General features: G+C 38.4%; 1 protein-coding gene across 1 annotated transcript; it reads right to left on the minus strand.

The window, feature by feature from the left end:
• Positions 1 to 35,652: 35,652 nt before the first annotated feature.
• Positions 35,653 to 58,607, minus strand: micall2a (mical-like 2a). Its single transcript, XM_052132518.1, has 18 exons — positions 58,313 to 58,607; positions 57,403 to 57,451; positions 53,750 to 53,891; positions 52,371 to 52,699; positions 51,903 to 52,033; positions 50,759 to 51,271; positions 48,739 to 48,947; positions 47,681 to 47,753; positions 46,995 to 47,194; positions 46,794 to 46,898; positions 46,616 to 46,717; positions 45,764 to 45,825; positions 45,518 to 45,641; positions 44,354 to 44,456; positions 43,976 to 44,049; positions 36,927 to 37,041; positions 36,752 to 36,798; positions 35,653 to 36,635 (listed from the first exon to the last, which is right to left on the minus strand). Exons 1-18 carry the CDS (start codon positions 58,453 to 58,455, stop codon positions 36,550 to 36,552), a joined length of 2,607 nt encoding a protein of 868 aa, XP_051988478.1. The 5' UTR covers positions 58,456 to 58,607; the 3' UTR covers positions 35,653 to 36,549.
• Positions 58,608 to 59,278: the final 671 nt, after the last annotated feature.

Raw genomic sequence — 59,278 nt, forward strand, 5'->3', positions numbered from 1 at the left:
ACTAAATTATAGAAGTGCAGGTACTACGTACCACTACGTACTGCCCCACTTCAAGCACTGCGGTAACATCCAAGTTCTTATAGATGGTGTGTACTGAACCCTTGCCATGACAAATACAGAGATCATTTTCATGATTTAATGTTTGTGGAACATTATAATACAGGTATGAAAAATTACCATTGTGATTATGCATGTTTTAATGCCTACTCCTGACACACATTATGGAATTATTCCTGTTAGAAATTTCTTTATCGTTAAACAGTTTTCCAATATTGAATCTTGAGTTTTTCAAATTATATACTGGTTAACAAAATGTATTTGTAATTGTATAGCTACAAGACTCTAAAAACAAATAACTGGTTACCTTGTCACCACCCCATCACAGAGGTTAACAGAGACTGAAATGCAAAGGCATCCTGGGTTATTTGAAGCACCAGTATATCAATAGTACTATAGAATTTAAGAAGGATTTCCTAGACTGAAAAAAAGAAGAAAAATTGTCAGGTAACCTGAAGTCATAGCCTTGTGGACAGTAGGGGTGCTTTGATATATTGTACAGTGGTGCTTGTGTGGGAAAACCAGGTTCGAGTCTAGTGTAGGTTCTCCTAAACTACACCTGTCAAAAAAAAATTATATTCAAGTATGATTATTTAATATGATGGTGTAGCCTAACTACATTAGGCTACACCAACAAAAGTCATGTTAAGGGGACAGATCAGATAGGAATAGAGTAACAACTGAGTGTTTAATTTTTTTTTAGATATATATGTATAATGTATTGAATCTGGATATGAAGCATCCAGAAAGAAATTAAATATTCCTTAATGTATTATTTGATTAGTGTTATATGAAAGATATCTGATATGTTAATCGACTCACCAAAGGTCACTTTAACAAATCATGTCATTCATTCGTTGCTTTGACATGAGTTTCCATAGTAAGAGATCACAAGTTTCTGGCATATCAATGAAGAGGAAGTACCGGCATAGCACCTTCAACACCATGGTGAATCACACAGCTCTTGAAATTCAGCAAACTCCACAATGCATTTTTGCAGCGTCTCATCTCACCCTAATGCCGAGCAGTTGTGCTTAAATGTGAATAATTTTACATCGTCAGATTCACACAGCATGTCAGCAGCTCAGAGTGAAGTACACTGATGTTCAAAGGAGTTGTAATATGGAATGATGGGGGGCCTGCCAGAGCTCAGAGTGGTTGACACACAGCTGTCTTTGCAATAAATCTTGTAAATCCACAGTACAAAAAAGACAGAAAGCGAGAAAAAAAATGTCTCTCCAGAGGCTACTTTGTGCAGTATTACCAAAGCTCTGAACAGCTAGCTGAAACTTTAAATGCCGTGAGACTTAAACTTTCCTTGTCTGCAAATCTCTGCGGAAGTAAATTGATAATTAGTCTGAAGCAGGGCTATGTATAAGTTGGCCACTTACAGTTGCGGTCAACGAAACTGCCGAAACTGAAAACCCAAATGACCTTACTGATAAAAGCTCTGCCCACAAGATCCAAGTGTGCATTAAATAAACTGAAAAACAAACAAAAAATATATATAAAACAAGAATAATCTAATTAAAGACCCAGTAGGGTATATATGGGAAGGTTGTGGTGTAAGATTGTATTTTACTTTCAGTTCATGCTTTGGGTCAAGAACAAATTGCATCATTTAATATTTTATCTTTATATTCAGGCTGAGTGAAAAAAAATCAAATTCACATTTCTGTGTAATGAATCTTGCATTATTAATGGCATGAATAGTGAAAATACTTGAACCCTCATTAGTGCTGGTGCACATCTTCACCTGCAAGTTCATTCATATAGTTATTGGATGGGATATTGCATCTGACGTTATGTACTTTTCTGTCCCAAACACGTTCAATGAATGTTTGAACAATCCAATGCGACCCTGTTCTCTCACCGAAACTCACTCAAATCCACACACGGCTCCCGGCAGAGATTTCCATAATACTTTAAATGCAGGACTAAAGGAAGTCTAACTTCGACGACAGACGTAATACACTTTGCAACTTCACACACAATGGCACAAAGCCGAGAGCCGAGGTGCTCGCCGTCAGAACCACAATTCATGCTGAGTTTTTAACCTAACCTTGCTTTATTAGCTTATTTGATTCACCATTCTTCTTTTAGTTGATTCAATACATCTCCTATTTGCATAAAACTGGCCGGTAAGATTATCTTCACTTATTCGATCTATCCTAAGAGTCACCTTGTTCTGGATCTTCTGCGAATAATGAGATTTTAAATTGGAAGACACACACAGAGAGGGAGCCATTTACAGTTAATTCATCTCATTGAGGTACACTGCTTAGAGGTATTGGAAGGTTTAAATTTTCATTCAAGCATCATATTTAACGGCGTCTGCATCCTCCACTTCACTTGCATTCAAATTTAAATGGCTCGAATTTGACTGATCCAATATTGCGTTTGACTGTTGTTATTTTCCTTAAAGCAAATATTCTGGCAAAATTCCTTTCTTGCGAGAAAATTACGAGGTGGAGGGGGGAAGAGCACGATGACAGGGAGAGAGAAGTATGTATCTTTTTGTGTGTATTTTTGTCTATTTATTCTTTTTCCACCAAAGGCATATAGGCAACACATTTCTGGCCAGTTTTGAGTGGAAATTACGAAATTACCTCTATGTCCATCACACCGAAACAGTATCTGAAGGATGAAGTTCAGTGGGGTGGAACAAGCATGTTTCACTGGCTAAATGCACGCTAGCTTTGTGCCCCTCATTTGAATGTGTTTATAAGTGTGTGAGAATGTGTGCGACTGGGGGTGAAGTTAATTGGCTTTTTATGACTTCAATTATATAACATTATGAACATACAGGCTTAGCAGCTCGTATGTGGCCTCTATTAACAATGTCTTTTGGATTAGCGATTGGGCTAAAGGTTTTCAGCACTGAGCAGTATAGCTCATCATAGATTTTAGAGGCACAAGGCCTCTAAAAATCAGGACTGTAATCCTAAAAGAGAGATTTCAAACTTTACCACTACAGATAACAATCTCCAAACCCAATGCCATTACAACATGGCTAGATTGCCACTTACAATGGCTTCACAGAGCAATGCAAGCTCATTGACCCCAGCGAGACTTTCTCACACACAATACTGTTTCAAAGAAAAAATTACACTCTCTCGTCATTATAGTGTTAGTTTATTCTTAAAACACAAAATGTGCGCAGGGAAAACAAGCATGTGGCCATCCTGAATCGCGGCTCCTGAGGTGTTAACTAATCTCCAGTGACCAGTATGTGTGCTGCCTTCACTAATTGCTCCCTGTATTTCAGTCTGGTGTGAGAGCAACCATTGTAGTGAGTGCCCGGCTGGCCCCCAGAGGTCTCACACCTTCATTATCACTCTTTATTGCAAAACCTTCCATGGGCACTCAGCACCAAACAGCCTGTGCGATAAAAATAGAGCCTTTCCCCTCCTCTCCTTTTGGTGGTTTCAGTTTTAATTACCAACACAGCGCCCGAGCCCAAGTCCTCAGCAGGCTGGGCTTTTTGTTCACTAATTAAAGCAAGGAGGGAGTTTATTGAAGGGACCCCAACTCTGTGCTCTCATCTATTATTAAGAGGGCAGGACAAATCATTTTCAAATTTAAAAACCTGTCCAGGGACAAACTAGGGCTGCAGGTTTTAAGGGGGGAGGAGAGATGCCGTTGAGATCTAAGTGAGCGAGTGAACAGACAGAAATAAGAAGAGAGAAGGCTTTTGTTTTTTGGAGGGTGTCTGTTGGCACCCATGACGCATTGTGACACTCCTGTCAGGTACAGTCTGGCAGAGACTCCATTCCCACCCTCTCTTAGCCTACCATATGTCTACTACGTCACCTCATTGATGCTTTCAGGGTCAAACAGCATAGCATCGCTGCTAAACTCACAAGCAATGATCCACAGCTTGGATCCCACCCTGATTTAATTGGTGTACCCCCTGTGTGTTTTAGCTAAACAGAGGACATAAATAAGCAAACAGCAGGCAGGTAATAAGAGGGTGGGACAGAAGAATAGATTGATGAGGGGAGCTTCCTCTCTGACCTGTCTTGCTTGCCCCCATGCTGGCAAAATGGGCCTAACCTTGACAGCTGCACAAGTAATTCATTTAAAATAAAAACAACAATCTTCCATTCAGAAATAACTGAACAGACCAGCCTGATATCAAGAAAAGTATGTGACTGTGGTGACATTTTTGCAAAATAATATTACATCGTTCCTTTTGAGGTGAAATGTCCACTGTGTGGCGCTAAAAGCGTGTTCAATATTCTCCCAAACACATGAGGTTGAGTTTTTAATCAATAAAACCTACCTACCTCCCTACCCTAAACCTTAAACTTTAACTTAACCAATAATGTATAAGAAAGCAAATTTAACAAGTAAATTTGTGATGCTTCTGTGACATTTTGTTCATGAGTCAACTTGCATGCTCTGCCAGACTATTACCCCGGTCCTTTGCATCTTAAGTGCATCACTTTGTTGAGATATACCATGCAATTTGAATGCATTTTAACAAGCTTGTAAATGTAGTTGGTTATTTAATGTAACCGCTACATTGTATCGGCTTACAAGTCATGCATGATAGTAAAAGTGTTGACAGTACATCAGAGAGCATTATGAGAGAAATAGGGTGAAAAGAATTGTAGGTGTTTTTGAACTGACAATCCAACATGATCCGGTGGGAAGTGTAACATTTTTGCATCATGTTTCAGTGTGTTAGCATTCTCCTTTGGTGAAACTGGAAGTATATTGTGTCAATAGTGTGGGAAACCCAGATTCAGATCCTGTATTAAAACCAGGAAGTAATAGTGTTTGAATAAACAGTGCTGAGCCTGATTCTGAGGTTGCATTTTTCCCTCTATAATTACATTTTTACCATCATTTCTAATGATGGTTTGGTTCAGGTTTGATGTTTGGTTGGGTTGAATAGTTTATTAAATATGCATTCCTCGCTTAACAACTCGCTTTTGGAGCCCCTCTGTGGAGAAATGGAGCTTATGTGCCCATATGCCCAACAACACTTATCACTTTTGCCACTGGGGGCAGTGTTTTGCATTTAAGATTAAGATTCTACTTTATTGTCATTGTGCAGAGTACAGGTACAGAGCCAATGAAATGCAGTTGTTTTCGCATATCCCAACTAAGCTGAGGTCAGAGCGCAGAGTCAGCCATGAAACAGCACCCCTGGAGCATATAGGGTCAAGGGCCTTGCTCAAAAGCCCAACAGTGGTATCTTGGCAGTGCTTGGGCTTGAACCAGGCTTGAATTTAGGTAAGCACGGACTGATTTTGGCTAAAGAAAAGTTGACCTACTGTTTCTGATTTCACTGCAAGATCAGTCTGAATAATCTGCCATTTTACTTGTGATTTGTGTGAGAGGGAAAAAAGTAAGTTGTTGTTGCACCGCTAGTGTTGATTTCACCAGAAAACAGCCGGAATGAATATGAGGCACATACAAAAAAACAATAATAATAATAAAAAAGAAATGCAAAATGTTTTAAATGTAATTCTATGAGACCAGTTTGGAAAGAACAGACAGCATATCATCAAACCAACCATCAAAACCAGCTTGAAAATGTATTACACTCAAGTATTGGTGGATGCCCTTTACTGTACATTGCCATTGCCAGTGTTGCTCTAATAATTGCAATACAATAACAAAAATGGACTCATCACATATCAAATGTTTTTCCAAACTGAACAAGTAACTTGGGTTTGCCATAATGGAGTTGGTAGATTTATTTAAATTAGGCTGGTTTGGTAGCTGTAAGTTGATGGAGCACAGAGAATAGCAAAGAGGGGATAATGAATTTAGCTTGGCTGTTGGAGTCTGTGAAACTTCCACTCGCCTGACAAGCAATACGCACTCTTTTAGCAATTAGTCACTGTCAAATATGGGCAAATGTAGCACTCTCTACATGCTTGTTAGGTAAAAATCTACACAGAGGTCAGTAACTCTAAGGAAAATACAGCATTACCCACCAATTCAATGGGGGAACAATACAATCTTTTTCATGGCCGAAAGGTTCTGTTTTTTCTTATGGCAAGATAACAGAGAAACCAATGAAGAACTTTAGCTCTGCAGTCTTATAGATTATATCCCTCAGCAATCATAGGAAGAGAGAAGAACAGAAGATTTGCAATAATTAAAAAATATATTTCATCTCAGTATTTATGGGATAAAATATCTATGATTTGCACACATGCTTTTCAGTCAAATAAGTATTAAAAAAAAGAGGAGATATTGTATTATGCAGTTTGAAATCACTTTATCTCTTGTCTTTGTTGTACAAAGGTGGCATGTTACAAATGATCTAAATCTCCCATTTAATATGGTTCACTGTTGTGACTCACAGGTGAAAACAGGGACTTAATTCCACATATGAAGCCCCTGTTCTCAAAATCAAACACTTCACTAGTACACCAGTCCAAAATAAATGTCACTGCCTATTGCAATGCTGTTCTGCTCACTTTGAAATATAGATTTTTCAATTACCTAAAGAGAACCTCTGAGCGCCAACATTTTGGTGTCTGACAGCCCACCAAGCTCTCGCTCACAAAAGTGTGTTTTGTGCTTTATTTGTATGAGTGAGCTATGATCTAACCGAATTGACATTCATTGAGGTCGTATATACTGTAAAAGAAAATGTCAGTTCACATAAAATGTGCTTTATGTGGTAACATCCGAATTAACTGGTTTTATTGAAGTAAAACAAACTTGGCAAATTGGGTTAAACCAACAAAAGTAATTGTATGGGTTAGATAAGTTAGAAATATCACTAGTTAAAAAAAGCCGTAACACTTTACAATGAGGATCCAATTAGTTAACTACATTAGTTAACATGAACTAATAATGAACAATACTTTTACAGCATTTATTAATCTTGGTTAATATTAATTTCAACATATACTGATACATTTTTAAAATCAAAAGTTGTATATATTAACATTAGTTAATGAACTGTGAACTAATAATGACAATTGTATTTTTATTAACAAACATTAACAAAGATGAATAAATGCTGTATAATGTAAATATATTTTTCATTGGTAGTTCATAATACCTAATGCATTAACTAATGTTAAGGAATGGAACCTTAATGCAAGTGTTAATATAGCTATAAACTATAAATGTGCTTCATGTGGTAACGTCTAAATTAACTGGTCTGAATTAATAGATAGAAATAGCTCTTTAAGGTAACAATTTCAGGTTTCCAAGTTTTACAGTGTATCTGCAGCAATTTCTCAATTCTGATAGAAAATTATGATTGTGAACTAGTTTAAGCAGACATGGTTATCTGTTTTTACATTTTAAAATATGACCAAATACAAAGCTAAAAAAAAAAAATGAAATTATGACTTAACACATCAAAAAGGCTTACATTTTAACACATAAACTTGGTTTGTGCTTTCTTTAATCCAACAGTGCATTGAACTAACACACAGAGGAAACTAGACATAAAATGCTTTCCCCTATACATTTTCTTTGTGTAAAATTATTTAATTTTAGGATATGAATTTAAAAAGGTACATTTCTCTCTTGGAAGGATTTTTCCAATATATAGAAGGACGGATATACAGGTCAGAGACCCCATCACCTTATCAGAAATTCACCATTGCCTGGTTATTAAGGACAGCTTAGGTGGAGAAGGCTGAAGTACCATGAGGGGTTAAGGTGAATTGATTGCCTGTGGACATGTTAAACATGACCCTGTCAGGCCTGCACTCCACTCCTAAAATGCGCCAACCTGTGCACCTCGCTTCAAGTAATCAGCTGTATAAAGGGTTTAATAAAATTCGCAGGGCCCCGAGAACTGGCCCCAGGGGCTGTTTTCTACCAACTCTAAAATAATCAAAGCCTGCAGCAACAGACATTTGCGGTGTGTTATCATAGAGAGCGTAGTAAATGCCTCACCATATCAAAGCCCTTTAAAAAATATAAATAAAAATTACTGCATGGCCGCTTCGTACTAAAGCAGGTTGAACCTGAAACACATGAACTTGCATTGCAATCCATGTGGATGCGATGGTAGCACAACAAAAGTGCGGGGTGTTGGGTAAATGCTCACCACATTCATAGGCACCAGCTTGCGGCACGGGGGCAATGAGAAGATAATTATGGGGGTAACTTGGGCACAATCTGTCTGTGCCTCATCCCCCTCCCCCTTAAAGGGGTGTTTCCCTTGATTAGCCCAACTCGGGGTGCAGCCCCCTTTGTGGATAGCAGATTGAAGTTCATAACGGGGGTCTCAGCTGCCGGTGTGTAGCGAAGAATTGCCTGCTGTTAGAAGGTGTTGACAGGAGCAGCTGGACATCAGAGAGTGTTGAAAAGAAAGGGAAATTCACTGAGACCAGAGACAGAACGGTCCGCTGGGGGAGAAAATCTGGCATCTGCTGGATGATAACTGAACTGCAACCTGCCATGGAAGTCTGGGAGGCACTGTCTTCTGTTATGTCATCAAAAAACAATGTTTCAATAATAATGTATTAGTTTCAAAATATGCAAAACAATGTTTTTTATTGTTACAATTATCATTAATATAATTAATAATAATAATAATGTACAAGATCTCAAAATAATTATATTACTACATATTTATAACACTGTTATTACATTATACATATTAAGAGGTATTACTGTATTATGAGTATTTTGTTGTCGATACATATTAAATTATATTACATGATCATATAAATTACATTAAAAAAAATACTATGTTTAACTAAATAAAATCACATTTTATATATACTGTATATATATACTCACCTAAAGGATTATTAGGAACACCTGTTCAATTTCTCATTAATGCAATTATCTAATCAACCAATCACATGGCAGTTGCTTCAATGCATTTAGGGGTGTGGTCCTGGTCAAGACAAGCTCCTGAACTCCAAACTGAATGTCAGAATGGGAAAGAAAGGTGATTTAAGCAATTTTGAGCGTGGCATGGTTGTTGGTGCCAGACGGGCCGGTCTGAGTATTTCACAATCTGCTCAGTTACTGGGATTTTCACGCACAACCATTTCTAGGGTTTACAAAGAATGGTGTGAAAAGGGAAAAACATCCAGTATGCGGCAGTCCTGTGGGCGAAAATGCCTTGTTGATGCTAGAGGTCAGAGGAGAATGGGCCGACTGATTCAAGCTGATAGAAGAGCAACTTTGCCTGAAATAACCACTCGTTACTCGTTATTTGTGAAGCCACAACATGCACAACCTTGAGGCGGATGGGCTACAACAGCAGAAGACCCCACCGGGTACCACTCATCTCCACTACAAATAGGAAAAAGAGGCTACAATTTGCAAGAGCTCACCAAAATTGGACAGTTGAAGACTGGAAAAATGTTGCCTGGACTGATGAGTCTCGATTTCTGTTGAGACATTCAGATGGTAGAGTCAGAATTTGGCGTAAACAGAATTAGAACATGGATCCATCATGCCTTGTTACCACTGTGCAGGCTGGTGGTGGTGGTGTAATGGTGTGGGGATGTTTTCTTGGCACACTTTAGGCCCCTTAGTGCCAATTGGGCATCGTTTAAATGCCACGGCCTACCTGAGCATTGTTTCTGACCATGTCCATCCCTTTATGGCCACCATGTACCCATCCTCTGATGGCTACTTCCAACAGGATAATGCACCATGTCACAAAGCTCGAATCATTTCAAATTGGTTTCTTGAACATGACAATGAGTTCACTGTACTAAAATGGCCCCCACAGTCACCAGATCTCAACCCAATAGAGCATCTTTGGGATGTGGTGGAACGGAACTTCGTGCCCTGGATGTGCATCCCACAAATCTCCATCAACTGCAAGATGCTATCCTATCAATATGGGCCAACATTTCTAAAGAATGCTTTCAGCACCTTGTTGAATCAATGCCACGTAGAATTAAGGCAGTTCTGAAGGCGAAAGGGGTCAAACACAGTATTAGTATGGTGTTCCTAATAATCCTTTAGGTGAGTGTATATATATATATATATATATATATATATATATATATATATATATATATGTGTGTGTGTGTGTGTGTTGCTCTTTACTCTATTCTAGGTTTCCATTCATTCCTGTACGTTAAGTGGTGGAAAATCTAATTTGATTTCACTCACCCACCACAAACCTGTCAGAATGTCAACAAACTTATCATGCAAATTGTGTGTGAAAAATAATGACTAATGTCTCCAACCGAAGCAGCTCACATATGAGTAAATAGTAAAACAAATACCCCAGCTAGTTATGATTCCCAGTGTAAATGAAGTATGATGGTGAGTGAGCTAGCACACTGCACACTGACAGTGCCCTGAGGTTACACTTGGCTCTATTGGTGTGATTTCACTATCCTTTGCATTAATGAACTGCCTACCCATGCAAATGAGCTTTTAATGGGTGTTACTCTGCAAGAGCAGTCCTACCTCACACAAGAGGTGTTTTATGCATCAACATCACCCTCCCAATTTTGTAGTTCCAATCACACCGGTACTCCAAATGAAGTGCTAAACAAGGTCATTTCTGTGCTCCCTGGAATAAGATCACCTTTTTAGTCTTTCTACAGATACAACACATTTTCTCCCTAAAGGTTTAGATGACTTTTACAGTGTTTCATTCTCTTATTACTTCGTCATCTTAAAGCATCCGAGTGCAGAACAGCCCTGCCTGTGATTGTATTGTATTTTTCTTTTGGATTTGCTAAAATGTAACGTTTCTGTTAATGTTCGTTATTTGGTTTTGTATGACTCAATTAAAACTTATAAAAATTTAATTTAAAAAATAATAATTATATTTTTTTAAATGCATCTCAAGACCCCAGCATTCTGTTTGATACTCTCTGTTAAGCTGTTTTTTTCCCTCTGTATTTGTTTGAGCGCAAGAACACATCTTATGTAAGCGCCTCCTAAAAATGCATCCCATTTGGGTCAGGTGCATCCCGTGTTTCTACAGGGCTTTCTTAAATGAATATTCCGTGTTGAATACAAGTTAAGCTAAATCGACAGCATTTGTGGCATAATGTCGATTACCACAAAAAAAAATTCCGACTCGTCCCTCCTTTTCTTTTTAAAAAGTAAAAATCGATGTTACTGTGTGGCACTCCAAATTTTTTGAGGATTAAAGGCAGAAATGTGAAACTTATAATTTTATAAAAGCACATTCACTGATTCCCCAGTTAAAACTTGTGTAGTTGCTGAGCTGTTAAGTTGTTTAAAGTGTCATTTTTTCAGGTTAGGGTTTTAGGGTTTACGGCATTGTGTTGTCATGGCAACAAAGTTGTAAAATTGCAGAAAAGGTTATCACAATAAAACCATGTTAACACACATATTGACTATGTCTTGGGGCTATACTTTTAAAACAGTGTGTATTTTTTGGCCCCATTCACTTCTATAGTAAATCCCTCAGTGTAACCTCGATTTTTGCTTTTTTTAATGAATAGAAGGGACAAGTCAAAATTAAGTTTGTGGTTTGCTGTCGATGCTGTCACAAATGCTGTTGATTGAGCTTAGCTTGTATAAAACCTGGAATATTCCTAATAGGTTGATTAGTCAGTCAGGAAACCCAACAAGTTGATTTTGAAATATGCAGGTGTGCACATCCCTTGTGTGTAATACTCTTGTTCATGCTTATTTTGCACTATCATGGAACAACAATATTGGGCGAAGTTCAGGGCATTGAAATGTAGCTTTGATTGCTGTTGTTAAAGGAGCATTATATGTTGTGGTGGTCCAGAACAGCCCTGTGGAGACACAGAGATGATGAAAGCCTAGTCTGTTTATAGCCATGTTTGGTTGGGTGGCTTCACAGCTATGATAAGGAAGTCTCACTGCTTTGCTGACACCCTCTACTGCTTAATTAGCCAGAATCAGCCCAGCCCTGTTGGAGATAGAGAGAAAGACTAATGATTAATGATAAAACTCCATTTGAGTACAACTGCTGACACAACACTACATGTCACAGGGTGCTCAGCACAGTCCACACTTGAACAGCGAGGATTACTTATTTTTAAGGTTGCTTCTTATTTCACTGCATTAAGCCTCTAATGGTGAGTCTGCACACCGCTCTGGTATATGACACCTCTTCTAAAGCTCTAAGTGCATTGCTAAATCAATTGGTCTATTGATCCAGGACTAATTAGGCCAGAATAAATGGTTGAAGTACACAAATATTGGTCCACTGATGAGCCAATAGACTGCAAAAGGCATAAATTCAGCAATAGATGGAGAGGTGTCAGGCAGGCGTTTCAAGACTTGTAAGTGCCTGCACTAAACTAAATTAAATGGTGTATGAGGCTATCAGTCAATTAAATGCTCTCATTGAGAATTTACTTGATTTTCTAGAACTACTACATAAGAGATTTATATGGCATCGTGAAATGAGGCTGCCATTTGGTACTAGTCAGTCTAATTGTGTTTATTTATATGAGATGCATCGAATGCATGTACTGCATATGATAATTGTTAGGACTTGTATATGTATAGCAGTGCTGGTTTTATCATGTAGTAGAGTAAATAGAATCAAAATGGGACAAATGGTAAAGTGGGATATTGTATATATTGTGCATCATTTTCCAATACTAAAAAGCAGCATTTAGTTCATCCTAAAATAGTTTGGTCTTAACTTAAGAATTCTGTTGAACACAGAATAAGATATCAGGCAGAATGTCAATGTCAGTCAATAAAAAAAAAAAAAAAAAGGTGAATTAGTGAATGGTGACTGAGGCTAACATTCTGCATGCACTCAAAAAATATTTTTGCCCATTTCTAAGATTTATGCATATTAATTACATAACAAAATTCCATCAAATTGAAATGTGTAATTTTAAACAAAATTAAATAAAACTTTTAAAAAACAATTTGAGTGTATCATTTCATTTGTTTTACAATGAATAGTGTCATACAGGTTTGGAGCAATGTTGGAACAACGTCAGTTTTCATTTCTGGGTGAACTATCCCTTTAATAATGGGGATTTACCTGTATTCACTAATTAAAGTTAGTAGCTGTGCAAACATTTTTTGACTAAGTGTTTCTTGGTTGTTGGCAGATAGGATGTTCCAAGCTTCTTGGAGAATACACCACAGTTCTTCTATTTATAGGCTGTCTCAATTACTTCTCTTTATGTAATTACAGACAGACATTATGTTCAGTATGGGGCTCTGTGAGGGGCATACCAACTGTTGCAGGGCTCCCAGTTCTTCTATTCTATTTGCAAAAGTAATGTTTGGGAGTTTAAAATGTATATTTCCTATAGACACACTAAAGCTGAAGATATAAATAACCATTTTTAAGACAAATGTTTTTGTGAAACATCTTATGTGCCTAAGACTTTTACACAGTACTGTATGTGTTGTCCTTTCGTTATTTCAGAGCATTTGACACTTCTCTTATTTTCATTTATGTCTTTGTATCTTTCAAGAGTCTCGTGAGACTGCAAATTTTGTCATTAGACAGTGTTCCGGTCACACGTCATCAAACTCTAATTAGTTTCAGCTGACAGGGTGTGTCCTTCAGGGCAAAGGTCAGGACCAGTTGTAAGGGGATGATGGTTGGGAGAAGGGTCATGGCAGAGCTCAGGGATCACAGTTCTCATTACAGCGATATGTTTGCCCTTAAATCAACCTGGCAATGGAGTGCAGACGTCCACACTGTCTCACACACCCATGTGTTTGTCATACACACAGAGCCTTTCCCAGAGATCTTCTCTTTCATCGCTGCTTGTTTGTCCGTTCTTTATTCCCGATGCCCCCAGTTGTAATGTCAAAACAACAGTTGATGTTATTTCTCCAGGGGTGAGGGGACTCGCTTGCGCCCACAGCAGGCCGACTGCAAAATTGCACTTTGAAACGAGTCATTACCCCAGAAAACACACCATTTGCAAGGATTCTGGAAAGTGAAACAGATGTTTTAGAACTACTTCCCCGAAAGCTTAAAATCTGGAATACGTATTAAATTAATAACCACCCCTCCGCCCTTCAGTTCCTCAGTCAATGCTAAGTGCCCTTGTTGACTCAATTGGATTAGCACTAATATGTAAACACAGGAGGTAAAAAGAGTAATCCTCTAGTGAAAGCAGAAAATGGGAGATAAATACATCAAAACGGCACCTTCTCTACTTTATAAGAATAAATGTTATATGAACAGAGAATTGATTGAATGAGGAGTTTGATACCACAGATCTAAAGACATTTTGGTTGAATGTTTTGACCATACAGTGACAGAGTAATTACTTGTCTGTAACTCAGTTGGATAATAAGAGGCAAACCTTTGGGGGATAAGACAGAGTTGTTAATTATTAAACGCCTACATCAGCCAAGCGTTAGAGAGTTGCAATTATTAATGTTGTTGTTCTTGTTTGTGCTTAAACACAACTGCTGCTGTTAATATCCTCATTAACCAAAATGAATGATTTTATTACTCTTGATTTGGTCTGGGGTTTGCTAATGCATCAGGGTTGTTGTATCGTCAGTGTGAATTGAGGGATAAGCATTGCCCTTGGACACATTGCATAGATGACTGCAGGGGGGTGGGATGTTTTTTTTTTCCCAACCCATCTTCACTTAGGGTATGAAGTCAGTCAAGGAATAGTCAGACAAAACAGACAAATGCGATGTTCTTCTCTAAAAATACACTTTATTTGACACTAGAGCTGGTGGAGAATAGCATGAATGATAACCATGGATTTAGTCGCAAAATCATTAAAAACTTGCTGGAATAATACAGCAAATATGTGGCAGAAACAAAATACTCGGGATTAAGCAGAAAATGTTGAGATGGTGGCGTGTCATTTTAATGCCTCGTTTAAAATGGTCGGAGGTTTTTGAGTTTCTACCCCACCCTAAAAACAGCAAGGTGTCCTCAAAACGTCTTGTTGCATTAGAACAAGTCACAGTATTAACATTTAAAATACCTCTTCTTTACAAGGCAAAAAATAAAAAAGTTGAATTAATGAGCTTCATCTTGGATTAAAAAGAATAACTGACTATTAATTACATCCAAAGCATCAAGAATATTTAAGCTTAAGGATCAAAGGGACGTATGCCAGTTTCATAACGTGGATTTTTATTTAGCAGGTTATTCAGCATTTTTAGAATAAAAAAAAAAAAAAACTCCACAAGCATTAAAAATAAATAAAAAATAATTAAAATTAAGATATAAAACAATCAAGTTGTAGAATGGTGATTGTCCACCCTGAATCATGCTGTGGAAGCAGAGGGGCAGGGGAACACAAACAGTAAAGTAAATTCTCAGCTCCCTGCAGAGCTGACACACTGCTCCATAGTATTTACTATTTCAATAACATTCTAGAAGATTGGCCAATCACTGGATTAGGCCGGTTATAACTCTTAACAACACAACCTCTCTTAGGTCTTTTCACTGGTGGCAAAGGACTTACTTCATTGCCATCACTGCTTTAGAAGATTCTTTTGATTAGTTCTCTCACATAGCCTTTTCAACAAAGACAACAAGAATTTAAAATTTTATGAAGAAAATGTGAGTGGTGCTTGCCAGTGAGATAGGGCCATGTCTAGTAGGTAATCATCCAGATGCCAAAAGCTTTGCAAGATTTGCATGCAACATTCTGTGTTTATGTGGAGTCGAACAGAAACCCTACACCTACCCCTAACCCTAAAGGTGCATTCGGTAGTTTAGCGGCAATTTAAAAAGTTGTACACATTAATGAATTAATTGAAGCAACTTGTTTCAAACGAGAATAAAGACGGGCAAAGGCAAAAAAAAAAAAAAAACGGTAATGGTAAGACATCTATATCTTCAATAGTTTAGTGCAAAGTAGCTTGGCACAGCGATTGTTGTGGATTTTGTGTCAACCATTTCTTCAAGTTCTTCAAATACGGTATTCATGGACATGCTAAATTTGATCATCAAAAACATTTCTAATCTTCCCTTTACCATGAAATTCTGTATCACTAGATAATTGAGGTTTATTTTATGCCAAGCAGTTCTCTAATAAAGGTAATAACTGTCTTTAGAGATAACTTGAAACGTAGACAGTCTCCAAAGATTATTGAAATGAGGGAAAATAATAATCTATCCTTAACAGTAGAAGCATGTTCACTTGATTTCTGACATTTGTTTTTAGGTAAACCAATTATATTATTGGAGTAATAAATAACTTTACCTTAAATGATAAATTACCTTAAATGCTGACATGTAAATGATATTCCAAAGCTGACTGGGGCAGCAGAGACGATCATGCCAATCCACGTTGAAAGATGGCAGAACAGCGTCTAATGTCACTGTAACATCAGTACTAATACACGAAGAAGTGTAATGCTAATGCTAGCTAGAGAACTACTGAATGTCCCTTTATCCCTGCCCACAAATCTAATCTTAACCTTAAACCTTAGTAACAGCAAATGCAACTATTGCAGTTACCTTCTAGACAAAGACAGTCGCTATGTTATTGGGCTTTTCTCAAACCTGGTCTCATAGATTGAAACTGAGCAAAACAGTTTGCAAAATTAGACTCGTTGTACATATTGAAGCACTCCCAGAGAAATGAACACTAGAGGCGGTCCAACAACAACATTCACTTTTATTCACTTTCACACAAATCATGAGCGAAACGGCAGATTACAAGTTCAGAATAACTTTTGTACTGTTCCTCACTTATGACATCTTAACACTTATATTACACTTAACACTTATGAAACATGTTACTGTTTGCATCACAAACCACTACTTTTACAAGTTTGTTTGTATGCAATCAAATTGCACTAAAGCTTATCTGAAAGTGTTGTACTTCTGATGCATAGCACCAGGATACGAGTTCAGAAGAGGACACGAGAAAGTCGAAAGAGTCAATGAAGTACCACAAAATGATATTGTTGCTTCACCAATTGCCAATTTTAAGGTCTCATTTGCTGTTTTCATGACACTAGGTTTAGGTTTGGGCTAGGTTTTATTGATTTCTAATGCGATAGAGAATTATTCTTGAAAATTTTACATGTTTTTAGCGCCACACCGAGGGACATTTTCACACAACAATTTAGCAAAAATGTCACCACAGCCATGTAATTTTCATGAGCTCGGTCTCAATTTGTGTCCAATTTATCACACATGAGTTGATAATCGTATGTCAAAATAGAAAAGTCCTCAAGCCATACGTAAGAGCAATAATCTTCTAAATCATAAAACAACAACTTTTAAAAAACTTTTGTGAAACCTCACAAAATTAACTAAAATAGTAGTGCGTAAAAGTTGAATTGCAATAAAACCAAAGCAGTGGCTTTTACATCTGTAAGTGCACAGAACAGTCTTAACAGTGGTAAAGGTGCAAAAGAGTCAAGAGGTCAGTTAGAACCATGGTGCTCGTCTGTGGTCTTTGGGGTCCTTTTCTCTCTTAGTGAATCATTTTCCTTTGCTCCATAACAAGCTATGAGCAAGACATGATAAATTTACACATCTAACCTACACACCCACACACCTACTGGTAATAAAGATCTCTTCTTAGTGCAGAATTGTTTTACAAACCAAACTCTATAGGAAAAGCAAATAAGGCCATTTATGGGGCTAAGTTGCTCCTGTGTAATCTGAAGCATATGCAATTTTAAAGGGTGTTTCTCCTGCTAATGGGCCTCATGGGGCCGGGAGGTTAATTGATGCAGCTGTTGATAGCTTTTACACATGACGCAGGGTTCATCTCCCCTGTGACTCTTATTCCAAGGCACTTTTTAATGAAGTGTTAGACAGAAGGTTTTTTTTTACAGTAGGTTTGCATCTCAGAGAATGCTTCCAAACAAAGCTAAAGAAGAGCTTTTAGGAAACAGCTCTGTGGATGACCATTGATTTTTGTGTTAAATAAAAGCTTTTTTTCCACACCTCCACATTTGTTGATTTGCAGCTCCAGATGGGGTTACTGGGGGAAACGGAAAGTCAATCACACACTATCTTTCGCTTTCTAGTTGAAGTACTACTTCATATAGCATGCTCAAAATCTGACAAATGTCTACACAGTACAAAAAAAAAAAATAAGTGGTAACCAGCAATTGTTCCAATAATGAGCTATTTCTACACAATCTAACCTTGTTGGTGTAACCTAATGAGTTCAGGCTAATTTAGTGGAGTTATATAATATTTTTGACTTAAAACCAGTTATTTTATGGATTTATTTTTTCAGTGTAATTCATCTTGTAAAGACATAAAGATAAATTCTGCATGCAATCACATGAAATATAAGATGTTATTTAATGCATATACTCAGTTCAGGCTGAGTGATGTTTAAAATCGAAATGTTTTATGCACATCTGTTAGCAGCTAAAAGCTTATGATCCATAGTATGAGATTATCACTCCAGCTGTTAACACATAAAAAACAAAATCATACATATATGGCCTGTGCAGAAACATGACATGTAAGCAACACTAATTTTACCACTCTTTGTTTATAATGCAAATTCCTACCATTAGCAGTCATGGACCTCTGCATCTGACAGCTACTTAATTTCACATCAGAGGGTTGAGGGTGACAAGTTCACTTTTTATATTATAATCTCTGCCCGATTTTAATTAAATAGTCATTGCCAAACTTTTATAATTCCTCTGAAGGCCAGGCCACCTTGGGAGCGGAAAAATGAATGGGTTTTCTTTGCAGTTACAGGGGCTTCTTTACTGAGCAAAAAATTACAGATATTTGAGCACTGAAAATTAAATACAAATACATAGCTAAATTTATTTGATCCGAAGCTGTGGAAAGGAGCGTGGCATACGGAGGGAGCCAAGAGTGATGACAGTGTGATGAACTGGATAGCAGCCTCACCCTGAGGATTATACTCCCACAGTCACTAAATTCTGCTCATTAAAGTGACAAACCCAAACACAAAGCCAGTCAAGCATGAAATTCAGCTGTGTATAGCATCTGGCCTGCACCAGCAACCCCAGCACAAGCCATCTCCAATGCAAACGCAAGCTTACACACACCTCCACATGTCAAATCTAAAACAATAAACTTCCTTTTCATTTCCAATTTAGCAGCCAGCCACAAAACCCTATTAGTGTCCATGATCATACACTGCTGGTGATTTACAAATGAGCATGTGGGAGTCCCTCTCCTTTTTCCTGATTCTTCAAATCTTCTTCCCCTCTATCTTCTGGCTTTCTCCTCTCAAGCTCTCATGCTATCCGTCAGCCTCCTCCATCCTGATTATCTGGAGACGGCAATTTCAAAGAGACATCTTAATGGTGATGTCAACGTATTAATTAGAAGTGTTAATGAGCTAAAAGCAACCCAAATTAAATTAATGCAGCAATAGACACAGAGAGCGAAATTAGCTTCAATTTCTGTAAATGATTCTGAAGTGTGCACAACATATCAGCCTGCCTGAACGTTCCCATCCCCCAAAGCTAATCAAGAACTACATTGCAATTAGCTGCTTAATTAAAGCAACACTCTGCTTGGAAAATCCGGCACAATTAAGTAATGGCTGTTATAGCATGAAGACAGGCTGTATTTGTCTTCAGGAGAGGCACAAAACACACACACATGCACACAGAGAGAGACAAAACATATTATATTTCCAGTGGCCCACAGGGACTGAAGACAGCCAAGATCTGCTGAGATGGAGAAGGTTTGGAGCTTGAAACAGAATGTCTCATCCTAGGACAGAGCGCCAGATCGCACTCGTGAGCCTGAGTTTTCATAGACTGCCGAATTGGCTCAGACTCAGACAAGCAGGGCCTAATCGCCACTTTCCGTGTTGTCACCTCGACGCTTTCCAGTTGGACATGGCTAACCGCAGACAGTTGGAGCATCCTTCACAGTTTCAGCTGAGAACGTATTGGTGACCTTCCAATCCGCAGATTGCCGAATTTAACAACTCGCTTGCGTTCAATGTGAGAACTACCACCAACTAAAAGCAGATCTCACACAGATGTTTCCCAACACCAAATCCAGGTGGCAGCCCCGCCCATTGCAGTATACTCAGTTTATTTACTAGTCTACAGGGTGTGAGAGAGGGGCTGAGCTGTGATTAACACCCCGGCTTGGCTGGGCCGCCCAGGGATGGGGGTGTGAGTGCCATCCTTCAGCAGGTGTAGGCCACTGCAGAGCATATGCCATCGGGCTGTGAGGGGCACTCTGTGGAGACGGTTTCTTCAGTGTTTCCTGGGGCCCATATCAACTGGGAACAGGCATCACTCACAAACACCATCTGTCAGGTACAGCCTTACCTGCTACGAACGTTTAACTGAGAGGAGAAGAGTTCTGCTCCTCTCTCGGATCCCGTTCACAGCTAGATGCAAAGGGAGATGAGGAAGAACAATTGTGGCGCTTTGATGTTAGCCATGTTCTCCAGTAGGGATCTCAGATTTCCTTGATCATGTAAACATCAAACAGGGTTGAGTGGAGACAAAGGAGAGAGGTCAGCTCCAACAATTGCTCCAAGACAGAGTTTCCTCTCTTCCAGATAGAGGAGAAAAGACACCTGAAGTGTTTGACGCTAAATTAGGTTTTCAAAGGCAATAATTAGACTTCCTCCCCTAAAGGTATATTACCTGCTTCCCAATTGATCTGCATTCTAATTATAAAAATTCCCCCCTGAGTCATTGCTAGAACCTCACTGTCTTCCACAAGATGTTAAACATATGAAAAGACATGTAGAAATGTGTGATGACTGCCGTAATCAGTTTAATATGCATTCTGCAGCATAACTGGAGGAAAAAAAATCAATAGTGTTGCTCACCTTTGAGGGTGATAAATTAAATGAATATTAGTGAATATTAGGAGGGCAGAAGGCAAGGTCTTTCTCCCTGGTTACCGTTGTGATTGAATGATATGCTGTATAATACAGCCTAAATGACATAACCTGAATTTGTGAGCACATCATAACTAATTTCTGCACGAAACAGATGAATAATTGGTACAGTGGTAACTTTAAAGCACAAGTTAACAAATCAGGAATCTTAAATCATTTCAGAGTATTTTATATCGGATATTGGTCCCAAGGTTCATTGAATACCAGACACTGATGAGATGCAATATACGTTTTAAAATAAACAGCTTGATCTCATGAAACTTCATGCAACACTTTTGCAAAACTACATTATATGTGTTTCAATACACGTTTTGCTGCAGTTTCCCAGTGAAATGTCCAGCGGGTGGCACCAAAAGGTGTCTTAATCAGACTGGGTTTTTAAGGTTAATGTTAATTGGAGGATTTAATGTGTAAAATGTACCTCCCTAACCTAAACTCCTAAACCCAACCTAAAAGCAAATACGACATGAAAAACTAATTTTCTGAAGCAACCACGTCATTTTGTGTCACTTTGGCTGTATCTTGGTCTTCCAATCCAAAGAGTACAAATTCCAGCCCATTTGAGGTGAGCTACCATGCAAGCCATTCACATAGGATCAAGTGTGCAAATATAATTGGGTAATAAAAGCCTTAAAATGTTTTTCAAACGATGCATTGTTTCAATATCATAACATGGCAGTGTGTGTAACAAAGTGAAGAATAGGTGTTTATAAAATCATAATAAGCCATAGTATGAAAACAGATTTGCAGAGTTGTTGTTGTGCCTCTAGTAATTTCACAAGGAAGCCACAGTGAAATGTAGAACACCGCATGTAAAACTGCAAAAATGTAGTTATAGTAGTATTCATGCTATTAAACTAGGTTAAAAATAAAGGTTATTCCATCGTTCTTTGCAGCACTGACTTAGGTTCAACAGGTTTCTTTACCTGTTCTAATGAAAAAAAAAATACTTTCCTTTTTTTACTTTATAGGGTTTTTAAATTGGCTATATGGTTCTTTGGAGATATTCTGTATAGTCTAATTCACTGACCGTCTGATGCATATTGCTTGCACACAAATCTTTAAAGACACTTTCTTGATTTGACAAGCTCTAATCTGATTGGCTGGCATAACACAATTTCAGTGAGAAAGGGCACACAGATTTTTTTTATATCAGTCACCCTGGAAAGTCATGTTTCCAAGTTACTGAGTTTAAACAATGGGACATTTTTTTGTGTAAATTTGTGTAAATATTGGAATTTTTCTTTTTACAAACAGAAGTAAATAACCATATTTGAAGGATCACCTAATTAAATACCTGCAGAGTTCTCAGCTGTAGCTAATGAGTAACAACATCAAAGTGTTTGAAATGGTGGAACATTTTGTATGCAGTCGAGTGCGAGACACTGGATAACATCAGTGTACTTGAAGGTGGAGTATTGGCTCCATTAGATCCAGAATGCACCTCCACAGGGCGGCATTGTGACTGCACACAGACACTTCACACAAAGACTGAGAGCAGACATTTAAATTCAGTCCATAGTGCCCAATGCTAATTATTATGTAAATTTCACATTGTTTGTTAACTCCGATGTCAATTTTTGATGTGAGCAGCGGCTCCTATGTTAACAGAGATTCACAGTAGATTGGACCTGGGTTATTGCCAAAGCCCCATCTGTCCATAATCAAATAATTTTTGAGGCTGCTAGGCTAATACATGTCTCTCAAGCTTATAACTTGGGACTCACGCTAATGATATTTTATTAAGCCAGAGTAATTGAAGGGACCATTTAAATATGTAATTAAGCACTTAACCATAATTATGCAACACAGAAGGAAACCAAATGAATTAATAAAAATAAAAAAACTCAGAGAGATACATCAATTTATTTAGGCTCTATTGTCTGGTTCTAACGAAGGATAATTTTAAATTGTTAACTTCACTGAGACGGAATAAGGAATTCCATATGGGATTGTTAGACTGTTATAGAATATAAAGAGCTGCTTTATATGAGTTAGAAGAGAATATCAGAAAGGATAAAGACCTTTGTGCAAGTTAAGCACAGAGAAGAGTTTTACCATTTAATATACCTGTATGCACAAGCCAGCAAGTATTGGGCAAATTTCCAGGGAACTTTTCCTACAGTAAATCTCCTTTCCATTGGGCTGAAATGATTCAACTGTTGTGTGGCTTATCAAACTGAGGAGGGAGGTGGAGATTGAGACAGAGGGAGAAAATCTGTGTTTGTGTCAGCGTGTGTGACAAGTGAGCAGGTTTGATGTATACCTAGAGAGTGTGTTCATTTCTACTCGCTACTGCTATATGGCTTGCTTTAAGAGCGGTTCATAGATAAACACACATCTCAGACCCTGGTGGAGTCATTTACCTTTCTTCAAGTAGATTCAAGATATTAATTAAGATAAACCTACACCAATTCTGTGATTCTGCCATCTGGTTATTTATCCGAATTATGTTAATCATTTCTGTAGGGCAGGAGAATGATTACCCATTTTCCGTCTAATTTATATTAATATTCTGAGTTAAATAACTCTGCAATATGGTCCATCTGTTTTGGCTGCATTGCAACATTCCATATAGAAAGCATGTACACGCGGTGAACCTTACATGCAACATCATCCCCCTCCAAACAAACGATATGGCAGCATTAACCCCTGCTCCCCGCGTTAACTACTCTGACAAAGTATTTAATGAAGTTAGCCAAGCAAGTCCAACCACGAGTTTCAAACTAAACAAACCTCTAACACAACGACTTACAAGATTTACCACCTCACATGGCTTCCAAATCCTGGTGATGAACTCACAACCTCCACGAGTAGGCCCGAACAGGCAATTAAGGCACCAGTGGATTTGTGCTTGACTTTGAGCACTGGTTTGTTAGCCGGTCACGTGTGCAAGATGAGGGGGGGGGGAGTTGGTGGATGAGCAGGACCGATCACACTCTGGCTCAGGCCAGCCACTAATTAGGGTGAAGAGGAGGCCAGTGGACACACGGTGTGATTAAATTTAGATCTGGAGGGAGATCTTGACCCCATGTGCCCCTCATCTAAGTGACATTTACCCAGGATAACCACACTGCAGCTGAGGCTTATTAACCTTTTGTGGGCCTGAACACCACTGACTGGCTTAATTGGCAGATGGATTATTAAATAGAGCAACTTCAAGATGATTGAACATTTTATATCTACAACGCACAGGTTAGTCGGTAAAATCTTATCACGTAGGCTTCAGGGTACAGTGGCCTACATGTATAGTAGAATGTATCATTTTTAGCATTATAATATTAACAAAGCAGGTCGGGGTTGCTCGAATTCTAGAAATGGGTGCCGCGAGAATAGAAAAGATACGAGTTTTGATTGTAAGTGTGAAATGTGTGATCCGTCAAAAGGTTATTGCTAGAATACCGCTGGTTTCTCAGAGTTCGCAGTCTCTTGCGTTAATCATCAAAATGACCGTTATGTGTTTCCATGTGCTAAATAGTGTCAGATCCTCCTCGAACAATTTAATCCATCACAACCGATTTGGAAACTTTTAAAAATCTGGTTGCTTCTTTAAAGAAATCAAACGCTGTAAGCTTAGAAAGAGAACACAGACGCTGATCTAGGCCTTGTACAGAAGCAAGCATGTACAGAAACAACCATTCCCAAGACAGCCACAAAAGAAAATGCTGTATGCTCATTTTTCTGCATAGCCAAACAGAGCTGCCAGACGAGTGTTTAAGCATGATCCATTCACCAGGGTTTGCACTGCTCTGCCATGTCAAATCAATGCTTTCAAGGGAAGCACAAGTCAGCCATGTTGGATTCGGTTCTGCTTTGGGAAATAAGTGGATCATATTGGATGCATTAACATACTTGTGTGACTGAGGCGCTCAACTCTGTCATATTCAAAAAGGAGATCATTGCACAGCATGTGATAAATGTCACCTTAGAGCAATGACCCGCATTATGTGCTGCAGGCTGCAGGCGTCCTCCTGCACCTCTGTGATCAGCTGTGGCTACTTACCCCTCACGTAGGTTGCCACCGACTGTCTATATGGAAAATCAAACCCCTGACACTCACAAAAAGGAAAAATCTTTTAGAGATGTCGAGCATTTTGTTCTTTCAATAGGCCAAGCCATAAATAAAAATGAAAATGTAGACATTTTTGGCAAGCAAATAGTCAACCTTTAAAGGAATAGTTCAGTCAAAAATTAAAAGCCTGGCATCATTTACTTACCCTCATTTAAAGAATGTTCTTCTGTTGAACACAAATGAAAAAATCCCTAACAACTGTTCTGTTTGGGTAAAAAAAAAAAGGACCTGGTAGGGTACAGTAGATTCGCTGCACACATCACTTTGAATTAAAAACGTGAACATTGACAGGAAACTTGTTAACTGAACATAAGCCTTTATAGAATCATTTAATCTGAAAATTGCATCACCTGAATGTCAGTGGTGGCACTATAGTTTTACAGTAGATGCATAGTAAAGCCTTCATTTTATATGAAAAAAAAAAATCTGACAATTGGAATACTTGCACAATGTATACTATTTAAAATAAGAACACAATATCATGGTTTATATTCTAAAATAAATATTATTTCAGAATTTCCGCCCGGCAGATGAAAAATCAGCAAAATATCCCATAGATTTCAACGGAAAAGGTCCCCACACATTTCTAGGGATCACAATATCAGAGACATGGGGATGGTTTCTTGTCTTGGGTCAGTAAGCAACCATCTAGAAATGCCATAGGACCACCCTAACTACCCAAAACATTGCATCATTTTTTTGTTTTTACTTATTCGCTAATTGTTGTGGAAAATCCAAGGGCATTTTGACCAAATACAAGAGTATTTCACTCTTTTTAACTCTTAAATGGGTCAAAATTGACCCAAACATCACAGGAGGTTTAAAGGGATAGTTCACCCTAAAAGCACATTGCATGGCCAGGTTTTATGGTGCTTTCATGATAATTTTTGTAGTTTTTGAAGCTTCACAGTCTGACACATCTTCACAGTCTGACAGGTCCCCGTTAGCCCTGCTGGTAGATGCTGGAACTACACCTTATGATGGCAAAAAAGCATGTTTCTCCATAGACAGCCATTCAAAAGTTTCTCACAATTATTTTAATTATTTTTTTTGGAGTGAAATACATTTTTAACAGCTCTCAAAAGCATAAAGTGGACATATACGTTCACCTATCTGTCACATGACCCATGAAGCGCCCACGAGCAAAGATCTCAGCCTCCATTTTCCATATTTCCTGGGCGAAAATCTATGCAAGCCAAGCTGATGCCATTTAAATAAATGGGAATGCTAACAGATAGCTTTCCTCAGGTATTTTAGAGCTTTTTGTTTTGGAATGACAAACCAGTTGCCATTCTTTTTAATCTGACACGGCATCTAAAATTACAGTGTTTCAGCGAGATGTTGGCGCAACTGTCAAAGACATCCGTCTAACCATGTTTTAGGGTACTATGTGTTTTATCATTTTAATATTAACTGTTAAGTGAGGACATGCAAGTGCTAAAGTGCTATGAACTAAACGTGATGTATACGGTACATTCTCCAACCAAGCAAACATTATCCTCCTCCATAAAGAGGCTAAGCTCTTTTGCACTTGGCAGATACTTTAATACATGTTAGAATTTAATGGCCTTTGTGAAGACTGGTTGTTTGGTCTCTTCGGAAAGATATTTTCTATACTAAAATAACTCCTCCACAGAGTTTTAACCTGCTTTATGTGTTTACACATAGAATGACAAAGAACAACAAAAACAAAAAATATGCATGAGCCATCACAATGTGCATTACGTGCAATAAATAAATCTAATAAAGGATAAAGGTGTAATAGTGTGTTTTGAACTTGAAAGTGCAATTATTCATCATATCAAACACACTTTTGCACATTCACACAAGAATGCAGCTAGGAGACGCTTATATCGATATAATAACAGGCTTTCCAAGCCTCGACTCACATTCCTTAGCCTATAGCTTCTAATTGCAAATCTTTTTATTAATTAAACAAACACCGCTTCACAGAATTATCTTCCTGATAGACATCTGAACAGAAAACATTTCTCAGTGAGCAATGGTCAATTAAAGTTAATGTATGACAATATATTGTGCTGTGTAGCATATTCATCCATATACAATTCACTTAATCTCAGTAACTGCTCTGTTATTGGACACTTTCACTCATGGATTAAAGGATTCATGCCTGACAGTGAATAGTGAATTTCCACAATGGCATCTGAAACTTAAAACTAATGCGTTTAAATTATGTTTGAACATATATTTTAAAATATATATTATTGTATGAACCAAAAGTGCTGAGATATTCTTCTTAAATCTTAATTTGTGTTCTGCTGAAGAAAGTCATATCCAGGATGGCATAAGGGTGACTAAATAATGAGACTTTTCATTTTTGTGTGAAATATTCCTTTGAAGCCCAATGTGGCTCCTGTACCAAACAACTGCTCTGCCCCCTCTATTGTGTGGGACAAAACACACCAAGTGACCCTGTTTTTAAGTGGGTTTTCATAAAAAAAAACTCTCGAGTAGATTTTAGGACAGGTACTTTTACTCTATTCATACTACATTTTTTAAGATGTAACAGTACTTTTACATGAGTATTATTTTTCAGTACTCTTTCCACCCCTGTTGTGTTGCTATATTAATTACAATATCAGCTAGCCAAAACTTAAGTGTTTTGATATTTTTATGTTTTTATATTTTTAGGGTCAAAATGTGTTTAGTTAACCAGATTGTATTCCCATGGGCAGTATTGCTGGAAATGTTCAATAGCTTTTTTTTTGTAGCCTAGAATTTGAGCTATGTGGAAACTACCTTCCAAAATATCCCCTGAAATATCCATCAGAGTCCTCCTTTAGATTTTCATCATTAAAATCTCTTCAGGAGGCACCAATGCCAATAGTTATCTTGAACTACGTGCAAAAGGGCACAAACGCAAGCAGATGTTCATCGGAGCTTTAACACTATCAAACTGTAATCTTTCTAGGATTCCACATGTGTTAACACAGCTAAAAATGTAGAAAGCAAACACTCCAACAACGCCACATAAATGTCTCAATATATTAACTGCACAATAAACAACCTATTCAATTCCAGGGATTTGCATGAGAAATGGGAGTATTAAAGTGGAGGGATGTGTGTAGTCATTCAAAGTGTGAGCTGATGGTGGAGGGAAGTCTTTCAAAAACCTTTCACAGAGAAAGAGAAGAGAGAGCCCTGCTGTGGCAGAGATGAACACTGCCTCAGTGTTGGCATATCGGAGAGCACAATGGCCTAGATTAGAAAAGTGTCAGTACTGAGCCGAAATAAGCTAATTGCTTAATTAGCTGACCTGATTCGATAAGCCTCTTCTAACATATTAACTATAGCTATGTAACAAATAGCTTGAATTTGTGTAAAAAGTACGGGTTTAATTACAACCGCATGTGTGAAAAACTAATTGAGACGGCCAACGCGGTATGAATGTTATTGTGTCTGAGACTATTAACATCCATTTATTTATACGCAGAAGAATGGAATGACTGTGACAGACTTATTGGGTCCAAAAGTATGAAAGAGTATGTTACTAAAGATTATGTTGTTGTTTAGGCTTTGTTACCCTGTACCAAAGAGACTGCTTGTTATTGACAGATGCTCCACACTTGGTTGAAACAATTATGCAGTATATCTGTGAAAGTGAGCTGTTGGAAATAGAAAAGTCAGGTTAAAGGTAAAACCATTTTCTCATTAGACTGAACGATGAGTGGGGCAGATTAATTTAAATTTTCCCCCGACATATTTTACATACACAATCTTTTGCTTAGCACTGGGACTTATGGGTAAGAGAGCTCTATTTGTTTAAGATGAAGTCATTTATATGCTAATTCATTGGAATGTAGACCTTCCACATCCATGTTTACCTATTAGTGCATATAGATGCAAAGGGACATTAGAATATTGGAAATGGGAGGAATGGGGAGGGGGAGCTGTGGGCAACAAAGTATTAGCAGAATGTTTCCTTCTATTAATCTCATATTATGAGCCATTTCGGTTTTATTTAAGCAGCACCCAAGAGCCAGGCTTGGAGTCATACAGTACATGGACATATTTCTGAATTGACTTTTAGGAACACCTGGCAGCAAATATAAAGTGTAAAACTGATAGATCTTCCTGATAGAGCAACGTAGAAGGACTGGGGTAAGAGTACTGAGTAACATCACAATATGGTATGAAAAATTCCAAATGTCTGTCATGCATATATATATATATATATTTTTTTTTTTACATTGTAATAACAGAGAGATAGAGAGAAAGAGATATAGTTGAAGTTTACATACTCTTAGGTCATTAAAACTTATTTTTTAACCACTCCACAGATTTCATATTAGCAAACTATATCTTTGACATGTAATTTAGGACATCTAAATCGTGCATGACACGAGTAATTTTTCCAACAATTGTTTACAGACAGATTGTTTCACTTTTAATTGACTATAATCAAAATTCCAGTGGGTCAGAAGTTTACATACACTAAATTAACTATGCTTAAAATGTGAAAATTCCATCAAGCCTTTAGAAAATTAGCTTCTGATGAGGTGTACTGAATTGGACTATACTGTACCTGTGGATGCATTTAAGGCCTACATTCAAACTCTGTGCCTCTTTGCTTGACATCATGGAAAAATCTATAGAAATCAGACAAGACCTCAGAAAAACAACTGTGGACCTCCACAAGTCTGGTTCATCCTTGGGAGCAATTTACAAACGCCTGAAGGTTCCACGTTCATCTGTACAACAATAGTACGCAAGTATAAACACCATGGGACCACGCAGCCATCATAATGCTCAGGAAGGAGATGCATTCGGTCTCCTAGAGATGAAGGAAGATCGGTACGAAAAGTGCAAATCCCAGAACAACAGCAAAGGACCTTGTGAAGATGCTGAAGGAAACAGGAAGACAAGTATCTATATCCACAGTAAAACAAGTCCTATATCAACATCAGCATGGCTGCTCAACATGGAAGAAGCCACTGCTCCAAAACCACCATAAAAATGACAGACTACAGTTTGCAAGTGCACATGGGGACAAATATCTTACTTTTTGAGAAATGTCCTCTGGACTAATGAAACAAATATGTAACGGTTTGTCCATAATGACCATTGTTATGTTTGGAAGAAAAGGGGTGAGGCTTACAAGCAGAAAAACACCACCCCAACCGTTAAACATGGGGGTGGAAGCATCATGTTGCGAGTGTGCTTTGCTGCAGGAGGGTTTAAAGCTGACAAATAATAATATAAAATAAGATTTTTGTTTTTTCTAATACTATAGAATACAATAGGGAAAATTGTCGAGAGCTCTTTTGGTGAGCGGGCCCCAATAAGGTCTTCTATGGCATAGCCTATATATCAGGGTCCACTCATTAAAATTGTGTTTGCGTATGAATTTAAGCATTGGCCCTAAAATACACAGTCTAAAATCCACCAAATGTTTAAGTGGGCATTCGGGCCCAACCAACACTAGCAGAGAGGTGTGACAGATCACATTACAAGCAAGGCTAAAATGCTAATGTAATTCTACATGAGCCAGGTTTAAAGAGATCCAATCGACCATTCCGGATACCCAGTGCAGTTGTGTCTAAGATGACGACATTCCTCCTCTCATTGTCTCAGTAATTCACCAAAATTGCCACTTAGAGCTGCTCCAAAATGTGCGTTTCATCTCAAAGCTTCCTCTGGTCTCTGCAAGTCAGTTCATTTTTACTTCCTCCAAGAGCGCTAGCACTTCATTAACCTTGTCAGGCTCAAGATAAGAGAGGTAGAGCATCAAAGCAGCAAGCCTACAGAGAGAAGAGAGCACAGTCTCCACTGCACAGTGGCCATCAAACAGATACAAGCACAGCCACACACACAGTACCCCATGCAAAACAATCACTGGGCTCTCTTTAGCATAGCTGCTGTCAAAACTGTCATTACTAGCACCAGAAAAAAGCACATTTCAGTGAAGAACGTGTGTTAAAATGAAAACTGATCTATATAGCTTTGCAGTGAAAATGTTATGTGGACTAGATTTTCACATTTATAAGTATAAAAGCGTAGACACATTTACCTTAGTGCTGTGAATTCTATGGTCAAATATAGTCATCCCAATGGGAATGCGTGCAATCGTGAATGTCGTGCAATGGACGTCCAGTGGTGAAGAATTTCCACGCACTGATTTCATCTCGAGTTCAAGTTTGGTGAACTTTAACAGGTGAACTTTGACAGGCGAATTTGCGGCATCAACCAATAGGAAGTTGCTTGGTTTGGCAGTGATCTCTGTGTGGGCGGTGCTTCGTAAACAGCTACACTGAATATTCACAATAGACAAGAACATCAGTGTAACACAGTTAATGATTGGCAAGGAGGAGGCGAGAACTGGCTTGTCAACATAAATTATATTTAATGAAAACTTAAAAAAGTTGAGGTGGTTTGGGCATCTGGTAAGGATGCTCCCCAGGGAGGACGGCAGTGTCGAGGACTCTGCGACGGGCATCCCTCCTCCTTCCCGGGCTTCGGCACCAATGTAACACAGTTAAAGAATGGACAAGGAGGAGGCAAGAACCGGCTTGTCAACATAAATGATATTTAATGAAAACTTAAACCATAAGCACACAAACATAAACACACATGACGGACATGCCCGTAATTCTCTCTCTCTCGAACCATCGTCACCGGCTGCCTTTATCCGTTGCGCGCCTCATCAGGCCGATTGGGGGCCGGGCGCGCGATATTCTGCCCCGGCACCGCCCCACTCCGCTCCACAATCAGTTTAGCAGTAAGTTGTAAAGAGTAGCATGAGAATCCGCATGCTGCGAGTCTCCACTGTGTCATGCACAATGAGCCACGTGATAAGATGTGCGGATTGGCATTCTCAGAAGCGGAGGCAACAGAGACTTGTCCTACGCCACCCAGATTGAAGTGAGTAACCGTGGCACCGCGAGGACCTACTAAGTAGTGGGAATTGGGCGTTTCAAATTGGGAGAAAAGGGGATAATTGTTTTTTAATTGTTTTTTTTAAAAAAAAAAAGTGTACATAAGCAGCAGTTTTATTATAATGTTGCTCTCTCAGAGTATAAAGTGCAGCATTAAAAAGAAGCTGCTTGGCAATATTGGTTTTTTGCTGGGTTCACACACGCTCAACATCCACCCATGCCTTCTTCACAAGAGGAATTCCAACGTGCAAAGGTATGCGTGACAGCGCCTTAAGTGGTTAAAAGGAATATTATGGGTTAAATTCAAGTTAAGCTTTATCAACACACATACAATGAAAGTGGAAGTCTACGCAGCAACTATTGTACATTTGCCCAATATACTTTATAATAAGTGCATAACCATCAATGTTTATATATTCATATTACACTTAACATAAATGCAATTAATATAAAGACTTGGATAACTTTGGCGTTATCTATTATTTTCTTCTTTTTATATAAGCAGTGAAGCAGTTAATACATTCTTCTGATATGTTTAAAACCACTTGACATTTTTTGATTTATTAAATGACATTTGTTAAAAATGTTTGTGTAGTGCTTTTCAAAAATACATGAAACCAATGTGGATACAAAGATTACATGACAAAGAACATGGGTGCTTGCTTTTTTTTTAACACAATTTTTTTTTTAAGATTTCTACTTTCATTACATTTACACTTTGCAAACAGTGGGGGAAGTCAGTTATTTTCTCTGCTAAATAATTTATATATTTTTATTAAACAACAAAATGATTAGACATTTTTTCTAAGAAAAATGGTTGTGAAAGGAAGGGATATTTATTTAATATAAAATCAGAACACTTTTGCACTAGTATTGAATAGATGGGAATTTTAGACAAGCTATTTGGTTGAATACAAGGTTTTTTTTCATAAGACATCACCTGATTTTTTGCATGAACATTAAAATGATTCCCCTAAAAGCACTAAAGTGTGTGTAAAAATTCTCACTTCTAGCACTGCATGTTCATGGTTAATCTCTACCCATATTTTCCTGTGTAGAGGACAAAATTATTTTTCTTGGGAAGGAACTGTAAATCCCCATCTGGGTTCAGTTAAAAGGCTTAAAATGACACTTAATGACAAATTAAAAACTTCCTCTATCATTTTAAGACAATATTTTGTGGCATATGAAAGTTACCTGAAATTGAGGTTAACCTTTTACAAACTACACATGCAGTCAGTGTTTTGATTACTAAAAAAGGTGGACCATTTAATTACACATCACAGATCTTGCTATGAGATCTAAACGGCAATTATTAATTCACTTGTCCACCATCACAGTGGTAAAACGGCAAAGAGACACAGAAAAGATCTCCCATGCTGAGAATTTCAACAGATTCATGTCTCAGGATTAATTTCAACATTTTGACTGCAAACATTTTCAGAATATTTGATACTAGATGAAGTGACACTATTCTGTTGAGCACAGTGCTGTGATATCACTGTCAGGAGTTCTGTGCCAATGAAGGACATCAAGTGAGCTAGCTCAGATTTGGGGTGAAAAGAGACTTTGGCATTTGTGAAGAGTTTCCATATGTATTGCTTCTGTTGTGGGGCCCATTCCACTGATCCACAAAACCAGCAGAAAGGATGAAACGGGAAGTCTCTGTGGTGGTGTAAGGAAGGAAAAAGTTGCCTTGCTGATGAGCAGAGTCGGGCAGAATCCTGCATTGGCTCTGATAACATGGTTGGATTAGGGATGTTTAAGGGAAGGGAAAATTATTCATTTGAGATGGATGAAAAGCTGCACTTGTCAAGTCTCCCCAGTCATGCACTTTCCATCTCATTCCCAGTAGCCAGCGTGAATTTTCCCCTCAATGCAAATGTGCGCACAGTGAAATTGTGAGCACATTACCCTCTCTCTTTAAACACACCAAACAACACAGAGACAAAATGAATTTTCACAGTGAAAAATAAATCGACATACAAGCCGAAGAGTTTGATAATGGAAGTATATTGTGCAATCATAAGAATTGCTATTTATATGCAGTATACATATTTTCAAAAGGTAACCCTTGTGTTAGGGTCATCTGCAGTTAAGAAAGTGTTAATAGAAGAACATTTGCAGAGATGGAAAATCCATTTGAAGTTTTTAGCTCTAGATCAAACAGTACACTGAATGACTGTAATCATGCAAAGCTATCCGAGTGGGTTTACAGCCAGTCCTTCGTTCACAACGCAATTAATGATTCCAGCAACAAAGTCTTTCCTGCAGCTCTTCCAGCCTGATGATACACTGAATACATCAGCCACTCAATACAAATATTATGATCTGTCTGATGAGAGCCAGGGCTTCAGTCTGGATGGCTAATAAATTAGAAGCACGCTTCTCGTTTACTCATCAGAGCTAATGAGGCTGATAAAATTACCTTGAGGATCATAATTATGGGGCTAGAAGCACCAGCACCAGCACCGACACACACACACACACACACACACACACACAAAATAACAAACAGCTCAGCACATGCGGTCTGCCGCTGGACAAGCAGAGTTTGACCTTTATAATATGCTGTATGTTAGATAAGTGCATAATGTATGCTTTTGATTAAACAATTAAAAAGAATCACATTACACCAAATGCTTGAAATTCGGCTCATCCGACATTTGTGCACTACATTAGAGCACTTTCCTCATTTAAACAAAACCGAACTCGGAAAATATACAAAAACGCTCAAGCATACAGTACTCCAATTTCAAATCCATTCTGGGTTAATTACTGACCCGCGCTTAGCTGGCCTGGATCAAGCAAACATGTAAATGTCATTCAGCTACGTACCCAGAGATAGATAGTGTGCGTGCATGTGCCAGAGGTTAGGAAGGGTACATTTGAGCTGGCAGCCTGATTTAGAAATACCAGGCTTGTGACAAGTCAAAGCCAGCATCCTTTATTCCTTCCATTTCACAGGCACCTCGCACGCATTAAACACTTGATCAGTAATGGCATCTTTTGATGGACATGGGCGGTGTGGATGCGAGAGCTCACCTCTGAAAATTTCATTTCATTAGCCATTCGCAGGACGAATTGTTTTACTTATGAATATTAATGTCCGCCTAATTTGAGGCTGTTGTTAATGCTTGTCGCTAGGAGCTTGGCAAATCAGGTCCCATTCCTGTTAAAACCATGTATTAGACACCCCCCTGACACTAAGCCCTCGCCTTTGATTCTTAATTGCAGGAGTGCGAGCATTTGCGGGAGATGGGGCGCAAAGCTTTAATTAACTCTAATATCACACGTATTCAGTCTCGACTGTCACCCGCATCACGCGTGTGGCGTTCTGCACCAATATCATCCCCGGCTCCTCTCGGCTACAGAGATGGTGTTCCAAGTTCATGATCACAATTTCATGCATCTTAAATTGGGGATGGATGGCCTGTAAGCAGTGGCGTGATATTAAATGTGAGTAAATTATCTTATTGCATTTTACTAAAACCCATATTAAATGATGGCTGCATAAATGACACTTTTAAAGCATGAGCAATGATAGGGACAACAATTATGGTTGCTGCAAACAGCATGGTGTACATTTTAATTTGGAATCAGTGCAAGTTTGGGATAAACCATGCATTTTGGGTTATTGTGCACCTCTGACTATTTCTATATGGATTGACTACTTCCCCCATGCATGGAAAGGCTTTCCCATGGAACAATTTTGGGCCGCACAATTTGCATGCTGATTTTTAGAGATTGTGAGCATGAAAACTGCTTATGTATGACACGTATTTGTTTTTGAATAATAAAGCTCAGAATCAGTTGTTACAATACAATAAGAAACTTCATTGAGATTTATTTGAGAACTCATTTAAAAGTCAAATTATACAATAAATATATACATAAAAGCACATCCAAATTGCAATCCATCTCTCAAAAGAACTTAAAACTTTTTAAAACATGTCTTGTAACTTTTCTTCAGTAGGCTTTTCAAACAGTACAGTCGTATACTGATATTTTAACAGAAACATCTTTGGACCGACTATGTCTTCGAGTATACAGTAAAACGAGGTACTATTTTAATTGAACAAGGTTGGAGGACTCAAACAAACATTTATAAAACCAGTAATCCAAGCCTTTCCATCATACAAGCTTCTCTACTGCATAATCTCTAGCTTGATTTAGCATTCTGGAGAATATAAAATTAGAAATTGGAAGACAGGTGCATGTGAGCTCATAGTGCCCCCTTCAGGACACTGTAGACAGTGTGGCTTTACTACAACATTGAATGTAGGAGTATGCTGCTTAAATCTTTTTGTTAATAGGGTTAGTTAAATTAAGATGTTCTAGAGATCCAGGGATCACAATCAAATAATGTGTTTGAGCATCCGTTTGTTAATCTGTCGATAGATATCAAGTTACCATTTGTGTCTAAATAAGTGGCGGTGTAAAAACAGGAATAAACGAAAAAAAACTAATATATTCTGAACACTGTAATTATTCAAACTATCCCAAGCATTTAAAGACTAAAGAGTTTATAGGACCAAATTGTTAATTGTTAAAAGCAAACAAATAGAGCAAGAATGAGCTAAATAACCAAATATAAAGTGAAAAACTATTAAAACATGAGCAGAAAACAAATACAATTATTTTGCTCTATGAAATATCCTACTATATCCTAACTAATTCACCTGAAACAGAGTTGTGATTCTAGTCCCACATTGTTGAACCATCTCCAAACACTTGCTTAAATCTGGACTTCAAGTTCAAGTTGAGCATCAGGATCACTTCACTCCTGTTTTTCTGAAGATCACTCTCCCATGGAGGATGTTTTACTTCTCAGTCTAAATAACTTTGAGAAGGACGACTTGCGTTTGTTTTTAAACTTTTGCAGACCTGCAGCAGGATAGAGGAAATAAAGAATCACTTTCATTTAATGTTCTCCTCTGGTGTAATCTGTAAAAAGCCTTTATGGAGTTTGCAGCAAGCACTAACAAGAGCAAAGTGCTCACCAAGTCTTTGCATCATCTCATTCAACTGTTGATCTTCCTCCTCCTCTCTTGAAATGAGACATATTTATTACATTTACTTTGCAACATTGAAAAGTGGTTAATTCATTATCTTATTTGAAAAACTTATTCCAAAGGCATTGTAATAAGCATAAGAGCTGGTTTACAGGTTTATCACCTTATCCTGTCCTCCTCCAGTCCCTCAACAATGGCATTTCTGTCATTCACGATCTCCATCAGCCTGTTCAACAGCTCAGTTTCCCTCTTCTTCTCAGCCGGACACTTCAGATTTTCTAACAGACACACAAACATATTTACACCGTTATTGACATGGTGGACATACTATAGACCTCTATTGTATGTATATAAAAGCCAATTATAATTACTACAAATAACCCAAACCTACCCTTAAAAAAAATGTATATAGGGGAGACCATGGCTAGATGTAACACAGGGAAGTTGTCACCACGGCTAGTCAAATGTCCAATTGTGCAAATGTGCATTTCCCTTTCATATGAACTCGAGCTGCGTATTCGCTATGGGACACCATCGGAGTGTCACGTGGTCTGAAACCCTTATACAATCACTCCAATTTTTTGGCTAATGGTGCTTAGGCAACTTCCCTAGGGAGCAATGTCATTGGCTCCATAAAGGTGCTCGCTTTGCGCCATCAAGTCAGATTTTCTTTTCTTCAGTGCACGATTGTCAGCGTTGCCACAAGGGCCTCTAGAGCGGATTTTCTTCTTTCAAATCAACAATTGTCATGGCGGACTCGGGCAGCAATTTGAGTTGAATCTTTTCGAAAAATAGATATAACTTTGTCCAGTCCATTCAAATGAACTTGTTTGTTCTCAGATTCTCTCCCCACTCCTCAACTATCAACTCACCACATACGGGCTGTATACCAAAAAAATTAATCTCTTAATTTACAGCTTTATGAAAGACTGTAACTCTTACGGAACTGGTCTCCAAACAGTTTGAAAAGCACCTTAATTTCATCCTACCTCCGTATACAGCCTCCAAAGGCAGCATTTTCCTGGTTTCGATGCAGCACCGGTTTCGTGGTCATGCCTAAAAAAACTCTAAATCACCCTCTTTTGATGTGAGGTTTATAACCGCCAGAGCAACGCATGAGCGTACGTAATGTACACTGGTGGCCAAAAGTTTGGAATAAATGTACAGATTTTGTTCTTATGGAAATAAATTTGTATTTTTATTCACCAAAGTGGCATTCAACTGATCACAATGTATAGCCTGGATATTAATAACGTGAAAAATTACTATTACAATTTGAAAATTCTTAAACAAAGAGCTCTCATCAAAAACCTTTTTGTCCAGATACTCAGTTGACATTTCACCCCACACTTCCTGTAGGCCTTGCCATAGATGTGGCTGTCTTGTTGGGCACTTCTCACGCACTTTACAATCTAGCTGATCCCACAAAAGCTCAATGGGGTTTAGATCCATAACACTCTTTTCCAATGTCCAATGTCTGTTTCTTTGCCCACTCTAACCTTTTTTTTCTGTTTCAAAAGTGGCTTTTTCTTTGCAATTCATCCCATAAGCCCTGCACCCCTGAGTCTTCTCTTTACTGTTGTACATGAAACTGGTGTTGAGCGGGTAGAATTCAATGAAGCTGTCAGCTGAGGACATGCGAGGCGTTTTTCTCAAACTAGAGATTCTGATATACTTATCCTCTTGTTTAGTTGTACATCTGGCCTTCCACTTCTCATTCTGTCCTTGTTAGAACCAGTTGTCCTTTGTCTTTGAAGACTGTAGAGTACACCTTTGTATGAAATCCAAGTGCAATTTCAAGCATCGTATGGCCTTCATTCCTCAAAACAATGACTGACTGATGAGTTTCTAGAGAAAGCGGTTTCTTTTTTGCCATTTTTGACCTTAAGACATGCCAGTCCATTCCATACTGTGGCAACTCAAACAAATACAAAAAAGACAATGTCTAGATTTGATAAAAAATACTTTTTTCAAATAGTGATGGTAATGTTTGTTACATCAGTAATGTTCTGACTAGACATTGCGATCAGTTAAATGCCTCTTGGTGAATAAAAAGTACCAATCTCCTCCCAAACAGCAAAATCTGTAAATTTTTCCAGACTTTTGGCCCCAGTATATGAACAACTGAACCACGCATTGGCCAAGCGCTAGCTTCTGCATTTGCGTACTTGCGTTGAAATATGTTTCTGCCTTTATACAGTGTAAATTTCAGAGCAATCTTAATTGGGTTTTTCCAAACATTACAAGGTTCCGAAGGGGACAGCGGTGCTTTGAGGCTTGCAATTTCTCACCATGAGGTGTTATCCCTACTTGATTCAGTTCCACTGCCTCCAGATTTGGAGCTCCGTGTGCGGGAGCCATTTGGGATTTTGGTTTTGTGTCAGAGAGGATTAGAGTGCGAACGGACATCAGATTCTTCCCCGTGTTTGTTGCCCTGAGAGAAAGCACTAGTCTTGCGGACATGCTCCAAAACCTAGCTCGGTGGCCATTTTCTGACAAAAAAACCATGCAAAAGAAATACCATGTGCATCTTGAGCCATCACCATTAAACAAAACACTGTATGAGAGAATTAGTCATTGGATGGGAACTAATTGGCCCCTCTCTCCCTTTTGTCTTTATTCATGTGCCTTTTCCCAGAACGACACAAAGCGATGGAGGAGCTGCCTCTGCCTTTCTCTTACTCCCATTCAAACTGCTCGTGGTGGAGGGGATCGTGCATGGAATGGTGAGCCCGGCCACGGAACAAGGGGGCTGGAATAAAATAATACTTCCCAATGGAGTGTCTTTATCTGTACCATTATTCTTTCATGGCCATTATTCTTTCGGGATTCCATCAGGAGATGGGAGGTATTTTTTTTTATTCTCAACTGTTTATGTACCACGCGGGCATTCTGGTGAGACGAGACACGCACTGCTATTTCAGCGCAATTTTCCGGTGGCAGCATGGATGTTGCTCTTTTCAGTCTTCTGTTGGATCAACACATGATCGTTTTGCATTCCAACTAAGCGCATCATGTTAAAGAATGCCTTTTAGTTCATATCGGCTCCATTCGGACATTGGGGATGTTCATCAAGCACAAGTGTACACAAAACACACAGTGAACATAACCATACGTTGTCCTCCCATAAAGAAAGCTGGGCTATTGTGGCAAACCTGCTTGCTCTCAAATCCCTCCATGTTCACACATTCTTCCCTGTTCTATGCTAGGGAAGATAGTTTATCTGGTGATCTCTGCTGTAAATACATTCATAGTGACTGCTTTTTATAATTGCCTGATCAAATTCAGCCTCTGTCTCCATGACAAACGGTTTGGAGAAATGCATAATAGAATTTGATGTTCATCAAGCACAAGTGTACACAAACACAGTGAACATAAGCAACACATGTTATCCCCCCAAAAAGAATGCTGTGGCCGTTGTGGCAAACAAGTTCTCTCAAACATTTCCCAATATTCATAAAATTTTACCCATTCAAAATACAAAGGTAAATGTTTATTCTGTCAGCCTTCCTGCTGTAGATACATTTCAGGACTCTCATCATTTATGCATAAATACAACAAAGGTAAAACTTTATAAAATTCCCTTCAACCATCCACAGTACTGGAGGGGTAAAGGCTTCCCTCCGCTGTGCCGCTGGTTCTGGGGCAGACGTCAAAAGTAAACCAAGCGTGCCATCTAGTGGTTACAGGTTGTGCTGCAGGCAAGACCCTTGCATTAATTCCCCTGTCTGCGCATCTGTGTCTGCTTGGCAGCAGCTGATGGGCGTTTTGAACTTTGTACTTCGGAAGATAAACCAAGCTTACGTCATTAAATTCAGGTGGCTTGCATCTTATCCGGTTGGACAACTGGACGGTGGTGTCCTACATCAATTGCCAGGGAGGAGTTCGCACATATGCCATGCTCAAACAGGCATGTTGCTTTTTTCTGTGGCCACAGGACAATGAGCCGTCTCTATAAGCCGTATATTTTCTGGGCTGGTTGAATTTTGGGGCAGATCTCCCATCCAGTGGACATTACATCCTCAGATTATGGAAGAAATCTGGAGAAGGTTCAGCAGAGCAGAAGTGGACCCGTTCGCTTTGAGCGAGACGTTACACTGTCCCCTCTGGTTTTACCTCTTGGCCCCGACACTGCTGGGAATCGATGCATTGGCACATCAGAGGCTGACAGTGCAGCTTTACGTATTTCTACTGATCAGTCTACTGCATGGGGCAGCATTTGGCACCCCCCAGACAGATTTGTGGAAGTTATGGGTATGGCCCCTCAACGGGGCATTTTTTTTGAATGATGGGTTATCCCCCTCTGTGGTCGATACCATTCTAAATACTAGACCTCCATAAACTAGGAGGCTTTATATGTTTCAGCTGGCATATTTTTGCTTCTTGGTGTACAGCACGAGGTGAAAATTTAGTTCACTGCCCTGTACAGTAAAATTTTTGCAAGAGCGTCTTGGACCGGGGTTGTCCCTGCAAGGCTTAAAGTCTATGTTGCGTATCGGCTGAGTATGCGCTTATCAGTGGAGTCTCTGTCAGTAGACATTTCTTGCCTTTTGTTTTGCATGGGGTACACAGGCTTAGACCTTTTTGTCCATCCACGTTCCTTAAATGGAATTTATCTATTGTTTTAGAGGCGCTCACAGGTGCTCCGTTCGAGCCCTTGGCAACAGTCACTCATAAGTGTTTGGCTCTTAAAAATGGCCCTGCTAGTGGCATTGGCATAGTTTAGAAGAGTTGGTGATTTGCATACCCTGTCGCTCAATCCCTTATGTATGGATTTTGCAACAAGGTGTTCAAGGGGTTAAAACTTTGTTTGGGCTATTTGCCAAGGTTATTTCGACAATTTTGCTCGCAAACTATTAATTTTCAGGCTTTCTATCCTCCCCCATTTGACTCGGATGTGCTTGAAAAGTTGCATATGCTTTGCCCAGTTTGGGCGCTGCGAGTTTACCATACTAGCCAGTGGGGCAAGTCAGTACAGATGTTTGAGTGCTTTGGTGGCAGCAACAGGGGTGTTTCAGTGTCTCAATGGCTTATTGATACAAATTCATGTTTACAAAGTGCACGGTTTACCTATGCCTTTTGGTATTCAAGCCCATTCTACAAGGAGTATGGCACCTTCATGAGCTTTGTCTAGAGGTGCATCCTTGGAGGACATTTTTATGGTGGGAGGGTCGTCCTCTCAGTATACATTTGTTAGATTTTATAACCTGGATGAGGGTTTGACTCCTGCTTCCCAGGTTCTGTTGGAACAGGGGTAAACTCATAATTCCTTTTCATTCGGAAGCATTAGCTCGCTTGTGCGCCACTATATGCTTGCCACACAGGCTTAGACAGTTTGCAGCTACTGTTCCAAATGGCGTGAATGTATATCATTCCCAAAGCAAATACGCAGCTTAAATTCCAACGAAAGGGAACGTCTCCATTACGTGGAACGTAACCCTGGTTCCCTGAGTGGGAACAAGAAGCTGCGCAGCTGGCCATACTATCTAGCAGCCGCATAGAATCATGCCTTCCTGCAGAAAATATGATTTGATGGTGCGAAAGCGAGCACCTCTATGGAGCTTGTGACGTAGCTCCCTAGAGGCGTTGCTTAAGCGCCATTATCCAATAAACTGCGGTGATCGTATAAGGGCTTCAGACCACATGTCACTGAGATGGTGTCCCATAGCGAATAGCCAGCTTGGGTCACGCTGTCACATTTTAAATGGTATAAATGTACGCACTTTATCAATTAAAATATTTATTGGCCAAATCAATGTTTCTATATTTGTCATTTCATTAATCATTTTGTGCTTACCCCATCAACTATGACAAGAAGCCACAAAAGACATCTTTTTTTTCCTAGCAAATATTTGTGGAAATATTTTTCTGTAGCCAAGACTTTAAGTAGAGTACTACAGTACGTGGCTGTGCAGAAACAGACCTTCAAAAATAAAGCCATCCTGAGAAATACTCACTGGAGTAAAAAGTGTGATAACTAGACCCAGCCATTTATTAATCACCTTTACACTTTTAAAGAAAGTTGTCAGATTTGGCCAATTTCTGGGACAAATTTAATTAAATAGTTTCATACCTGACATTATTTCAATATATTATTTCAAATGTGTTATAAAAGTAGTTTTCACCACACATTTTATTCCAAAGCAGAACAATTATTATTGGTATGATTTAAAGCACTTAAATGTCAAATAATTGCCTCCATGTATTAATAGAGATCAACAACGAGTCTTCTAATCTATCATTTGTGCTAGAAAGAATTTTAGATTTAGAACAGGAAATTGTAAATTCTGATTCACCATAACCACAGGTTAAGATACACAATCTTCCCCAATAATGCCCCAATAAGTCAAAACGGCAAGGCTCTTTAGAACAGTTAGAACGATATATAGGTTTTATTGATTAATCGGTACCAATAGTTGCTTTTGGGAAAAATCACAAATATATGCTGATAATTGCCTATATTTTATTTTCATTTTTTTCCTAATTTTAATGTACTAATCTATAGCCTATAAAAAGCTTAATTTGGTAAATACTCACATATAGAGAGCATTGTAACAGAGCCAAATTTCTGTAATTTCAAAATAAGAGTACCCGGTGTACTTCTGGCTTAAAGTATAAAGTACCACGTTATGCACCAAATTTATCTGGTTATTATTGGGATTTTGGTTCAACCAATAAACTGCTTTTGGAATTGTATTCATTTTGCAGCCTCAATGTCTGTGCCCTTCACAGTAAGGAAAGAATAAAGGTATTTTTTATTATTATTTAGATTGATTTAAAAAAGCAATGTGGATTAATCGGTTATCGGCCTTAACCACCCCCTTAACTATTGGTATCAGCAAAATCCCAAAAAATCGGTTGACCTCTACTCTTTAGTGTAACAATACAGAACTTTGCTTGTTAGCTGATTGCATAATTTCTCACGGTCATTGAGTTGATATTTTTTACAATGAGCAAAATCTTATTTAGGTTATTAATCAGCCCTCAAATTATTTGAAAAAAATAAATAAAAGTGCATACCACTTTGTAAATAAGGTGTTATTCACTTTTAGCCAAATAAATAAGTGCATAATGAAAGTACTTCATGTAACTAATAAAACAGACTTGTTTCAAACTTCCAAAAACTTATTTTGGTGCCCATCTCCTAGCGCTCGCTGGTGAGTGTTTGAACAGAGAAGGTGAGGCTTCATTTCTACTTTACACACTGGTTACCTGGTGTATTGATCAATCTCCTGAGCTCTCCCTCCACTCCTGGCTGCTGCTCCTCCAGATCCTGTGTTCTTGCACTTTTGAAAAGAGGTATGTAGGTGTGAAAAAGGGTTAGTTTACCAAAACATATTCACATTCATTGCATTGATGTTCCATACAATGAAAGTGAATGGTGACTGAAGCTAACACTCTGCCAAACAATTATTTTTGTTTAATATGTCCCATATGAATTTGTTTCTTCCATGAAACAAAGAGGGTGAATACATGACAATTTTCATTTTTGAGACCATCTAGATTGTCTATTGGTCTGAGGGAAAGGTTTTGAGCCATTTCTACCCAAAGTTCAACATTTTGGTGAATAAGTTAAAAGGGATCACTTACATATACATTAACTCCGACTCCCTCCGAATGTAGCTTTGTTTTTTACGAATCAGGTTAAACCAGTCCACCATCAAGGGATCCATCAGTAGGTCCCCATGTCCCTCTGTAAAACAGGCCAATGTTACCAAGGACACTAGAGGTCCAACCTGCACCATTCACATTTTGACACATCTGAGAGACACTCCACCTCAAGCCACAATTTAAAATGTTCTGGAGACGGGCATCTTGAAATAATTTCAACTTCTATTTGAGCTATGAATGAATTCTATTTGTCTTCTAATAGAGCACTGTAATACTGTCTAAAAGGCATGTTTCCACTGACATTGCCTTGAGGTGGTACAAAAACATACAAGTACAATCATTCAGTGCACATACACCCTTGCGTAATTTGATCAAGTGGTGGTCTTTGGTGGCAGTTGGGCTCTATCAAATCCCACTGGCTGCTGGCAGCAGGACAGGTGACTATAGCTGTGAGACTGGAGGTGATATTACTGTGCCGAGACCATGGTGACCTTGCAAAGAGCCAATCAGGTGCCCTTTTCGCATTCAGCCACCAGCCACTCACTGCAGCCCACTGCCTCTTCTCCATTTCCATTCCGTCATCCCACAGGAGGAGAGGGAGCTTCCCTGCACCTCGCCTAATTTGGCCCTGGCAGCTGGAAATGGGAACCCTTTATTGGCCACAGCCACAGCTTAAGGCAACAGCAGAATTCCTTCTCCCAGGCGGATGGGCTCAGCTAACAGGTTTGGAATGAGTGCACAACTCCCAGAACTCCATGAACACACTCCACACACATTTACACACCAATGGGGCTACTCTATGCTGTCTAAAGCATTGTAAATGATCAGTCTCATATTGCACAAAAAGGAGTATCAGATGTCCAAACAAGCTTATTTGGTCCAAAATAACCTTGAAAGTCCTTCAGGAATGTTTCAAAGTACACTTTAAAACAGCTTAATAGCAACAACAACTAGTCTAACCAGGAGGAATTATTTTGCAAACATTTAAGTTACTCATGTATGAGAAAATAAAAATCTATTTAAAAACAAAAAATATCTGGATGTTCGAGTACCAAGAAAACTTTGTAAAAGAAGCCTTTAAAAATGAAAAATGAGAAACACTTCTTACATTAACTACAGGGCAGCATCTGATCACATACTTACCTTCTTCATATATGCGAAGTCTTCTCTCCAATTCTATCCCCTCGTTCTCCAAAACGTTTACATTGTTCTCAATTTCCTGCAACTCTTTTGTGATTTGGTCTTCAGGGATGTGGCAAGGCTTTATCTGAGCAAAGATAAATACAGTGTAAACTGAGTCAGATATAGTGTAAACAGTGGTTTAAAGAGTTCTCTGCACAATTGGGAACATTCAACAGTTACATGAGTGAGATGTTTTTGCGAACTTACAGTGGGTGACCTTATCTCATCCATCAAGCCCCTTTCAGCAGCGCATTTTCCATTTTCATAACCTAGATATAAAACAAAGTTTTTGTCTTTAAATTACTCATCTTTAAGACCGCTACTTTCCAAGCACAACTGTTTTCTTTAAAGCACTCATGGTATGAAACTTAAGACATTAAAAATTTGGTTTCCCTGAAGGGGTACACTTCAGATATGCAGACAGCTAATGATCTGAATAGTTTTTATTTAAGATTAAATTCAGATTTTCCCCATGAGCATGAAATTAAGGATTTATATGATCACAGAGCAGAACTATTTTAGATGGACAAATGTATATAAAAGCCCATTTTTAAGTTTACTTGGTGTTAAGTGTTTGTGTATATCCTGACGAATCCATATTGCTTCTAAATATTGATTTATTTGATTTATTATTTTGTTTTCTTTTGTTCTCACTGATTGTGTTTATGGGATGTCTTTAATGTGACACTTGTGCAAATCAAATTTCCCCAAGGGATAAATAATAAAACTGAACTGAACAGACTGTTTAAGTTCTTAAAGATGGATTAATAAAAGCAAATAAATGACTGCAGGCAGCTACACATGGACATAGCATAATGTCCAAAATTGCTGGGCTATACTGAATCTCCTTTTCACAAAAGGGTGCTTTTACAGACTGTAGTTAGGTTAACATTGATCACATTGGCATCTTGAGGTTCGAAATGGCAAGCCGTTTTAGGTTTCGATTAAAGATTTTTATAGGATACAAATCATGCTCAATATCTGCCCAATTATTTCTCAACTGATGAGCTTAAAAGCTTTGATAACATTTCCATTTTCATAAATTCAAAAAATGCTTACTTGAGTTCACTTGCCCATGGTGGGGTTGTTCTGGAGATGAAGGTTTGCGATGGGACGGAGAAGGTGAGACACATGAGGACATGAGACACTTGCTTTTAGAACCTGTGGGAAAAAAGAACGATTATCAACCAAAATCTCAGCATACTGCAAGTGATGTAATAATGTGGCCTGGAATTACCCTGTCTAGCAGACCCATCACAGTTGTGACCCAAACATGAGACAACAGGACTGAATTGTTGGATGGGTGAAGAGGTCACAGACCACACTTCATTTGAAGGACAACCTAGAGGTGGGAAAATAAAAACATCAAGGTCACATCAGCATTTGATATTTGATGGGCATGCTTGCCATTTCAGGTGTTCAAACATTCCAGACTTACCCCAGGTACCCCATGTTTCCGACTGCGGCCCTCTCTCAACTACATACTGCTGAGCAATATGGTTAGAGCAATGACTGTTTGATGTGTGTGAGTTTGGGGCAGGTGTACCCTTTTGGATTGTTAACTCATTATGGCTGGAGGTGAAGTAACTTTTATTTTTCTTGGGAGTTAACATGATCCCCTTGGCAGAATCTTCAGATCTAAGAGAAAAGTTTGACTTGCTGTAAATTGATAAAGACTTAACCAACCTGAGTAGTAGTAACAGTAATCTATTTAACCAGGCAAAAACACTTGACAATTTAAACAACAATTTACAAAAATAACCTTCCACCACCAATTAATAATTCAGTGCCTCACCTTAAGGTACAGCAGAGGCCAATAAAACAAAAAGAATGATCAGAGGAACTCTAAGTAAGAGCATAGCATTTCAGTGGGGGCTTGTTTAGGCACAGCACTCCTTAGGACTGTTGAGGATTGGGGATAGAGTGAGTGGACGCACTCTGAGCCAGTCAAACACTATGGGGGAGGCGGGAGGCATCCGCAGGCTAGAGGGTGGATAAATGAAAGGCCCCACTGTCAGTACTCCAGCTCTGAAGTGTCATTGCAGCTCACACCCGAGTGACTCTGCCGGCTTCCCCTCGTGTGGATTAGAAAGCATTAGTGATAACTAGGCAGACCGAACTTACTTCAGTCCTGGTCCATTTGGAGCTGCCTTTGATGTCCAGTCATCCGGGGCTTCGTTGCTCTGAGCTTCTTTGGCTGAAGCCAAGAGAAGAGAGGAAAATTATGGCACACAAAACGTACAAGTCACAATTATGAAATTATGCCAGTTGAGGCAATCTGATCAAAAAAGATACAAAATATAGCTGCAAACAGCAATGATTGGGGCCAAGTCCTGCTGGCATCCACCAAGTAAAATGCAAAAAGCTCTAGTGCAGAGGTACAACTACAGCTGTCAAGATTACGAAATTTGGCTGTCGATTAATTGTTAAACAGACAAGCATTATAATCACAACTATTTGTTTGACAATTAATCGACAGCCAAATTTCGTGGTTTTGACTACATGTTTTTGACTACAAATTGTCTGTTTTGGTATGTACCCTCAGATCATGGTCCTAATGAAGCATTCCAAGTTTGGTTTCGATAGGAGAAAGCATTGCAGAATTACAGACTGACTTCCTGTTTTACATCAACATTGTTAACTTCATGCTAGCGTAACTTTTCAGACAATGGCAAAAATCTATTATTTAATGTCACTTCTGTGTGGCTCTGTCTGAAGATCATGTGGGCAGTTTTTATGCAAATCAGACAAAGTTTATAGTAACAGTAAGACAAAAGAGGCAAGTAAAAGAACAAGGAAGAGGGAAGAAATAATAATAATAATAATAATATACACCATCGGGGCTTGGCCACTAAATATTACATGGTGAATGACGTTCAAAAAATATACTTTTTACAGCATGCTATTTTGTCCCAAAATATTGAGAAAAAGGGGCTTCTTTGTTTATGACTCCTTCAAGATTCAGTCAAATTCTAAAGGACTACATAGAAAACATGAATAAAGTGGTGATAATCAATGCCAGCCTGAGTCATTCATCATAATTTTACAGTTTTCCTGCCTCTATTCTTGTCTACTACATATTGCATATGTGTATGGTAATATTTTCCATGTGACCTTTAAAAACCATTTCAAAATAAGACCACAATCCACACAAGCAAAGGTCATCAGCAAGTGAATGCCACCTTTGGCAGTAGAAAGCAGCAAGCATGGAGGTCTGCAGTGCTTTTTGCCGATGGCAATATGGTAGAGGGATTCCTTGGTGTTCAAGCTGCTAATGCTGATAGCAGGCGTGGATGGAGTGGCCTGACTTGAGTTCCTTCCTGCTGAATCACGGCTGTGTAACTCCTGACCCAAGTTGGAGACCTCAGCAGAAGGGCATCTGATTTTTAGCCTTAAAGAGACAATACCAGTGTCACCTTATATTCAGAATTCACATGATGCAATATTAACCTACGTCAGAACTCTACAGTATAAGGATCTAAATCACTTGTGAGCCATTGTATTTAAAGCTCAGCTCCTCCCCAAGCATTCAATAAGGGTTATCACACTATGCATATCCTCAATGTACTGTAATATCTCTGATATTTTCAAGATATTACATTACTGTGTCAGACGAATAAAGCATTGATTGGACAATAAAATGTGCCTTTAGATGTCAATGTATTGTTTGTTTCATTTCCATATCATTGAACATAAGCCTTTCACTGGCTTAAGGTCTACGGTGACCAATTTTCCAAGCAAGTTTTTTAATCTGTAAACTTGGCTGTTCTCACTGAGATAGGACGCATTCTTCCATTCTGCTTAGGAGTGTCTCAATGTGGTTGCATCGTATTTCACTGGTTGTCAGCATTTGTAACCATAAATGATGAGTTTATATGAAGCTGTGACATGTTAAATGTAGGGCTGAGCAACATGTCTTAAATCTATGATATTTGACATCTCGATAATTATGTATTTGCTCTAAAATGGCTCAAAAGTGTGTTTTTTTTATTTATTTTTTTAAACAGAAGAACAATAATTTCATCCAAACAGCCACTGTATCCAAGTAAATTCAATAGTTTGAAGACATTATAATTAATTTTTCAATAAATAAACACAAGGGAGAATGAAATTCAATCATTTTCATTGAAATATACAGTATATCATACACAATGATATATAGTAGTGTAATTAAAAGCATCATTTACCATCAAATGTTTTTACAAATATATTTTTGTGAATGAACAAGGTGTGCAAAGCTAATTCACAGACTTATTTTTGAAACTCCAGTGGAACATTGCATAATACTAAATTATTACTGTGGGACACCAAAGGTTTATTATTATGATGATGAATATTCTTATTCTGATTATTAGATTTGTGATACAAAAGTAATATATTTCTGTCCTGTTTTCACCTGGGGCTTTTATTTTGACACCGAAAGTGTCGTCGTATTTACCTCAACTTCACAAGGAGCTTTTATTTCAACACAGAAAATGCAATGAGCATTTCACAGTCTACAATGTTCTGCATTTCCTGGAAGGCTGTAATCTCCTATTCCATTATTCTGTGCCACGTTTGTAGATTTGTATAATAACTTGTAGTTGTTCCTAATTACTTTGATTTCACAATGTACGTGAACCGATCTGAGAGCTGCCCGGACTAGCCCATGCTGATTGAGAGTCGCAGAAAAAAAAAAAAAAGCTTGAATTGCTCTGTTGGTAGGAAAATTCCTTTTTACGGATATTGTGTACAGTCTGGGGGCATTTTTAATAGCATAAACTTAGCTTATTTTATATAATTAATCACTTAAATGTACACATTAAATCTACAGCCTGTACTACCTACATATTCATTATCATTTGCTATGTACAGATGCAGAAACTCACACAGCGTTTAGTTTTGTTTGAGGGAAAGCTGACAGCATGGTGACAGTTGAACAGTGATGGCAAATGTGTTAACTGGAGTGCTGTACTTGTCGAAAGCTATGAACCTCATAAATATGAAAATAAGAATGCTACACTGTGTTAAATCTCAAAACCTGAATACACAGTTTTAATGACTAAATGTGTGAAAAATGGAAAAAGATAAACCGGGCTTACATTGTTACAAAGTTTGCAGCGAAGTTTGCCACAAGTCGACACAAGGCAACTCTAATAATGGAATGCATGAGAGTAATTATTCACTTGAATAAAAAAGGCTTTCAAACATTCAGTCACTCACTGCCTCTCTGTTCCGGGATGAGAATTAAGCGCGTTGTTATTATTGCAGTTTCCTTCTAGTAGTTTCCCATTGATCAGTGCATTGGTCCGGTCTTTCTCCTCCATCTTCAGACTGGTGCTTTGATTGGTGGAGGGCTCTGAGGAGCATGGCTGTGACCTCGTACTGGGACGAAGCTCTGCTACTGGGGTACAGGATTGGAAGAACTTCTGTCTGGCTGCCTGAGTCCTCTGAGCAGAGGCAGTCCATGACTGTGGGGCTGGACTGGGGTCAGCTGTTCTGAGCACAGCTTTGACAGGCATAGATAATACTGAGGTGTAGTGCTGGGAAGTTGGCTGACTTCCGTTGTCAGACTTGGAATCCAGTTTAGCAAGCAAAAATCCACTGTCCTTAAAAGGCTTAACAGTAGGCTTGAAGCCATTCTGGGCCTGCTGGTGAACAGTGCAGACTAGTGAGCCAGTGTCTGTTCCCAATTTATATGCCCCAAATTTCAGAGTGCCATAGCATACACTACACCTATTACACAAGAACAACAACAGTTATAGCTCTTTATGTACCTCCAAGTTTTCAATATCAAAACACAACATGGCAATAAAATGACTAGATTAATGCATTAATGCAGTAATTTATACTGAGTGAGACCACTCACATGAGATAAGGACTCTAGTCATATTAGTAACCTTATAAAAGCTGTTCTACTCTATATGGAGAGGGTCTCCTCATGGGGGTAGCCATTTTAGAAATCACATGACCAGCTGAATATTACTCGCTTAATATCACTAACCATCTTATGGAACACTTTCACTCTTGGATTAAATTAATTGACTAACTTTGAATAGTGAATTTCTACAATGGCATATGTAACTGAAAACTATTTATTTTGAATGATGCACCTTTAAAAAAAAAATACAAATATAGCAAACACTTTTAAATTTACGCTGCTAAATAAGTCAGAAACAAAAATCAAATCCATTTTAATAACGTAAAGCCAGTAAGCCACGCAATTTCAGGTCTCATTCATGTCTATAGCACAAACAGCACAGGACAATTTTGTGCTAAAGTTTAAGATTTATGCTCTGACCAATAATTATAAGCAATAACAATAGTGGCGCATGCAACAATTATTTGTCATAAGTGGAAAACTCACTTAAAGCAGCTCCGGTGGTAGAGTTTCCCATCCACCAGATGTCTCTGGACCAGATGCACATAATTCCCACATACTGCACATTCACTTTTCAGTGTTCCCGTTTTATTTGAGCTCTCCACTAAAACAGTTCTCTGTAAAAGACCAGATGAAAACAGATTATGAAACACATTTTTTTAAATTTAGTTTTCCCAAATCATAAATTAAATTAATTCACTTTATCACAATATTTTTAATATATGAAAAATAGGACAGTGAAAATGCATGCCAGATTCAACCTTCATTCCAGCAGGGGCACTACATTTTATTTTGTGAGCCTATATGACTATGCCATGGCTTGAACATGAGATAATGTTTTCTAAATATTTTTTTAATGGCATTAGACTATGGTTAATATTAAAACAATAACTTAGTTTAAGCCAATAATTTGTTTTGCATGTGATTATGGGGAAAGACACTATGGCTTGACACCTTCTCAGCTTCTCTGTGTGGCTGTGGAGATTTTGCTCCGATTGGTGTGATGGGTGCCGGCACTCGTTTAACTCCTGCTGATTTCTGCAAGTCTGTGCCAGTTTGCCATGCTGGAGTGGTTAGAACATGCTTCTCTAAAGCAGTTTTCTGGATATTAAGAGATGGAGGATGGCTTTCTCTGATATTTTTTGGCATTTCTGTGTGTGGAGGATGGTTCTCTGTATTTGTTTTGAGATTGTGATTTTTGGCAACCACAGGCAGGTTTTTCTTCTCTGATGGCATCTCCTTTGAGTCCTCAGCATGACGCTTGATGCCTCCCACTCCCCCTACTGATTAGAAAAGCCATTGAAAAGGGTAAAAGGATTTTCACAATAGCAATACAAGTAAAGTTTTTCCATTCTTGTTAGAAATTTGTCACAGCAAAATATTATGTTTTGTGAAGTATGAAAAATCACGTATTCAATTGAATGTTCCAAAATTAAAAAGTAACTAAATGTAAAATAAGGCATGGCAGGTCTATTAAACTGCATTTATTCTGGAAGATCTAAGGCACAGATTTGATATACTATCAGAATTTCTCCCCCTCCCCATTTACTTAAGACATAGCCGACTGTGTATACATTAATACCTTTATCTCACAAAGATCAGCATTTTTCACCAATTATTGCAATGTATTTGACCATTCAGGTGCATATCCACATAACCTTGAACACTCTTCACAGTGCACGGACATTAAGACAACACAGAGCGTCCATGTCAGATATAATTCATTTGAAAGTAGGAATGCACTGATATGGAATTTTAGGCAGATAACCGATAATTTGCTGCTCAAGGAGGCCGATACTTTGTTTAACCCTTTAGTTTTTAATTAGCTCACAGCTCTGTTATACTCACTTACAGCAGATGATCCTGCATAAAAAAAAACTAACCCAAAAACAATGTAGCACACACTGGTCCTTTTGACATCCCCATAGAGGCAACGTTTGGAATAGCACACTAGTACAACTCCCGCACTGCGAGCTTTCTGTATTCATAGAATACAAGCACGATCTATTACATTTGTCTAAATATACAACCAGTGCTTATTACAGTAAACACTGTAACTCACAATATACTCTTGACCTTTTGGAGGAAAAAAAAAAAAAATAAAGTAGATAACTGGACGCTACTAGTGGAATTAAATGCCATTTTTAACACAGTGTAGTAGCAATAAGCAGTACTCCATTTTGAACATAGCCTAACATTCATATAAGACAGTTGCGTCAAAAAGCCCAGAAATAGTACTTCTTACTTTTCTAACTCGGGAAAGTATGAAACAACCTGCAATCGACTTCATAATTTTGCAATAACAAACTGATAGTGAATAAACTCAGTCTTACTTGGTGAGCGGCCGATGAAGAAGTTATAGTACTGCGAGACATATGTGAGGATGCTGAGCCTGTCTGGGACCGGCAAAGCCACCATGTCCTCAGCATCCAGAAGAGCTGGGATTCCCAGATGCTCTTCAGCCACACGGAATGCCTGGAGAGCATCACAAAACAGAGACTAGTCATCAATCTTACACCAATAAGAACAAGACGACCACATCTTATTAAGATGCATCTAAAACTTCTCGAAAATGTCAAGAGAACAACAAATAAGACTGCCACAATTACAGAACCTGTGAAACCCTGTGTTCTATTGAAAATGCTCAATCAACATGACCTCAATGATTGCTGCAGGGCGCCAGCATCATGCTGTGGCAATGGTTTTGTAGGCCAAAGGCACTTGGCCAATTAACTGTAAACACAGACAAGGCACAAAGAATGGAGTCGTCATAAACAGAAAAGGCCAGTAAGCAATGAGATCTGGCACCGCATCAAGAAGATCTGTGTAGGAAGAGCATAATGAATAGCACATTTCCTTTGCACACTTTGGGCCTGGGAAAGAGAACAAAAGAGGGGGATAATAGGGCATTGTTTAGGACTAACCTGGACAAACTAAAAATTTTACAGGACGGTCAAGGAGGGGCTGCATATCCTCCATGCTGCAACCACAGATGCGACTTCCTGTTTCTCTTTTGTTTGACACAGCAGAGTGGCTGCCATCTACGCACTGGCGATTTGATGTTTAAAAAACTTTTAAAACCAGGTTTAAGGTAAAATATTGGCTGGGTTTAAACAAAATACACTAAACAACAAAAGGTGGCAACACTGGCATAAATATAGCTATTAATTGGTGTATAAGTGCATCAATGAACTAACATTTGTAGCACAGAGGTAAGTTAATCTTGATGGAGAGGATCAGGTGCCCTGTAGATGGCTGTCACCCTTCTTTATAATGCATAGACTGGAAAGATGCCATATGGGTTGGGTTCCAATTACAGAAAGAAGTGGTAAGGTTTTGTAACAGATCTCAGAGTGTGGGGCCTATAATCTGGAGTCAAGCAAAGATAGAAAGAGCTCATCTTGAAAAAGTCCCAGTTGTGGTATGTCTCACTGCCTCATACTCAAAAGCACATCCTGACAGGAATTGTAGGGACACATTTTCTTTTAATAAATCGGTCACCAGGCAGCATCCCCCAACTCATCGCAAAACACATTTTCCATATGAAATACATATACTATTGCTGCCTTCAAGTGGACTTCGAAAGCTCTAACCTCTGAGGATTCATTACTATAGCATGCTACACATTTAAGTGGGAAACAAAATTAAAAGATGTCAAACATAAACAAATACACAATGAACCATGGCAAAAGCTATTTTTCTGTTGTACCAGTGGACAAGATTAAGTTAACTCACCTGCATCACTTTTACACAACCCATATGATGCATGCATCTAACAAATCATTAGTTTCCTTAAAACAAACAGCGAAAAGGGAGTAATTATTTGACTGTCACAGATAAAAAAATAAAATAAAAATTCTCCCCAATTTGGAAAGTCTTCATGGTGGCATAGTGACTCGCCTCAATCAAGATGGCAGAAGACGAATCTCAGTCACCTCTGCGTTGAGCATGTTTCCACGGAGACATAGCGCGTGTGGAGGCTTAACACCATTCTCTGCAGCATCTGCACAAACCTCACCATGGTTCTCGCTCTCGGTGGAGAGCACAGTTATAGCGACCACGAGGAGGTTACTCCACGTGACTCTACCCTCCCTAGTAACCGGGCCAATTTGGTTGCTTAGGAGACCTGGCTGGAGTCACTCAGCACACCCTGGATTCAAATTTACGACTCCAGGGGTAGTAGTCAGCATCAATACGCTGAGCTACCCAGGCCCACACAAATTAATTTTATTGAAATAAAGACCTGAAATTGAGATAACGTTGCAAAATCATTAGTTTCCATAATCACATCTCCAACATCACATCTCAGTAACTCATGCATCATCTACAATTCTGAGTGTACCACTTCTAAATGCAACTTCCCCAGGTCATTCATGTGCTCGGAACTCAGAATTAGGACTCAAACTGAAGGTTATCTGATATGCATGGTCAATCACTGGGTAACTCTATAATAATATATATTTTTTTAAAATCTTACGAAAATGTGTTGGGCATCATCAAACAGCATAAGATAAACCATTAAATGTGTGCTATACATTCTCTCATTTTAAATTGAAATCAACCACATATTCTTAAAGGGATGGTTCACCCAAAAATGAGTTATCTCATGGTTTACTCACCCTCCTGTCATCCCAGATGTGCAAGACTTTCTTCTGCAGAACACAAATAAATATTTTTAGAAGAATGTTTCAGCTCTGTAGGTCCATACAATGCAAGTGAATGGGTGCCAAAATTTTGAAGCTCCAAAATCCACATAAAAGGCAGCATAAAATTTATCCAGATTACTCCAGTGGTTAAATCAATGTGCTCAGACACAATATGATAGGTGTGAATGAGGAACAGGTCAATATTTAAATAATACATTTTCCTCCATGCCCAGAAGGGGGCAATAAAGAATATAAATCACCAAAAACAGGACGAGGAGAAAGAGAAGGAAAAATAACTTAAATATTGATTTGTTTCTCACTCACACCCATCATATCACTTCAGAATATATAGATTTAACCACCAGAGTCATCTGAAGTACTTTTATGTAGCCCTTTTTGGATTTTGGAGCTTAAAATCTTTGGCACTCATTCGCTTGCATTGTATGGACCTACAGAGCTGAGATTTTTCTAAAAATCTTCATTTGTGTTCTGCGGAATAAAGAAAGTCATACACATCTGGGATGGCTTGAGGGTGAGTAAATGATGAGAGAATTTTACTTTTTGGGTGAACCAACCCTTTAACCCTGAAGGTCGACCTAAAGAAGATAAACATTGTGTGCCTAAGACAGGTCAAATGGTAAAAGCATAAAGCATGCAAAGAGTCAGCTTGTCAGATATGTAATACAATAGTCTCTATGGCCAGAGTATAGGTCTAATCAGATTTTTAGGACAATATCATCATTATTATTTTCTCATATTCATTTTCTTTTCTCTGTCCGAAGCTCACCGATTAAGTTTTTCTGCATGATAATGTCTACTGAAACCAAAAGATATCTTGACTATGCCAACAGCTATGGCTGCCAAACATGACCTATAAATCAATTATATAGCTGAGCAATAAGTCCCATATATTAGATCACATGCATCTCTCTAGCTGTGGAAAAGGACAAGCGCTCTTATTCATGCCAGTACCAGAAAAACAGCACATTCATACAGTGACGAGTCTCTTAGATAGATGACCTTTTAAAAATTGAATTATCACTATAAATGTAAACAATACTGCAAATGAATAAGCGTCGCTACAATTGACGAGTAAAACAATGTCAATCCCAAGACAAAAAGGGAGGCTGGGTTGAAAACAAGTACACCCAGCATGTAGCAAAGAACACATTAAATCTATTAAAGAACATTGAAGTGTGTTCATCACCACAGGACAGGAGCAAACACACATCCGCACAGGATACAGCTAAATTTGGCATTAAAACATGCAAGCTGGGTCACTCTGTAACAGACAGGATTTTTGTAGTTTCCTATGACCAAGGCCAAACATCACAACTTACCAAGTGGTTGTTGTCATACACATTGTCTTTGGAGAGTGACTCAAAGTTTCTGAAAGAAAACAAGAACAAGTGTCAACAGGCAGACTGATAGAAGTCTTAAGATAAGAATGACAACACTGATACTAAATTAAACTGAACGTAAAAGCCCGGTATACTAAAATCAGAGATCTATCTGCTTGAGAAACTGAATAAAATGGATATAATACAGGGCTAGCCTATATAACCATATAAAATAAGCAAATACAATATTCAACTAACTTAACAAAAGCCTCAGGTCTACACAAAGTATTTTAAGCGGTAAATGTAAATAACACAAACTTATGAAAGGTTGCAACTCTGAGCCAAAAGAGGAGATAATGTTGAACACCTCTAGTGTTTACATCTGTAATAATTTCATTTCAAGATAGGACAGCGACCCTTTAGAAAGCATTTGGATGCTTCCACTGCATTACACAACAAAATATCAAACCAGCTGACCTCTGTAAAACAAATGACACAAGACACTTTCTCAGAGCTACTACCAAAATGAAGTGGTCACAAGATTTGAAGTCAATGCTCCTAAAGTTCACACAGGTGTCCTAGCAAAGTAACTACAGGTGTAATCTCATTGACACGAATAAACACTTGGTCTTAGCTTTGAACAGTATGTTTGTTATTCATATCATAATTACAAATTGCTTCGCTTTACTCATCAAACCGTTCTTTCTTTAGAAACATTAGTTTGATATTGTAGTACTCTTGACACTTGTTTTGCAATTGGGCAACATTGGTCCAACATTCTTGAGATGCACAATGTCGTTCTTACAAGACCCGTGTAGTATCTTCGAACGTAAACTATAAAGAGCTAACAATTTCTGCATCATCCAAATTAAGGACAATTAATTTAAAAAGAAAAAAAGGCGACTCTTACATGAGGTCCGGTCTGAATTTGTGGATAAGTGCGCAGAAGGCCAGTCCATCTCTGAAAGATGTGGTCATGTTGCTGATGCCCACATCTCTGTATCCATCGCACTGAATCTTACACCACTGCTGCAGCGCTTTGATAGCGGCCATCCTTTCAGACTGCGCTCAAAGTTACTGCGGAAAGTTTCCTTAAGAAGAACTGACAGTAAAACAAGTCGTCGGCTTGGCGAAATGAAGGAGCGAAAAGGAAATGTCGGTGGAGAGACTTCGGGAATTCCCAGGGATTTTAGCTGTGTACACTGGTGTCCTCACTGTTCACATTGGCAGAGCAGCCGCCACCTGTGGAATAGAGGAAATGACGGAGGAGGAGCCTGAAATGATCAATAATTAAACGCTAATTGCTTTATTTGTTCTTTTGTTTTGTCGATTTCTCTTCTCAATATATATTTCAAATAACAAGCATTTGCCACGTAGAGAGAAAACGTGATGAAATTAAAGGTGCACTCTCTAAAAGCTATTTAGTTTTACTCCTAAATAAATTAATAGTCATTTTTAAACATATGTATAAAATTATGACCATTCACATGAGATGAAGACTCCAGTCATATCAGTAACCTTATAAAAGCGGTTTTATTCTACACCAAGAGGGTCTCATGGGGCTGCCATGTTGGGATCACATGACCAGCCGAATACTGCTTGCTTAAGTAACCGCTGTTATTGGGCATTTCAACTCTTCAGTTAAATTGTCTGACAGTGAAAAGTGAATTTGTGCAATGGCATCAATAACAGAAAATTATTGTGTTTAAATTATGTTGCATCCATGCCCCGTGTCAGTCCAAGATGATCGCCATATTGACTTGCACAACATAAACCAAATTATTGAGTGTTTTAAGGTTTATTTAGAAAATAAATATTTAATAAATATAATTTAAATAAATGTATTTTATAACATAAGCGACAAACTTGGAATAGG

This window comes from Xyrauchen texanus, chromosome 8, assembly GCF_025860055.1.
Source record: "Xyrauchen texanus isolate HMW12.3.18 chromosome 8, RBS_HiC_50CHRs, whole genome shotgun sequence".
NCBI classification, from domain to species: Eukaryota; Metazoa; Chordata; class Actinopteri; order Cypriniformes; family Catostomidae; genus Xyrauchen; species Xyrauchen texanus.

Coding starts and splice junctions, on each gene's coding strand:
- micall2a (XM_052132518.1), bottom strand. CDS start 58,455: ATGGCCGCTATCAAAGCGCTGCAGCAGTGGTGTAAGATTCAGTGCGAT. Junction 47,754..48,738: donor GCTGCTTTCTACTGCCAAAG/GTGGCATTCACT, acceptor TCTTGGCTTCAG/CCAAAGAAGCTCAGAGCAAC. Junction 44,457..45,517: donor ACTTCGCATATATGAAGAAG/GTAAGTATGTGA, acceptor CCTGTTTTACAG/AGGGACATGGGGACCTACTG.